Source organism: Lacerta agilis, chromosome 6 (genome assembly GCF_009819535.1).
Source record: "Lacerta agilis isolate rLacAgi1 chromosome 6, rLacAgi1.pri, whole genome shotgun sequence".
Classification (NCBI taxonomy): Eukaryota; Metazoa; Chordata; class Lepidosauria; order Squamata; family Lacertidae; genus Lacerta; species Lacerta agilis.
This window is the reverse complement of record NC_046317.1, coordinates 10,629,274-10,701,362: the sequence shown is the minus strand read 5'-3', so window position 1 is coordinate 10,701,362 and position 72,089 is coordinate 10,629,274. Positions and strand designations below refer to the sequence as shown.

The 72,089-nt window shown below is 43.6% G+C and overlaps 1 pseudogene; it reads left to right on the top strand.

The window, feature by feature from the left end:
- Positions 1-28,834: 28,834 nt before the first annotated feature.
- On the top strand, positions 28,835-40,185 carry LOC117047857 (annotated as a pseudogene).
- The last annotated feature ends 31,904 nt before the right edge of the window (positions 40,186-72,089 follow it).

Sequence of the window (72,089 nt, the reverse complement as noted above, 5' to 3'; positions counted from 1 at the left end):
CCAAATGTTCAGTTCCCAAAGGGAGCAAACACTTGGAGATATTTCCCCCTAGTGAGTCACGATTAATGTGAGATCTATACTTACATTAGAAGTTCAAACAACACATTTGGTCAAATGAGCTATTTCATTTCTTAGATCTTCATGAGAAAAGACATAAAGACATAACTGACAAGATAGCAGTTGAAAAGCTTTCTATACCCTAAAGATAAGCAAGTTTAATCTTCTGTTTCCCCCCCTTTCCACATGAGAAATGCAAAACAGATTTCCAGTGCTTGTGAAATCAGTTTTCAATTTGGTTTTTTTTTAAAGCCATTTTGCTCATTGAATTGAGATCATACCAAACCAGTGTGGGACTTACACAACCCTCCATCAGTCTCCTTTGCCTTGGCCATGGGCACACAAGGGCACTACAATCGTGGAGGAGATGTAATCTCTGGAGAATGGAACATGCACTGTTAGAGAAATTCCAGAGTCTTGCTTGTTGTTGTTCAGTCGTTCAGTCGTGTCCGACTCTTCGTGACCCCATGGACCAGAGTACGCCAGGCACGCCTATCCTTCACTGCCTCTCGCAGTTTGGCCAAACTCATGTTAGTAGCTTCAAGAACACTGTCCAACCATCTCATCCTCTGTCGTCCCCTTCTCCTTGTGCCCTCCATCTTTCCCAACATCAGGGTCTTTTCTAGGGAGTCTTCTCTTCTCATGAGGTGGCCAAAGTACTGGAGCCTCAACTTCAGGATCTGCCCCTTCGCCACGACAAGGCAGTGATCCATGAAGGGGAGAGTCTTGCTATTTGAACATAAACCTGTAATGAACTGCAAGAATGCCTAGTTTATCCACCTGCTATGAAGAAGGACCCATCTACCCTACAAGGTAGGGTCTGTGTAGAAGTGTAAACCTGGATGAGCAGCTTTCAAGCTTTGTCCTCTCAGTGAATCTTTTCTCTATTGATTTATCTGATGAGGAACCCAATGTTAATTTGTCAGGGAATCTTTGTGCATGACAACTGATCATTTGGTCTCCATTTCCTAAACTTTTTCCAACATACTTTTGAAGGTATAGCAACCAGAACTGTGCACAGTAAAAGAGAGAGAGAGAGAGAGAGAGAGAGAGAGAGAGAGAGAGAGAGAGAGAGATAAAGGTAAAGGACCCCCGGATGGTTAAGTCCAGTCAAATGCGACTATGGGGTTGTGGTGCTCATCTCTCAGACCGAGGGAGCCGGCATTTGTCCACAGACAGCTTTCTGGGTCATGTGGCCAGCATGACTAAACCACTTCTGGCACAACGGGACATCATGATGGAAACCAGAGCACACAGAAACGTTGTTTACCTTCCCATCAGTACTTATTTACTTACTTTCGAACTGCTAGGTTGGCAGGAGCTGGGACAGAGCAACAGGAGCTCACCCTGTCACGGTGATTCGAACCGCTGACCTTCAGATCGGCAAGCCCAAGAGGCTCAGTGGTTTAGATCACAGCACCACCCACGTCCAAGTGTAGTCACATTTTTAGCATCATTATGATATCGGCAGTTTTGTTTACAATCTCTTTCCTAATGATCCTCAGCATAGAGTTTGCTCCTTTTTTGTACCCGATACGCATCATTAGTGGGGTCAAACAGGGCAATGTTGTATGTGAACTAAGCATACATTAGAATCTGATGCTATATGCAGTAGTTTCGGGGCAGCTGTTCAGGGTTCCTTGATCGATGGACAGCAGTTACATGGAAACAGTTCCCTTGACAGAATAAAGTTTCAAAATGATTATTCTATCATGGACCCACAGTTTGTACCACATAAAGATCTGCACTATTTATGTGCTAATGAGCCAAGCTTGGGTCCAACTTACCTGAGGCTCTGCCTTGCCCGTATATGCCTGCCCGATATTTATATTCATCTGGACAGGAGCTTTCCATGGTGCCACAGAATGTCCACTTTGCTCCTACAATAAATAGGGCGTTTAGTGAGTCTGCACCTAGGTTGATGAACTCCTTGCCCATTAATATCAAGCAAGCACCACCAATACTTTCTTTCAAATGCCTGCTTAAAACCCTTTTGTTTACACATATTTTTCCTTATGCATAGCTCAATTCATTTGCTGCCCAGATGTTAAGTACTTTTGTGCTGTTTTATGTACGCCTTATGTTCTTCAGCTATATACTTTGTTTATTGTGTGGCGTACAACCCTATAATACAAATAAATTTCTCTGTGGCCTTTTTAGCTTAACCGTTGCCTCACAGGAACAAAGAATGAAACCTAGAATGAGAAGAAGAAGAAGAAGAAGAAGAAGAAGAAGAAGAAGAAGAAGAGGAGGAGGAGGAGGAGTTTGGATTTGATATCCCGCTTTATCACTACCCGAAGGAGTCTCAAAGCGGCTAACATTCTCCTTTCCCTTCCTCCCCCACAACAAACACTCTGTGAGGTGAGTGGGGCTGAGAGACTTCAAAGAAGTGTGACTGGCCCAAGGTCACCCAGCAGCTGCATGTGGAGGAGCAGAGACACGAACCCGGTTCCCCAGATTACGAGTCTACCGCTCTTAACCACTACACCACACTGGCTCTCGAGCTTAGCGTTTTCTCGCGGTAGCAGATTGCAAAGGAAATTCAGTTGTGACAGCCAAGCCATTGTTTAAGGAGGTGTATTCTAACAAGTCTTGTCATGGAGGAAAGCAGGTCCATTATAAGCAATTTAGAATCCCCAGAATTCCCAGGAACACGTTTTCTAAAACACTGCCCTATAGATAGAACCCTCAGGAGGATGCATTGTTTTCACAAACAAAAGCCTTGTTCACACAACCACATGTGTTTATATCCACACCATTTTGAAACCAACCATATCTAGTATGAGTTCATCCCCAAAAGATGCGCTGTGAAAGAGGGTTGTTTTTTTTTCCATGCTTACCTGTCAGGGAACTGTCCCCGATCCAGCGCAGACTGGTGCAAGGTCTTTCAGAGTATAGAGAGCCCCCGCAACCCCTCCTCAGCAATTCCTCTTCATCCAGCGGGAGCAGCAGTGAGACTTTGAGTGGGGAGGAAGAGGAAGTCCAGGGAAGTGCGGACCAGGGCTTTGGGACGGTCCGAGAGACCCGGCACCCCCAGGGAGCAGAGGGTGTCACGCCCCTTCTGTCTCCCCACTTGTGCAGAGGAGCCAGGCGCAGGGATGTAAGGAGGGGGTTCCGCATTCCCGCGTCTCTTATGCTGGGGCAAGAACCGGAAGGGGGCATTCCCGGATTCTGAGGAAGGATGAGACGGACGTGATTTTGATGCTTTGCACTGTATATAGCTTGCACAATAAAAAACTTTGAAAGAAGCAGCGGACTTTGACTGGTTACTCATGAGCAACTACTGAGAACCTGACATTACCCAAACAGGATTTATTTTTTTCTATCCGAAGTAATGCAGTCGGGTACCCCCCCCCCCGGTCAAACTGTGCTCCAGGAAAGACTGGGATTCCACAGAGGCTTATCAAGAAGAAGAAGAAGAAGAAGAAGAGTTTGGATTTGATATCCCGCTTTTCACTACCCGAAGGAGTCTCAAAGCGGCTAACATTCTCCTTTCCCTTCCTCCCCCACAACAAACACTCTGTGAGGTGAGTGGGGCTGAGAGACTTCAGAGAAGTGTGACTAGCCCAAGGTCACCCAGCAGCTGCATGTGGAGGAGCGGAGACGCGAACCCGGTTCCCCAGATTACGAGTCTGCCGCTCTTAACCACTACACCAAACTGGCTCTCAGGGGGAAGGTTGATACAGTGCAAAATGCTCTCTCTTCAGTCTGCAGGTGAAAAAATTGAAAGGGTGTGGGCATTTTAGTGGCTGCCTTATCTGTGTGGGGAAGCGGCCAGTTCCCCCCAGATTCACCCAGAACATTAGGACAACTGGAGAGAAAAAAAGGAAAATGCCAGTTGGAAGCTGCCTTCAGGACATTTGCTCCCAGTATCTTGACAGTAGCGAAAGGGAGTTTTTAAATGAGGATGCCATGATCCCTGCTGCTTGACAACATCACTGAACCTCGTAAGGAATGTTGCACTCCACTATTTGGAGCCAAAAGTTCATTTCTGAGAATGCCTGACGCAGTTCTACAGCTCCCCTTAAAGACAAGCTACTCATCAGTCTCAGTCCATCCCAAAATGGTGCCCTGTCAATCCATGAAAAGAAACAGTGAGGTCCAGCGGCTTGGCTTGAACCTTTCCCAGCCAGAATCCTCTGTCATCTGAAGGGGGTTCCATGGCTGGCAGATATGAAGGGTTTCCTCAGCAGATGAGTTAGTGTAGAAATAATTCTCTGCACCAAGAAATTCTGAACGTGCTTAATGTAATAAACCAGCTGCCTGGCCGCTCTTTCATACATTGTTATATAAACAAACCAGGTGATTAATTCAGTTTTTATTCTTGATAGAAGCGAGCGACAAGCTTTCATAGTTTATTTCCTGTTTTATGTTAGCTTAGCACAGTGCAGCGGTAATTGCTATTAATACTGAATTAGAAAATGACTGTTGATTGTACGCATAGAAATAGGCTCTCCGCTCTGCATCATCTGTTGGTAACAGTGAGACCAATACTTGTATGAAAAGCGAGGCTTTAAAATAATGTAGATTGTTATTTTTGTTTCTTGTTTCTCACAGGGATGCGAGACATCTGCTTGCAAAGATAATGGCACTCATAATTACTTGCTTCACAACTTCAGATAAACTAGATGGTCAAAAGCATCTGTTATGCTATTTTGGGTACTTGAAGACGTTCCCAGGGAAACTGAGGCCTCACCAGAGAAGGTGACAGATTTTGCAAAAAAAATCTAGCATGATGTAACACTCTGCCCTGTTTGCTTGCTCAATATTGATTGTGAGCCGATCAGGCTGCTAGTGACTGTTAGGTTACCAGATTTTTTTCAATGAATCTGGGGACACTTTAATTAATTAATTACTACACGTTTGGGACGTTGATGCTGCAGCGATGGCGGTGGTAGAGGGGTGGCCACCGCTTTGATCTCAACCACCAACCTTCCCCTTCCTCTGAGACTTCTATCTCCTTTCTCCATGAACCTGGGCAGCCCCTGAGTTATTGGTTGTTCAGTGGTGGTGGTGGGGAAGTGTTTTGTGGTGGGTGGAGAAGGAGGGCTGAGAGCGGCAGCTGAGTTGAGGCTCGGGCAGCGCAATGCCTCTTTTCCCATCGGAGCAGCCCCAATCCCATTCTTACTTGCGTGCAAGCAGGAGGGGGCGGGGATAGGCAGTATGAAGCCTCCCGTCACAGCTTAGTTGCTGGGGTCAGGGAAGGTGGAGGCAGCCTGGAAGCTGCATCTTAGAGCCCCTGCACCACCATCATATGGGGACTTCCCAGCAGCTCCTGAAGCCAGCCAGAGCCTACTGCTCCAGGCTGCTGAGACTGCCGCCGCTGCATTTCCTGGGGACATTAGATGAAATCCGGGGACATTCCAGGGATGGAATTTGTCCAGGGACTTATTCGCAAATCCGGGGACTGTCCCCGGGAAACAGGGACATCTGGTAACCCTAATTTAGCGGTACAGACTTTTTGTAGCAGACAAAAATAACCAACAGAATTGCAACTTTTTGAATGAATCCATTAGAATCGTGCAACTCAGTTCCTTGTTAGATCTGTAGTACTGCTGAAATGCATATTCCCTTGAACTCTCTTTTACTGAGGTTGCTAATGATAGCCATTAGCATTGCTTATTATCATCCTTATCTCTCTCTCCTGCCTATGTAGCTGTTCTCTCCATTGCATGACATGATGGGGGCAGGGAGAGGGGGTGATTTGCTTAATGGTATTAAGTCCTTCTCAGGAGATTTACTTTTTCTTTCAGTGACTGCTATTAGCTGGAAGGGAGGTCATTTGGCAGAGTGGCAAGCGGGGCTGGATCTACATTGATCTTCTAAACGTTATTAAATAAAACGTTCTAGAACTCTTAATGCCAGTTTTCCCTTGCAGTGTCTTTCTGCTCTGCAGCGACCTCAGGTGTCACATTTTTTTAATAACACGTTTTTAACGTTATAAGCAATGAGTGTAGATCTGTCCTAGGAAGCTTTAGGAGACGTGTGGGGGCTTTAAACTAAGCCTGGGGGAAGCTGGTGTTTGCCCATACAAGAAAAGAGGGAAGGTGAGTCAGGTGAGGGAATAGAAAAGTGAAAGGGAAGGAGAAAAGTGAAAGCTGAGCCAAATTGTTGCTAGGATTAGACTGAAGGTCTGGAGGCAAGAAAGAGCTGAGAGAGGGAGGCAAACAATTTGCCAGCACAATCCCATGCACATTTACCTAAAATCCCATTATTTTCAAAGAGTCTTACTCCCAAATGTATTTGCATATGTGTGTGCCCCAGAGGCTGAGGAGGATCAAACACATTTTGTAGAATTGTAGGCAACAAATCTAAATGTGCTATTAAAATCCTAAAGAAAGAGGATGGATGTGTCCTTGTGTCTAGCAATGATGCATGTAGCAATCAGGGGAATTTCCCTGGCAAATGTACCCAGCGGGGACTTTCTGTTGGGCAGGACCCTCCAGAAGAACTTTGAGACACTCTTCCATTTCTGCAGGAGATCCTGCTGTGTTTTAAAAGCCAAGACCAGCCAGAACCATCACACAGTGCAAGCCCCATGCTGGTGAAACACAGCATACATTTTTTTTTTTAAAAAAAAAATTAAAATATATGGCAGCACTTCCAGGTAATCACTCACTGAAATATCATGTGAAGACACAAAAAGTAACTCTTTCACGGGCTCTTTCCATTCACAGCTACCCAGTGCTAGATATATGAGAAGAGAAATCCAAGCACTGTTAATTCAGGCCAGATTTACATACGCAGTAGAATAGGGTATAAAATAAACTGTACTACAGAACGTGAGGGTATCACTGTACAAATAGAAAGCTAGCACTTAAGGGAGACAGGGTCCAATCTAGCTCTCTCCCCACTATTTTACTGCTTGCAGTGATGTATGTATGTATGTATGTATGTATGTATGTATGTATGTTTACAGTATGTAGGGGAATGCTGGGTCTCAGGACCAGCCAAATACATTTTGGCACTTGAGGCAAACCACAAAATGAGATCCCCCATCAGGGAAAGAGGGGTGAGTGAAGATCTGCATTGTGATCATAGCAAAAAATAAAGATCTACATTGGGATCTGTTGTCCCTGTGGATCCTGCTACCTAATGGGGTCACCTCCCCCTGCCTGCATATTGTTAAGACATTTATCTTAGTCATCTTAGTCATCTTAGACTAAGATGGACATAATAATTGATAAAGAAATAAAGGAACAATTGATTAAAATTAATACCTCACACAGGAAGAAGAAAGGAGAACTTCGCTAGCGAACTTATAAATTAACTAAATGTATTAATACGAATTGAAATGAAATCATTGGAGCTGTGGTATAAGGGATTTTATCAAGATTGAATTGGGTTGAGCAACAGTTTGGAAGCAGAATTAAAGGGAATTAGTAGACCTTGAAGCCCAGCATGGGGGGGGGGGGGGTAGAACCTAAATTTTATAATTGGCTATGTGACTGATTTGTATTTGAGTTGTAATTGTAATTTGGTATTGATATAATAAGGCTAACATTGGATTTATGTAATTGAAAACTAATAAAAATAATTTAACATTAAAAAAGACAGTTATACTTTTCTAGAATGCCTTAGTAAGAATAAGCACCCTTTTGACATTTAAATCAAGAAGACGGACAACTGTGTGGAAAATGAATACAGCGCACACAAGTTACAGAGGCTTCAGCAAATTGCCATGTTGGCGGATGTGCCCCTGGCTCAGTGAAAAGTTGGCAGTGGCAGCTGGTTCCACTAGAACTGATGGGACCACTAAGAAGTCACAGGGGCATGGTCAATGAGAGGTCATGGGAGAATGGCCAAGTTCTGTTTTCCCCCCTCCATCCTTCTGCCTTCCAAAGGTATTAAGCATTGCTGAGCACCTAAGACTCTATCTTGGTTCAGAAGGGATCTCTGCTGTCACAAGAAAGGAGATTCCGACTAAGCATCAGGAAAACTTTCTGACAGTTTGACAGTGCAATGGTCTCCTTCAGGAGGTTGTGGGCTCTCCTTCCTCAGAGGTTTTTAAGCAGAGGTTGGATGGGCATCTCTCATGGATGCTTTAGTTGAGATTCTTGCATTGAAAGGACTTGAACTACATGAGCCTTGGGGTCCCTTCCAACTCTACAATTCTATGATTCTATGATTTTCTTGTGCGGATTCACGCCACAATAAACTGAAGAGAATAACTGCCTTGGTGAACACTGCAGGATGATATTTGATGAGAGAGGGACAGAGAGAGTATGACTCTGTTGGTTCCCATGGACCTCTCAGACCATAGCACTCTTCTGAATAAGTTGTCTGGGTTGGGAGGGAGAGGTAATGGCTTCACTCTTACTTGAATGGTCATTTCTAGAAGATGGTGCTGGTGAATTATTGTTCTGCCCCATGGTAGCTATGTGGTCCCAAGGGCTCTATTTTACATGAAACTGGAGGGAGAAGTCACCTAGAGATATGGATTGAGATATCACCAATAGGTAAGGTAAAGGTAAAGGACCCCTGGACGGTTAAGTCCAGTCAAAGGCAACAATGGGGTTGCAGCGCTCATCTAGCTTTCAGGCAGAGGGAGCTGGTGTTTGTCCACAGACAGCTTTCCCGGTCATGTGGCCAGCATAACTAAACTGCTTCTGGAGCAACAGAACACAGTGACGGAAACCAGAGCACACGGAAACGCCATTTACTTTCCCGCCACAGCGGTACCTATTTATCTGCTTGCACTGGCGTGCTTTCGAACTGCTAGGTTGGCAGGAGCTGGGAAGGAGCAACAGGAACTCACCCCATTGCAGGGATCTGATCCTCTGACCTTCTGATCGGCAAGTCCAAGAGGCTTAGTGGTTTGGACCACAGCACCACCCATGTCCCATGATATCACCAATATACTGATGACACACAGCTTCATCTCTTATTCTGAACCAGTGCTTGAACAGCGTGATGAATAGGGTGATGGTCAAAATTAATCCAGGTAAGAAAGAGGTACTGTTCATAGATGATTCCTCTGATCAGTCATGTGGTGTTCAACCTGTTCTGGATAGTATTGTACCTCTCCTAAAATAGCAGGTTTGTAGTTGGGGATACTCTTACCTTTGTCACAGCTTCAATAGATATACCAACTCTCTCTAGTGGCATAGAGATAAGACACATAGGAGTTATCTATTCCCTAGTAAGTTCCCACATAAATTATATTATATATGTGGAGCTGCCTCTGAAGATGGTCTGGAAGCTCCACTTGGTTCAAAATAGGGAAGGGAGATTCTGAACAGGGACTGGTAGCAATACCAGCATATTATACAAGTCTGTGGTGACTTCCAGTTGATTCCGGGCCAAATTTAATGTGCTGATTTGTTGTTGTTGTTGTTCAGTCGTTCAGTCATGTCCGACTCTTCATGACCCCATGGACCAGAGCACGCCAGGCACACCTGTCTTCCACTTCCTCCCGCAGTTTGGTCAGATTCATGTTGGTAGCTTCGAGAACACTGTCCAACCATCTCATCCTCTGACGTCCCCTTCTCCTTGTGGCCTCCATCTTTCCCAACATCAGGGTCTTTTCCAGGGAGTCTTCTCTTCTCACGAGGTGGCCAAAGTACTGGAGCATCAACTTCAGGATCTGTATATATGTGCTGATATAAACCCTAAAACCATAAATGTCTTAGGGTCAAGATACCTGAAGGACTGTGTGACCATTTCAGCGGTGGTGCCTCAATTATGGAACGTTTTTCTGAGGGAGACTTGCCTGGTACCTAAGGTAGGACCTTTTCAGTTCCTTTTTTATTACCCAATGGTCATTTAAAGGCATTTTAATTCCTTGAACTACTTTTCCTCCCCCCCTCCCCCCTTCGGTCTTTTTGTACTAGTTTTGAATTTATGCTGCCTTGTGGTCTATGGAAACCAGCGTTATGTTGATTTTATGTTGCTTTTGTGCTGGTCTGTATTTCCTTTGTATTTTTTTTACTGATTGTTTTCATTGTACATTTAGCCACAGGCTGCCACGCAAATCACGTAACATCCAATTACAGCTTTAATTGTACAATGAGTGTGAAAGTATATAATGTAGAATAATTACAGCACATCTTTATAACGGGACATATATAAACGGTCCTGAACTTGGAACATTTCCCATTCTGGATAGAATACTGAGGACAAAGGCTCTGCAAACATGACTTCATCTGCATATAAGAAACACCTGAATGTTTACCACCATTATTAAAATCAAGCCTCTCTTTTGCATGTAATGATCATCAATACATGCCAAGAGGCTGGTTAAAAATAGGGTGTTAGAGAATCTGAGAGTTTAAGAGAACATATTATTTCAGCACTGGTAGCTTGCAAATTAGTAGGGTTTCTTTAAAGAAAACTTTAATGTAACTACTACTGCTAGCTGTATAACTAATGGAACATTAGGTACAAGCTATTTGGAAAAACAGTATGATGATATCCCATTATTATGATTTGTTTTTCCCTTTATTAAAGCGCTCACACATTTAAAGGGTACTTTTTAATGACAATTTCTAGGAGACAGTAATTCTAGGGGACATTAATCTTATTATTGTTGTTGTTATTATATTATTTTTTCATCTTCCTTAATAATAAGAAACCAAAACCATAATTCACAGGGCAGCATAAACTGCAATTTCAGAATTTGTTCTATCATTGCTATTTTTGCATTCACCAAGATTCTGCAGCAATAGAAAACGATATCAAATATAATGAACAATATTAGATATTATTAAGAAGAAAAGCAGGTCAAGTTATATTTGTTATGGCAGTTTCTTACAACCTTAAACCCCTGTTTTGTTGAGGAGTGATAAGCATTTGTAAGAGTATGTTCATCTGTTGTATTCAGAGTAGCAGGAGATTGTATGGTAATTTCTCAACTGTCAAGTTTGTTAAATCTAGCAAGGTTTACAAAACACAATACAGTTATGAACTTAATTCGTTCCAGAGGTCCATTCTTAATCTGAAACTGTTGTTCTTAACTAGAGGTGTGATTTCGCTAATGGGGCCCCTTGCTGCCGCTCTCTGTTCTCATCCTGGGGCAAAGTTCTCAACTCGAAGTTTAGCGGAGTTCATCATCATCATTATTCTTTATTTGACCGTCAGTCAGAAAAAATACATTTAGGTTAGCGGAGTTTGTAACCTGAAGCATTTGTAACCTGAGGCATTTGTAACTCGAGGTACCACTGTACCTGAAATGGTCCAGCCCTTATCTGGCAAATAAGTCCTCAGTGTCCAGCTATACCAGCCACAATGTCCCATTACAGGGGTATAGTTTCCCCAAAATTTCCACAGCTGACTCAGTCATATGGAAAAACTAACTAACTAACTAACTAACTAACTAACTAACTCCTTCCAGTAGCACCTTAGATACCAAGTAAGTTTGTTCTTGGTATGAAGAAACATAGTTGGTCTCTAAGGTGCTACTGGAAGGATTGATTGATTGATTGATTTTGTTTTGACTATGGCAGACCAACACGGCTACCTACCTGTAACTCAGTCATATGGAGTTTTCAGACATTTGGTCTTGCCTGCAGAACTGCAGTCATGACAGGTTTGGGGAAGGTTGGGCAGGGATCGTTCAGACAGAAGTACCGGTACCCTCTGGGAGTTTAGATATTAGGGGCTAACATTTGAATAACACTACATATAATAATTGATATAGTATGCAATAATTGTTTTTCCCCCCTCTTTAGCAAAACTCTAAATTTTAAAAATTAAAAACTACCCCACAAAATATGCTTTTATATTGTATGTGTGTCCCCCCCCCAATTACCCCCTTTTGGATGCATTTTTTTATTGTGATGAGAACTGTGTTGCAAAATTCAGAGTAGTGTGCAGTCTGAACAACTGCATCCAATCTCTATTTTACTCCAGGAAGTGTGACTTTAAAATGAAGACCAAACAAAATTCAACAGCATCCATAGTAGCGACTAACTTTCGATATCTCATATCAACTATAGTCATGTAATCAACCCTGCAATGCTAATCCCATTTACTTTAGAATAAATCTCACTGAATTCAGTGGGACTTACTTTTGAGTAGACATGGTTAGGAATGCACTGTTCATTGTTTATAACAATATTCACAGACAGTGTAAAATATCATTCAGTTGACTAGAAATATAGTGATGTCTTCTCCATATCAAAAATAAGAACTATATTTGAATTATTTACTCTTGTGTCTTCCTTCTTAGTGAAGGAAAACAACTCCTCTATATTTCCCCCATTTCCCTCATTGTTTCAAATGTTTGTTTCTCATCTATATTTTCTCCACCAACATCAACAGAATGTTAGCAATGTAAGGAGGCAATTGAATTACTACTGGAACCTACAACTATCTAGGCTAGGAAGACTGAACTTTGCTATCCAGCATAGGTCTTTATAGATCTTTATGCTATATATCCATCAACTTTTTCACAGAGGACTCATGCCTTCAAAGAACAAGAAGGCATTAATACAAGTTATAGACGAAATGTCAGATTTGACATTTGGTCTAGTTTCTACTAACAACCTGTCAAAATGGAGGAGATATTAAGTCTGTTTACAGCAGCCGGGCTTGTTAGTGTGTTGCATTCTGTAAATATCTTGATAGATGATCAGATTAGGTCCATGCATCCTCAGAGCAGATAAATGCTATTAACAAGATGTGCTATGAGGAATGTAACAGTAACTTTGTTGTCCTCTAATTTATTAATAGGCACAGAGATTGTTTTCGACGCATGGAAGAAAAATAGCACCTCACCTCCATAATCTGTTTTTGTAGTCACAGTATTCTGGGCTTATTATGCAGCACAGCACACAGTATCAAAGAACTACAAAGCCAAAAGAGGCCTGAAGAACAGGGCCAACCCAAGGCATTTTTGTACATATCAGGGCTGGACTTCAGTGGCCGGGAGGCATGCATCAAGACTGGGTCATTGGCAGTCATCTGGGGCAAGGTAGGAGCCGGAAGTAGCCAAACAATAGACCAGAACCCACTAGACAAAGCAGGAGGTAGAGTCCAGAGATAAACCAGAAGTCAGTACCAAACGACAAACCAGAAGTTGAGACTGAATATCAATGAAGAATGTAAGACTGTGTCAGCACCAAGAGAGACATTGTTGCTAACGAGGCTCAGGAAGCCTCTTTTACTCCTTCATCACCAGCAGGATCTAATAGCCCACCTGGGTGGAAGGAGTCAAGCCAAGACCTAAAGATACTTAACCAAGAACCACACTGGGAAGCTGTACACAGATCCAACCACTTCTGATATTTTATAATCATCATCATCATTTCTTATCCACCCTTCTCCATGAGTGTCCTGGCTCCTACTGGATGAAGAAATCAAACACGGATTATGGTTTCTGCCCCCAAAAAATCTAATGTTCAAATCCATAAAGTATTCAAGCAAGGCAAGGGTCTTTGAACTGGGAAAGCAAATGGGAAATTTGGTCTGGCATCTCTTGTGCCCTAGGTGATGAGGGAGCAGATAGGACTGGCTTGGAGCTGAGCTTCACATTTCACATCTCCACTATAGGTGAAGAGCCAATGAAAGGGGAGGATCCAGCAGAGCTGGAGGCAGGGACAGGGATGGCAAGGACGGACACATAGTGACAACCTGCTGCGTTTCTCCCTAGGTAAATCTGATGTCTCATGGCGCCCAAATGCAGCCCAGCCCACTGGGTCCCTCCCTGGGATCTTCAACCTCCAACTCCTTGAGCTCTTCTCACCCCTCATCTTGATAGTCCAGCCCCTCCATGATGTCTCCAGAGACAGCACAGACAGAGACATTTCTTTGAGAAGAAATAAAAGTAGCATAAATGAAATAAAAGTAAATAATAATAATAATAATAATAATAATAATAATATTTATTATTTGTACCCCGCCCATCTGGCTGGATTTCCCCAGGCACTCTGGGCGGCTTCCAACAAAAATCAAATACATTAAAATATCAGTTACAGGTGGGTAGCCGTGTTGGTCTGCCATAGTCGAAACAAAATAGAAAATTCTTTCCAGTAGCACCTTAGAGACCAGCTGAGTTTGTTCTTGGTATGAGCTTTCGTGTGCATGCACGAAATCTATCTGAAGAAGTGTGCATGCACACGAAAGCTCATACCAAGAACAAACTCAGTTGGTCTCTAAGGTGCTACTGGAAAGAATTTTCTATTTTGTTTCGATTAAAATATCACACATTAAAAGCTTCCCTAAACAGGGCTGCCTTCAGATGTCCTCTAAATGTCTGGTAGTTGTCTAATTTCTTTGACATCTGAAGGGAAATGCTACATTTATTCCTTCTCAAAACAATGTGTCCAGAAAAACTGGGTTGGTTTGCCAGAACCAGCAATGGCGCCCAACACGTTTTCAGATGTGCCACGTTCTCCTCCCAGTTTCTGGGCTGTCGGCAGAGCAATTTCAGAGTCACTCACGCAGCTAAAGATGGTCTCTGTGTAAGGGAGTTGCAGCAATAAATCTCACTGGAGTCGGCTTCTTTCTTATCTAGAAGCATTTATTTATCTACAGCAGAACTACCCGGGAGAAAGCCAAGGCATGGCTGACTCCCGGCAATGCAGAACAGAAAGAGAAAGCCCCTACACAAAAAGAACAGAAACCTGTATGTAGACACACCCAGTGTACAGCACGTCACATAGCAGAGCAGCTTAACCCTGTCAGCTCTGATATACCTCACACAATGTGTGTGAGATTTAAGGGGGAGAAAAGAGGCAATACCAGGAAAATCTAGTCTGCCTTAAAGCATCCTGGATTATTGTTTGTAGAATGTTAAATAAACCTTTTCTTAGCTTCCAGGTTTAAGCTGGAAAAAGAGATACTCTGCAGAGCTCAGTAACACGATCAAGAAAGGATGATAACTCAACCATATATCCTCTCCTAGTGTTGAAATCCATTCCAACAATTAGCGCAGGGCACAATCCACCAGAGGTTTCTCCTGTGAAAGGTGGATTAACATGAACAAGATCTGCATGAATGTGCAATCTGCACATTTTAAAATTGATTAATCGGTTAGTCTGTTGCCTTCAAGCATTACTTGGGAGGCTACAGAAGGAGCTCGCTGACCCTTATTGGAAGTGAAATGATGGTCTAAATGGGCTGAAGTCTGATTCCAAAAGGTTGTTCATTCTTTTGTGCACCATAATGGATGTTCTTGTGTACTCATAGATCCCATTTGTACTTTGAGTTTCCTTAACTGAACTGGCACATTTATAACTGAAGGATATTGTATGCCGTAATAGTATGAGGCTCTTTATTTAAGCCTGATGTGCCATTGCACAGAATGAATTGTTGCCTCTATTACCTCCCTGCCTTTCAGCTCGCTCTCTTTGATCAACTTATACGAGTACATTGGCTGTAACAAACAAAATGAGGCTAATGAGCCAAAATGGCTCCGGTGATTGATTTGTAATATAGTTCTCAACATTCCAGAAAAGAAAAGAAAAGAAATTGAGGTCTTTTTTTTTTGCCGTCATCTCACAGAAGCCCAGATTAAACTTGGAGAATGGCAGTCTGACAAACAAACAAAAGGAACTGAAGCACAAAATATGTCTAGTGCTTTCGGTTGCAAAATGACTCCCTTAAGCAGCAGCAGGTGGTGTTGGTGTTGTGGTGTGAATTGGCTTTAGAGAATGCCCATCCTCTGAGATTAGTTCTTCCTCCCTTCAACCATGAAGATTATTTTTCCAGTGCAGTACCGAATTGATGATTTTTTTTGTACAGGAGGCAAATTTCTACACTGCTCCCCTTTCCCAGCCTTGTGCATTAACAACAACAGCAGATCTCGCTTCTTTCTGCCTATGTCTTCTTTCCCTATCTCAGTAATCCATGCAAAAAAAAAGTGGAAGCACCATTAGTGAGCTATAGCCAGACACATGGTGCCATCATTGGGGTCTGACTCCTCCTTTACTTTCCTGCTGGTCCAGCAGCAATGTAAATGCAGACTCTGGCCCTGGTGATGGCATAGCGTGGCTAGCTATGGTTCGCCCACCTTTTCTAAACAGCGGACCCAGCCAGGGCAAGATATTATTTTGCTACTCCCTGTTGGAGATTCATTCCCGGTGTCTACAGTCATGGGATTGTTATCTATCACATGACGGTATGTGTTTTCATTCCACAGAATGGGAAGTGACGAAGACAGGATGTTTGTGTTACTGTGTTCCGTGAAGTGGGACTATTGTCCTTTGTTCTTGCTCTTTGCTGTCTGATGTGTCAGGGTTGAGCCAGATGAGGAAGAGCGGTGGCAAGCCCCCCCCCCCCCCCCGGCGAGGCTGCACCCACGGAAGAACCTGGGGAAATGGAGGAGTTCATACCTGGAGAAGACTGGTGGCGGCACTCCTCGGAAGAGGAAGAGTCAGATGGAGAGGGGGGAAAACCAGAACAGGAGGAGGAAGAAGTCAAGCCAGAATCAGGCCCTTGTGAGGAGAGAAACCAGCAGGGCCCCTCCCCTCCTCCCTTATCAGCTGTAGAGCGTAGAGCTGAGAGACACAGGGAACAATTAGAGGCAGCTGCTACTCGTAAGAGACGTGGTTACAGGCCGGCTACTTAAGAAAGGCCGGCTGCTCCCTTCGCTAGCATCTGCAACTGCTGTGCTGAGTGCGTGGTTGCTCTTGCTTGTTCTGTTCCTGTATTCCTGGCTTGTTCCTGACCCTTGGCTTCTTCCTGTCTCCTGGCTTCTTCCTGACTGACTTGGCTGGTTCCTGACTTGGATGGTTCCTGACTTCGGCTTCTCCTGACCCCGTCCTGATACCTGACTTCAGCTGGCTTCTGACCTGGACTGTTCGACCTCGGCTTATCTGACTGACTGACTGCTGCACTTCAGCACGCCAACTTCTTGGCACCCTAACATGATCCTAGAGAGAGAGAGAGGGAGCCATGTTGCAGTGCTCCATGTGTGTTTATATGTAAATAAAGTAGATTGGCCAAAATGAGTTGCTGAGTTCTGTTATGCAACTGCACAAACTCTGCAGATCCGTACGTGTGCTAATGCTAAGGTATAAAATAAATGTTCATAAATGTACCAGGCAAACACACACACACACACACACACACACACACACACACACACACACCAAATGTCTGAAACAGTATAGGAAAACAGTCCTAAAACCATTTTGACTCTTTCAGTGACCTCAAATATTCCTCTTTAGTTTGGATGCAAATGGGAAAAGCCTCCCCCTTGTCTCTGTGCTCACAAAACCTGCCTTAAGGGCACATTTGGGTATGAATAGGGTGAGCCTGTGCCCTGGACTCAGGAATTAAGCATTTATCATCACAAAAGAATGGCTAGGCTCTCCAGGTAAACCCATCTGCAAGTTTCCTGCCAGACAGGATTTCTGCTGAAGACCGCTTCCTCAGCTGTAGACCGCTCCTTCTGTGATGTATGTATGATATATTGAGGGGTAGTCTTGAGCTACAGGGTGGCAATTTCAAAAGTCTGTATAAGAGCTTGCACACCATGGTTCAGGGTTCCTCCTACCTCCTGCGTGGGGTATGTGTGAGCACCCTGTTGCAACAGTTTAATAAAGATCAGGCTTACTAGCCACTTTGCTTCTCAATATTCTCTGGCTGGCCTCTGTTATTTTCTCCTACCGATAGAGAACCTACATAATGACTCTATATGGGCTCTTGGGTACCCCATAAGGGAAAATGAGCAGTTTTATCTTATAGCACTGTAAAAAATAAAAAAGTAGTCATCCAATGGAACCTTGTTAAGGTTCATAGGTATTCCACAGGAATGCCACTTTGAAATCCAGAGACAGGCCATAGCTTGGTAAAGCAAGGCGATCATGGCTCTTTCCATTTATTTCCTCCATGGTGCTCCATCAGTTGTGGTGGTGGAAGGGTGTCTTGCCAAATGCAAGGTGGTTCTTTTAAAATGAGATTCAGAAGCAATACAAAATACACAAGTGAGTGAGAAGAGTAAAGGTTTTATTCTAAAACAGCAAGCAATGTATTCATACCAAGCAAGCACTTCAATGTGCCACTTGGAAGCCCTCAAGAAGTGGCAAAGTGACTCCTGCAGGTAGCCTCCGTTTGCATGGCCCCGCAGCTGATCAGTCCATGCACGAGCTTCTCCAAAACTCTGCCCACAACCATCTGATTTATAGATAGCTAGATAGCTAGTCTGTATGGCTTGCCCGACTGGGTACGTGCAGATCATTCATTACTGGCTAAGTGCAGATTGTTCATTAGCCACCCCCTCCCAATGTCTCACTTTCTGGAAACAATGTCCAACATCAAAGAAGGTACTCATCACTATCACTTCCTCCTAACTGATTAGGACATTAAAGGCTGTTCTCCTGCTATCAAAGAACCTAAGAGACAAGGAGAGGGGGAAGGAACAGAGGCAGGAAGGGTAACCATGTCAGATCACAGATACAGATTTATCTTCCAGATAGATTGCCCATACAGAGGGGCAGACAAAAGGACTGCAGAATGAATGGGTGGGAGGAGACATTGCTGCTATTTCTTCAACTATAGCAAATTTGACAGGTTGTGTTCAGGGTCTGTGCTGTGGAAGGCTGACTCTGTTCTCCCATCTCTCCTCATAAGGTCTATGCACACCCATACACCCACCTACCCACACACCCCTGATCTAGGGGATCAATATAATGGGGAAAGCTCTGTCATAAACTCGATGTTTGCTTCTTTTGCCCTAACCTGGCACTGGATAAAATTTAGATTTATATAGTTTTAAGATTCCTGGGCCCCTTCATGGATCACTGCCTTGTCGTAGCAAAGGGGCTTGAATAACTCCAAGAAGCTATGAGCTATGCCGGGCAGGGCCACACAAGATGGACAGGTCATAAGCCGAGAGTTTAGACTAAATGTGATCCACCTGGAGAAGGAACTGGCAAACCACTCCAGTATTTTGCCAAGAAAATTCCATGGACATAAAAAAGGAGAAGCTTTGAGGAGGCTGAGCAGGATTTTTGGGGTGTCCCAAAAAGGCAACGGGAAACACAAATTTTCATCTAGCCTCTTTGTCTACAAACGATGTCATTACCTTCCTCCTGAATCTGAGCTAGTGAACCACAGATACTGTTGGTTACATTTAGGTAACAACTACCGGTATATAGCTATATAACAAGTCCATAGAATCAATTGATTGTAGCTTTCTCACACTCACAGTGGATCATACGTTTAATTGGGAACCTTCACTGATATAATTTGTCAGTTTAAATCAAGAGGCTTAACATTCTGTATATTAGACTTATTTATTTCTTAACCTGTAAAAAAAAAAGGACTGGATAAATGTGGCATTTCAAATACGAACACCATTTATCGTTGTTGCTGTTGTTTTTAAAAAAATGCTTCCAGATCAGGAAAAAAATGTGTTGTTGTCTAGTTTCCAGCACAATATCACCTTGTTAACAAAAGTAGCTGAGAGGTTTATTGCTTCGGAATGTATATTGCGACTAATTGGGAGACTTTATAAAACTTTTGCCTCATTAGAATATCTATGGCATAAGTAGCAGCAATTTTAGGAGTCAGTCACAAACGAGATGCTACATTGCTGTTTCCTTAGTTTTAAGACTAAGCTTTTCTAAATGGTTTTATTTAATTGACCTGGGAGGGGAACTGGCTGTCATCATCATTCTTTATTACGGTCAAAGACCAGCTCTTAAAAAGGAGATAAAGTAAAAATAAAAATAAATACAACGGATCCCTTTGACGAAACATTTTCCGGGGATGTTACATATATAAAACTCATTGTACAAGATTTAAAAGAAAATTATTAATTGCATTACAATGTTAAAGATTTAAAATAGTGGCTGCAGAAAGCTGAGCCCGGCTCGCTCGAGATTCCATTGAGGAGAAACTTAGATGGGCTGAGAAAAGGTCTATATCTGCAAATTTGGACACAAAATCTGGCAACCGCCCTGGTAATCATCGGGTCTTTACCTAACAAGAGCAGGTTGTATAACTGCTTTTCTGGGAGGCTTGCAAACCTCACCAGTATGGGGTCCATGATCTCCCTTCGAGCTTCTTCATATAGAGGGCATCTGAAGAACGAGTGTTCAGGGCTTCCTATTTCCCCTAGTGGGCATGCGCAGAGTCTTTGGGCGTATGGGATTTTTTTATAGAGCCCCTCCAGCACTGGCGTGGGCAATGCCGCACTTCTGGCAAGAGTAAACGCCCTTCTTGAGTTTTTTGACAGGAGAAAGGAGAGGTAAGGTGCCGGGGCAGCTATGTATCTCTCGATTTCTCCGGTTCTGTATTCAGGGCATCTTGAACAGTCCTGTTGTCTTTCAATGTCACTGAGTCGTTGTCTGACTGTTACTTGGGAACTGGCTGATAACTCTCCTTGTAAATTGCCTAGCAATAAAAAAGTACAAAGAGATGTTGGTTTCAAGGTGGTCTTGCCTTACTTTTACACACACACACACAGAGAGAGAGAGAGAGAGAGAGAGAGAGAGAGAGAGAGAGAGAGATCTTGTGCTTGTTGTTGCAAGCATCCCACCTGTTTCATAGGTAGGGATTTGGGAGAAATTTAATTCTGTTCACCTTTAAAAGTGAATCTACCTGATTTGAACTTTCCAGAACAGAAACACAGCTATCCTTCAAAACCTGCAATTCTCTGAATTTTGCAATGCTGGTGATTTAGTACCAAAATGTGTATACTGTGCTAAAAAGTATCTGAAGTAAGATACAAAAATGCATTGTAAATTGCTTTGCAAAAATAAAAATTTAAAAATTTAAAAAAATGTGCATATTGGGCAAAATTGCAGACAAGCACCATACATTATGAGAAATTGGCAGTAAAATGCTGATGGATTTTCATGTGGATTTTTTTTAAAATCACAAACTGGTGTGGAAATGTGGAGAACTGAACTACAATCTGAAAAGGGGGAAACTTAGAGAAACTGAAATTGACAGAATCAACCATCCTTAGCAATAACCACCCTGACCTGATTTCATTACTATCCAACTGGGCTAGATGTCCCTTGGGTTCCCTTCCAACTCTTAGATACTATGAACTGTATAGATTCTATGGCTCCAATCAGATATTCAGTACCAAAAGTGGAATTCCAAATTCTGTGTTTGTCACTGATATGTGAAGCAAATGTGGCAGAAAGCATTGTATTAAAAAAAAACTTCCATACATTGCTTTTCCTTTGCGATCCTTCCCCTTAGGTTACATTTCTCCTAGCTGGTATTCTAGCTATGCTTTCTGGTGAAGTGTTTTGAGGGGGCAGAATGACTAAAGGGTAGGGTTGCACTGAAAATCTCATCAGAAAAGTTGTTGAGGTTTTTTTTTTGGCAAAGTTGTTTTGCGATTTCCACCCAGACACTGCCCCCAACTGCAGTATTCCGGATATGTCCAGGAAATGTTTAAACACCTACAGGAATTATTAAGCACCCTTATACCTACCACTGCTTTTCCAAGGCATGGTCCATGGTCCTCATTGTGCATATCAGCAGCAAATAAAGGGCTGGGAATCCCATGTTGCCTACTGAACCTCTTGATCTGACCTGCAATGGAAAGCAAAACAGAATTTGGTAGGAATCATAGAAATGTAAAGTTGGAAGGGACTGGGAGTGGCCGCCAAGACCATATAAGAGGAAGGCAGCTCAAATCAGCAGCGTGATTAGTTGAGATCATTCTAAGGAAAAAATGGGGTTTTCTGGGATCAAATCACAAACCAAGATGGCTTCTGTAACTCCGGGTCTGCCCCTGGAAAATAGGGACACTTGGAGGGTCTGCAGTATCCATTCTGATGCAGTAGACTTCAGCTCCAGCCCCCAAACCGTTATTCCCCAAGTAGCCCTTTGGTGACTTTTGGTCCAAATTCAAGTTGGGCGTGCATGCCCTCATCTCAACCATCTTCACTGTTTTCTGCCCAGTCAACTGGTCAAACTTACTCTCTGTTTACAGTATCGCATTCAAAAGAGCTGGCAATATCTTTCTACATTTCCAAAGCTTCAGTGTTTCATTTGATACATCGCCTTCAAAATATATAACCTGATCAGTAAGAAAACTCACTGCACTTCATTCATCTGGCTTCTAAATATGCTATATATGTGAGTGGGCAATTAAATGAAAAGGGTTTGAATTTATGCACTTATTTGCAATGTGTGCGGCCTATGTATTTATGAAGCTGTTCACAAAGACATCATTCAGGGGATATAATTGCAAATAAATACTGCCTTTCCTACGTACCCAACATTCCTCCCTGGAGTAAAATAATTTTAGTGGGGTTATGTTATATTTTAACAATTTGCTTGGATGGAACAGTTCTTTCTCTTGGGTCTACATTTTCTGTAATAGATAGGCTGCTCATGCCATAATTTTCTGCACAGCCCTTGTTTTCTTGACAATATCATAATGTTTCCATATTTCCAACAGAAATATATATATATATATATATATATATATATATATATATATATATATATATAGAGAGAGAGAGAGAGAGAGAGAGAGAGAGAGAGAGAGAGAGAGAAAGTAAGTAAGTGGTACTGGCATTGTGAACTTTTTGGAAACTGTTCTCCCCCCACCCCACCCCTGCTGCTGTCTGCCTTTTCAAAATGACTTCCACAAATCTTGAGACCCTTTTAAATAATTCAGCAGATTTGAGTTGTAATAGTCCATTAATTCTCTTACTGGGAAAGCTGCAGTTTCAGAACACCAGAGATCTATCCCGTAAAATCTGCATTTTAAGCAGCAAACTTTCTTTATTTTCTGGAAAGCAGACCGCTTGACAATGATGGCTAAACAAATCTCCTTGAAGCTGATGGTTTAAGCAAGTTGTCCTGTGATGGCTCTGTCAGTAGAGCATGAGACTCTTAGGTGGAATATATGTGTGTGTGTGTGTGTGTGTGTGTGTGTGTGTGTATATATATATATATATATATATATATATATACACTATGAAAACTATTTTATTTAAAACGTTTTGAAAAATATATTGAATTTGTCATAGCTCGCCATCACCATATAGTGTCATGTTTGTATATTGTACTTTACAACACACTTAAAACATTTTATTTGCAGCTGTATAGCTGAGTCCTTAATCTCAGGATCGTGGGTTCGAGTCCCATGTTGGGCAAAAGAGGTTGGAAATAATAATAATAATAATAATAATAATAATAATAATAATAATAATAATATGCTTATACCCCACCCAGCTGGATGGGTTTTCACAGCCACTCTGGGCGGCTCCCAACAGAATAAAAACACGACAAAACATCAAACATTAAAAACTTCCCTAAACAGGGCTGCCTTCAGATGTCTTCTAAAAGTCAGATAGTTGTTTCCTTGACATCTGATGGGAGGGTGTTCCACAGGGCAAGCTACTGAGAAGGCCCTCTGCCTGGTTCCCTGTAACCTCACCTCACAGTGAAGGAACCGCCAGAAGGCCCTCGGCACTAGACCTCAGTATCCGGGCTGAATCATGGGGGTGGAGATGCTCCTTCAGGTATACTGGGCCAAGGCCGTTTATGGCTTTAAAGGTCAGCACCAACAGTTTAAATTGTGTTCGGAAACGTACTGGGAGCCAATGTAGGTTTTTCAGGACCAGTGTTATGTGGTCTCGGCAGCCACTCCCAGTCACCAGTCTACCTGCCACTTTCTGGGTTAATTGTAGTTTCCGGGTCACCTTCAAAGGTAGCCCCATGTAGAGCGCATTGCAGTAGTCCAAGTGGAAGATAACTAGAGCATGCACCACTCTGGTGAGACAGTCCACGGGCAGGTAGGGTCTCAGCCGGCGTACCAGATGGAGCTAGTAGACAGCTGCCCTGGATGCTGAATTGACCTGTGCTTCCATGGACAGCTTTGAGTCCAAAATGACTCCCAGACTGCACACCTGGTCTTTCAGGGGCACAGTTACCCCATTCAGGACCAGGGAGTCCTCCACACCCACCTGCCCCCAGTCCCCAAAAAAGAGTACTTCTGTCTTGTCAGGATTCAACCTCAATCTGTTAGCCGCCATCCATTCTCCAACCACCTCCAGGCACTCACACAGGACCTTTGCCACCTTCACTGGTTCTGATTTAAAATAGATGTAGAGCTGGGTATCATCCTCATACTGATGAACACCCAGCCCCCCCCTCCAAAAGGCATTTGGAGACTAACAATTCATAGCATCCTGTACTGATCATAAAAAACAAAGCTAATCCTGGTAAAAGCAATGCCACTGAAAAATCAATTTGTTCCTTCACATGTTCATTTCAGCATGTACATTTTTTGTTTTACTCTAGAAGGGTTTGGGGTAAATCGGCAGAGTAAGATTAACCACCACCACATTACTACAATAATTCACAATTAGTTGAATCTTGTTATGGCATTCTGCATCTATTATTACTATTATTTATTACATTTCAGAAGGGACTACAATCCAATAAAGATTCCTACTGGAAGAAGAGTGAGAGGCACTTTGGGATGGTGCTGGAGGAGACTCTTGAGAGTCCCATGGACTGCAAGAAGATCAAACCTATTCATCCTTAAAGAAATCAGCCCTGAGTGCTCACTGGAAGGACTGATCCTGACGCTGAGGCTCCAATACTTTGGCCACCCCATGAGAAGAGAAGACTCCCTGGAAAAGACCCTGATGCTGGGAAAGATTGAGGGCACAAGGAGAAGGGGATGACAGAAGACGAGATGGTTAGACAGTGTTCTCGAGGCTACCAACATGAGTCTGACCAAACTGCAGGAGGAAGTGAAAGACAGGCATGCCTGGTGTGCTCTGGTCCATGGGGTCACGAAGAGTCGGACATGACTGCACAACTAAACAACAAAACTCTTATAGATGGTCTGCCAACCCACTCTGCAGCTTTTTAGGGGACATAGGAGGAATAAGTTAAAATCTCCTTGCCACTTTCTGCTCATGGTTAGCCTAAATCTGATCCAATAACACGCATAGGCTGATTTTTCACCACAATGATCTTCCAAGGGACTTACTGTCATATTCTTCAATGTCAATTCCATCACCTAATCCCAATTAATGAATAACATCAGAAAAGGGAGGGGTGTGTGAGGGGGGGGAAACCACTCCAAATTTATTCTAACCAGATAAAGGTATGGCATATGCGACGATCCTATCACACCCTACTTCCACAAAAGACTGCCAAAGGTCTGTCAAATGAAGATAAGTGATTTATGTGAAATATAAACCGATTAGACTATTAGGAAGGGATCACACACTGCTTCCACACAGGGGCAGGCGGACGTCATGCTGGTGTACCTCGTTCTCAAAGCCGAACCAATTTGTGTTGTTCAAACTCAGAGTTAAGCACTGTAATCTACTTAGGCCTGAAACAGATTGAAGTCTTCATAGTCTACATAATTAACATTCCTTCCTCAACAATTAACATATTGGAAGGGGTTAGCTGACTGAGCTGTGCCTGTGCTTTGCAGAGCAGTGTTTTGACATTGGATTCTCAAAACTTTAAGGCTCAGAATAAAAGTATGACATGTGAAAGGCAATTAGAGTATGCTTCATTTATCTTGTAAAGCACAGTGGAAGGCTCACGGCTGGGAAGGATTAAAAATAGACGGCACCAGCTAATACATGTTGTGTGCAACCTTGCATTTATCCGCTGCGATGCTGTGGATTTGTGTTACGTTTGAATCTTTTTTTGCCAAACAATTAGGGCAGCAGAGTGGTATTATCTGCAATTTCAAGAAATGCATATATATTCTTTCCCCTTTCTCTGTGCTTTATTAAAACTCCTGGCAGATCCATTGTTAGAAACCAACCTGCAGTTACACACTGAATTTCTTAAATTGTCAGGAGAAGGTCAAGTATGTGTGAGAACACTGCCATTCGCATTAGCTAGAGGGCTATCAGATTATTTTTGTCTCTCTGTGCGTGCCTTTTCCTCCTCAATTCTGGTGAATGGCAGAGGACACATTGGAGTAACTGGCAAATTTAATACAATGGCCAATGGCAAATCCTCTTGAAAGGTACTTAGATGGTGGGAAGCCATTGATTTGAGGGGTGGTCTGGAGAGACAAGGAATGAATGGATATACTTTCTGAAAGATCCCTTCCTTCAAGAAGTACACTTTGATTTCCAAAAATGTACATGGGGCCTGATTTAAACATGACACTGTATGAATAAAAGAAATACTCTTGCTGGGTCCAATGCAGCTGGTGACTCATATAAATCAGGTCAGAGTTCCTATGGATGAATACATGTCAAACTGGCATAATAATGTTGGTATGGAACATGGAGTCTGGAATGTGAAGATGCAGGCAGCAGATGTTAACTGGTGGCCCAGCTATGCCCCTATCTGAAGTGCTTGTAATTTCAACCTGTGCCTCCAGAATTCTCTCTTCCTCCCATCCCAATTTGAAAAATTAAATAGAAATATCTCCCTCACCCACCCTAGTTTTACAATAAGAGCTAAGGGCTTTACAATAAAGAAAAGGGGTTCTTTTGCCTTCTTACCTCAACCAATGAAACTTGTGTGGAGAGCTCTTCCTCTGTACACTCAAGAAGGGAGATAAGGACATGTCCACTGGCTTTGATTCCCCAACAATGATGGAAGGGAATGATCTGTGTAGAAGCAAAGGAGCAAACAGCCATGTGGTAGTATAGAGGGGGGCTATTCCCATACTGCCCTACCCAGCATCTTATCTTCCAGTTTATGTTTGGAACATTTCATCATCTAGACATATTCCATCACCCCCAAGTCATCTGAACATTCCTTAAGATCTGCAGTCAGTGCTCCCCAGCAAAAAAAAGTTTCAACAATGGAAGAAGTTGGCCCTGTCTATTCCACTATTCCACATTTCCAATAAGTCCTGAGTCCCCAACCTTATCAAGGACCCCAATTTGTGCCCCTGCATGGGCCAGATGGGGAGCAGGATTCTCAGAATATTGCAGCTTCACCTGTAGGGAAAATAATAAGTCTGTCCCAGATAGCCAATCAACCCTGGTTAGCCTCCCAGGGGTGGGTCCAAGGAGCAGACACAGAAAAGCTATCTCCTTTCTTCATAGAAAGCCTGAGTAGAGTGAAATACCAAGTTGTCTGCATATTTAATGTGTAATATATTAGGTAAAAAGGTAAAGGACTCCTGCACGGTCAAGTCCAGTCAAAGGCTGCAGAGCTCATCTCGCTTTCAGGCCGAGGGAGCCGGTGTTTGTCCGCAGACAGCTTTCTGGGTCATGTGGCCAACAGGACTAAACCGCTTTTGGTGCAACGGGACACCGTGACAGAAGCCAGAGTGCACAGAAACGTTGTTTGCCTTCCCACCACAGCGGTACCTATTTATCTACTTGCACTGGTGTGTTTTTTGAACTGCTAGGTTGGCAGGAGCTGGGACAGAGCAATGGGAGCTCACTCCATCATGGGGATTCGAACCGCCGACCTTCCGATCAGCAAGCCCCAGAGGCTCAGTGGTTTAGACTACGGTGCCACCCTCGTCCCTGTTATCTAATAAAGTGAATGCAAGGTGTAAGCATCTGACTGTCTTGAGAAGCAATGGAGTGCACCTCTGGGAATGAAGTCAAACTTCTGGAGAATCACAGCACCTTCTGTGGCTGGAGAGATTGGTAACTTCTAACTACTGCCCCTCCACATTGTTTTTTCGGTGTTAGCAGGATACAAGCCTGGGCAGTGTGTGTGGAGGATCTGGGCTACCCAGATGACAAGACTCTCCTCTCAGCTTGCTGATGTGGTCCAAAGGAACGGAAAGGAAAGCACCAGTTTGGCTGCAGGAGTTGCTGGAAGGAGGCATACTTCTTCTTTGGAGATCACTCATAGCTGAGTAAGATTGTCTTCCATAAGCACAGTTTAAACAGTGGGCCCGTAAGTGACTGTGGAGGCCAATTAGGGATCCACCTGTCCTTCCACAGTGTGGACATAGGTTTCTGGGCAGTAGTTGATCACGGTGAGGGTTTGCCAAGCATGCCTTCCTCTTAGCACGTCTCTCCCTTTCATCCTGAGTTCGAGCGTCTTCAAAGCCCATGACACTTTTGGTAAAGGCTGTTCTCCAACTGGAGCACTCGCAGACCAGTGTTTCCCAGTTGTCAGTGTTTATACTACATTTTTAAAGATTTGCCTTGAGAGAGTCTTTAAACCTCTTTTGTTGACCACCAGCATTACACTTTCCATTGATGATGATGATGATGATGATGATTATTATTATTATTATTATATTTTTTGTACCCCACCCATCTGGCCGGGTCCCCCCAGCCACTCTGGCCTGCTTCCAACAAATATTAAAATACATTAAAATATCACAGATTAAAAACTTCCCTAAACAGCGCTGCCTTCAGGTATTTTCTGAATGTCAAGTAGTTGCTTATCTCTTTGACCTCTGATGGGAGGGCGTTCCACAGGGTGGGTGCCACTACCAAGAAGTTTTTAAGTTTTAAGTTCGGAATAGAGTAGTTGCTTTGGAAGACGATCATCAGGCATCCACACATGACGAGTTCAACAAAGTTGATGTTGAAGACACTGGGGATCTTTGCTTCATCCAGTACACTGGCATTAGTTCACCTGTCTTTCCAGGTGATGTGAATTTTTTTTGGAGACAGCATTGATTGAATCTTTCGAGGAATTGGAGGTGGCGTTTATAAGTGATCCATGTTTCACAAGCATACAGTAAGGTCGGTAGTACAATAGCTTTGTAAACAAGCATTTTGGTTTCCCTGGGAATGTCCCAGTCCTCAAACATTCTGCACTTCAATCAGGAGAAAGCTGGACTTGCAGATGCCATTCAACTCCACTCTAAAGTGTTCTTTAAATGAGGCAGAAAACGGAATCCTCTCTCATGGTGGGAGTCAAACTTTGAGAAACTGGAGTGCGGGTTTCAGTGCAGCACTAATAATACACAGTCACTCACAGCACTCTCTGGGCCATGTCTTCCATGACAAGACCTGTGGCGATTTCAACCATGAGCAAGGAAGAAGCAGGAGAAAAACGAGGGGAGGATACTGGTGAAGCAGAAGTAAAGTTGGGAACAGAAGGCTTAAAAAAATGCTTAAATGCAGGAGCCGTGGCAAAAATGTCACGGCTTGGGTGGTCTAGAAAAGGCTTTGAAGAAGTTGAGGACAGATTTGAAGGACAAGGAGGGAGTGGGAAGAGCAAAGGCAAAAAGGAACAGAACAAAAGAATGAAGCGGGCAGTGCTATGGCGCAGTTGAGCTTGTGCAGCGCAGAGAAAAAAGAGGAGAATAAAAGCTTGGGAGGTGACATGTAACTGGGACAGAGAGTCCCAAAATACAGTGCTCCATGTTTGAAGCTGATATGGAAAGAAAGCAGAGAGACGTAAGAGAGAATGGCATGAGACCAGCAATGGAAGAGGAAGATTGTTTTAGTGAAAGCGCATGGAACTCAAAGAGGAGGAGAGAGATTGCCAGAGGAAATGGAATGTGCTGTCATTTAAAGGACACGAGAATGGATCAGAGCAAGAATGCCATGGTGCAGACCCAAACCCAGTTCGTTTGTTTTCTAAATACCTAAGTGGAGTCCATCTTCGATTTATTACCCCTTCTTTGTTTTCTGAACTTTTTGTGTGAGAGAAGAGGCTTTGGAGTAAACTCTGAATATATTTATTTTTGAAAGAGTGTGTTGGAAATGGTAGCATTTCCTCACTTATATGACCTTTCTTGAGAATATCACGACACCTTTGTTAAAATATTTTTTAACTGAACAGATTTTAATCAGTTGGGTTATTTAATAAAGGGCAAAAAAGAGATCTAATTTAACTTTTGATATTAGAATGGAACTGATAATGTCAAAATGACAAATATTCAGCCACTTTTTAAATGCTTTATTTCCCCCCTTTAAAGGTTACAATTTCAGTAATGCCACATGTCAACAGAAGAATCAGCATCGATGACAACCTTTCCTCAGAGACACAGGTGTCACAAGCACTATGTATTTAAAGCAGTATCATACCACTTTAAACAGTCAAGGCTTCCCCCCAAACAATCCTGGGAACTGTAGTTTGTTATGGATGCTAAGAGGATATCTCTATTTTCTTCAAAGAGCTACACTTCCAGAGTTCCCTGGGAAGAGGAATTGATTGCTAAACTACTCTGAAAGTTGAAACCTGTGAAATGGGGTCTCCTGACAACTATTGGCACTGTTAACAAACTTCCATTCCCAAAAAAATCTTTGTGGGAATCCGTAGCTGTTTAAGTGACATTCTTATGCTGTAAATGTATAGTGCAAATTTGTCCACAGAGTGAAATTCTAAGAAGGAATTTGGGTTCAACAGAAAACTTAGGGGAAGAGGGAGAAAGTCTTTCTCTTTCTCATATGATCCAAACACATAGCTCTAAAACTATGACATCACTTAAATCATTTTATATTCTCACCTGTTTGTTTGTTTTTCAACAGAGAGGGGGGAAATCATTACACAAGATGAATTAGGTGAACAAAGCACAATAAAAATGGTACAAGAGCTGTAAGTAACCTTAACCAAATAGAATAGAAACTTCATGTTTTAGTTCAGCTTCGGCACGCTATACATTTTAAGTGTACAAAATAAGTTGTACTTTTTGAATTTATCCACCTGTGAAAAACAAATAGGAAGGAAGGGAGCAAGGGAGCACATAGTCCCAGGTTTGCATTTCTCTGCACTCTGCAAGTAAAGAGGATCAATTTACACAGAACATTACGATTTGATGCATGCTTTTCAGAGATAGGTTCCCCTGCTTTCAGTGGTGAGTCCTTCTTTCATGTAAGGAAAGACAGGAAGGATTTCAGCCAACATCCCAGACCCTATTGGATCCCTGACACACCTAAGGGTGTGTAACAAACACCAAAGCTCCTTCAGAACCTCTTCTCCATCAGGTAGAAATGAGCAAAGCACATTTCTTGGGCTAATAATCCAAAAGAATAGGCAATAGAACACTCCTCTGGAGGTAGTACATAGGTATCATGAGTATTAGCATCTGATAGCCTTATATTTCCTGGAGTTGTCTAATCCAATGGTTCCCAATTAGCTAATTACTGAGGACTCCCTGTTTTTCAAAGGCCAAGCAATGGACCCCCTACTTTGGGAAAAAAATGATAACTCTATGGTAGGAGCGTCTCCACCCCCATCGTCCAGCCTGGACACTGAGGTCCAGCTCTAAAGGTCTTCTGGCAGTTCCCTCACTGCGAGAAGTGAGGTTACAGGGAACCAGGCAGAGGGCCTTCTTGGTGGTGGTGCCTGCCCTGTGGAACGCCCTCCCATCAGGTGTCAAGGAAATAAACAACTATCTGACTTTCAGAAGACACCTGAAGGCAGCCCTGTTTAGGGAAGTTTTTACTGTTTGATCTTTTATCATGTTTTTAATATTCTGTTGGGAGCTGCCCAGAGTGGCTAGGGAAACCCAGCCAGATGTGTGAGGTATAAACAAATTATTATTATTATTATTAACCTCTGCAAAGCAATTTTTGGACAAAATGTGGGGTGGCCCCTGATAAGCAAAGGATTTTAGGTATACTAAAAAACAGACTAGGGCTGAGCAATATCTGGTTTTCAACATTGTGATATAACAGCAGCTAAACATCTCAATATTCTGATACATGACAATATCTGAAATTGGAGATCAGGCAAGGGGATGAGGGAAGAAGCAGCCATGGAGATTGAGCAGGTGGTGGGGGAGAAGCAGAGTCACCTCCACCACATGATTTGAGTGGGAGGGGATAGGGATGGGGGGTTCATCAAGCCGCGGTGGCAGCTAGTGAAGATTCATGTCACCGTGGCTGCTGCTGCTTTCCTGCTGACTGAGAAAAACTGCTCCGCCTCAGTGCCAGGGAAAGGTAAAAAAAGTAGAAAGGTAAAGCACCCCTGAATGGTTAAAACCCCTCATCTTACTTTTCGGGCTGAGGGAGCCAGCGTTTGTCCACAGACTTTCTGGGTCATGTGACCAGCGGGACTAATCCGCTTCTGGTGCAACAGGACACCGCGATGGAAACCAGGGTGCATGGATACGCCATTTACCTTCCTGCCACAGCGGTACCTATTTATCTACTTGCGCTGGTGTGCTTTCAAACTGCTAGGTTGGCAGGAGTTGGGGCAGAGGAATGGGAGCTCACCCCGCCACGGGGATTCAAACTGCCCACCTTCCGATCGGCAAGCTCAATAGGCTCTGTGGTTTGATCAGTTGATCTGACCTTCCCCTCAGCATCAGGAGAAGGTTAGAAGACATCTGAAGGCAGTCCTGTTTAGCAAAAGTTTTTCATGTTTGATCATGTTTTTAATATTCTGTTGGGAGCTGCCCAGAGATGGGCGGGGTATAAATAAAAGTATTATTATTATTATTATTATTATTATTATTATTATTATTAATATAATGGTTCAACTAATTGTTATTTATTGTATTAGTGTGGTGGTGGCTAATCTTACTCTATAGATTTACCCCAAAAGCCTTCTAGAGTAAAACAAAAAATTTACATGCTGAACTAAAGGACCCAGTGAAGGAACAACTTGATTTTTTTTTCCAGTGGCATTGCTTTTGCCAGGATCAGCTTTGTATTTCATGATTAGTACAGGAAGCTGTGAATTGTTAGACTCCAAATGCCTTTTTACCCAACTTCCCATGGCCCATGGCAACAGGTCATTTCTCAGAGAAAGAAGACTGCTTTCTGTTCTGCTCTGATCCCACTTGACAGCTCTGCTTTACCACAAAGGTAAATGCGGAAGAGCTAGAAATCTATATGTAAAGCTTGATGGCATGCAGTATCTATTGATTGTGTTAATCTGACCAGAAAGACTCTGGAGAGCAGATTACACTGTCTCTGCATGATTAATTTACTGTACTTCTGCTAGTCTGTAGCACCCAAGAAGGACTTTAAACAGACAATGATAAATGGAAGAGAAACCACAGAAGATTCATTTCGTCCTGAATGTTTTAAACTTCCCTTTTGAGTGAATTAAAATGTACAAATATCTACTTCTGCTTTCCACTATATTTGTCATTCTTAAAGGTTGTTTCTCATGTTATATTTTCCAGGCACAGAATGGCTTCTTGTGAATCTTCTTGGTATTTGAATTCATGCACAAATGACAAACACACAAAGCTGGCCTCACAGTTCATCCTTAAGCAGCATTTAAGTATAATAGAGATCCTGAACATTGTGAAACTGCCCTGGCCAAACATACAGCCCTACTTGAGGAAGTCTTCACAGCTAGCTCTTCTTGTTGCAGCCAGTTGCATGACTCGTTGCTGTCGCCAGGCATAGGAATCAAGGAGCCAAGCTTTCCAACAGCAAACTGGTGAATCTTCCAACTCCCCCCCCCCAAAAAAAACCCTAACCACCTGCCCGGATGGCTTTAAACAAGGTTTAGACAAATTATTGGAGGAGGAGGAGGAGGAGGAGGAGGAGGAGGAGGAGGAGGAGTTTGGATTTGATATCTCGCTTTTCACTACCCGAAGGAGTCTCAAAGCGGCTAACATTCTCCTTTCCCTTCCTCCCCCACAACAAACACTCTGTGAGGTGAGTGAGGTTGAGAGACTTCAGAAGTGTGACTAGCCCAAGGTCACCCAGCAGCTGCATGTGGAGGAGCAGGGACACGAACCCAGTTCACCAGTTTACGAGTCTACCACTCTTAACCACTACACCACACTGGTAGGCTATCAACTACAACTAGTCACTTGGCCTATGCTCCAGGCCCACTGGCAGAGGCAGTATCACAAGCAGGGAGTCACAAGTAGAGAGAGTGTCCTTGCTTAGAGGCTTCTCAAAGCCATCTATCTGGCCACTGTGAGAACATAACGTTGGACTAGATGGTCCACTGGCCTAAGCCAGCAGGTGTCAGGGACGGAGCAGAGGAGGAATGGTGGAGACCGCCTCCCTGGCCTGACCCTTCCAGAGGAAAAGAAGAAAGTTCAGAATTACAACAGGGGGTTGAGGGAGATCACAGCTCAGAGGCAGATGAGGGGGAAAGCTGGAAATAATGGGAGAGGAAGAAGAAGGAGCACTTGGGGGCAGCTGATGGACACAGTGCCTTCAGAAAGCATTCCAGACCCACCCCCCTCTCTCAGAACCCGGTGAGCATTGAAAGTAGGAGAGCAGGGAGCTCAGAGGCAAAGGGCACTTTTCAGCACCCATAGTGATGACGCATGAAGGGAGAGAGGGAGGGGGTTAATTCGGGGAAACACCATTATTCCAAGAGGCTGCATTTCCAAGCCTTTCTCTGTGAATGTTGAATAAAAAGCAGTTGGTAAGAACTTTTCCTTGACTTATCCATTCCTGGTGACCTGCTGTGGGGGTTGTATCCACTGCTGCCTGACAGCAGGACTCGCCTTATGCTGTTGTGTCTTTAATCTCTTTGTCTGTGTCCAATGAACAAGGCAGAATAACATATAAAAAATTGGGGGGGGGGGGAAGCGTAAGGTTCCAGTCAGCCTGGGAAAGGAATTCTATCATGAGATAACTGCATTCTGACCAAGTACAGTGAAGACAAATACCAGAAACAAATGAATAAACCTGGGAGTTCATTTGAAGTACTTTATCATGCTGCTGTGAAGTAAGAAGATCACACATGAAAGGCCTTTGTGCAGTGAGGAGAGTGGGGGCAGGGAGGAATCCATCATTTCTGTTGCATATAATTGATTTCAGGATAGGGGAGATCACCCATTCCAATCGGAAAATGGGTTTCTTGGTAATTTTGCAGAAATCCATCTCTGGTATCTCTGGCATTCTGTTACTTAACCAACGTTGTTCATACCCCCTCTCTGCCATGCTGTCATCTTGGACGTCCAACTCCCCCCCCCCCCCAAAAAAATGCTTTATATCTTGTCAGTTCTATGTTTCAAATGCCTGGTTTGATCATCTTTTCATAAACCCGTCATATTATCCCATCTACTTCTTGCAGTGCAAGCGTGCAACATACCGAGAGTATGGGGAATCTGTGAACACTTAAAAGAATTCTCAGAATACTGATGTTTAACAGACAAGATCTTACTGTCAGCAGCATCCCCATACAAGTGTTTAAACGGTGGAACAAGAGGACTTACGGTGCTTTGAGCCAAGTAGTGAAGTGGAAATGTATCCATCGGGAACGTAATCAAATAACCTTAAAGCTGCTTCCAAATATCAAATAGCCACTTTATCAGAGTCTTGGCTTAGCTCTCCTTCGATGCATTAATTGTACTGAATGTGCGAAACAATATGGCGGAAAGCACCACTAACCTTACACAACGGAGTGCTGGGTGTACAAAACACAGTTATCAGAAGGGCTGTAAAAAATCTCCTGACATTGTTATCTCCCTTTATCTCGGAAATACCAAAACAGCAAGATGTACAGAAAAGCAATTTCACACGCTGTTTGCTTCCTTCATTGTTAATTTTTCATTAATGTTCATTAAAGCTTCCCATTGTAAGTACAGTGGGATAAACCCCTTTCAGGAATGTGTGGAATGATTCCATTATGAGTTTGGGTCTAATTAAACATATAGGCTCACTTTTTATAATTTTAGACTCTATCAGCCTACTCTTGGGTTGTGTAGGAGAGACAATTAAATGAATGTGTGTTGTATAATTTCACATTGGTAGCTTGTAGAATGGTATTCCTTGGATTTTTTTAAAAAAAAACTTATCCAATTAAACTGATTCTTAAAGAAATTATTTTCTTTACGTACATTCTTAAATGTACTACTTGAATAATCTTAGCATTCATAGCCATGCACAGTCATATATGCATTGTGTTATATGTGAAGACCCATGAGCATTTGGAAATGCCTACAGGTGATGGCATACGTAATTTCTAGGGCTGGGCCAAACGTTCATCTAATTTGGGGAGTGCAATTTTGGAGTGGGGAAGACAAAGGGATTCATCTCTTGGGGGAGGGCAAATTCTACAAATTTTCAGGAGGTGATGGTTCTTACTATTAAGACAGGGGTCAGCACTGAAGGCTGGTCCATTAGGATGAATGGCACATTTCCCACAGCCAGGCACCACTTGCCTGCCTTCTTATTTACAACAACCTGATGTCACTGATGGTCTATAGAATTCAGCAGAGAGGACTTTGGGGACAAAACCAGAACAGGTTGGCTCTGGCTGGCTGGCTGGCTCCACCAACAATAAGCTCTACATTTGGTCCTACCAGTCCTAATCGGTACCAAACACTGCTGGGAAGCAATAGAGCATTCTAGACATGCATTTCTTAAAAACAACAACTTTACTGCTGTTTCCTAGAAGCTGTCAGACCCTTGGTCCTTCTAGCTCAGTACTGGCTCTTCTAACTGGCATTATCACTCTAGGATTTTAGGCAACCCTATCTAGAGATGCCAGAGACGCGGGTGGCGCTGTGGGTTATACCAAAGAGCCTAGGGCTTGCCGATCAGAAGGTCGCCGGTTCGAATCCCCGCGACGGGGTGAGCTCCCGTTGCTCGGCCCTAGCTCCTGCCCACCTAGCAGTTTGAAAGTACGTCAAAGTGCAAGTACAGTGGTGCCCCGCTAGACAAATGCCTCGCAAGACGAAAAACTCGCTAGACGAAGGCATTCGTCTAGCGGGAGGCTGCCCCGCAAGACAAAAAAGTCTATGGGGCTGCCTCGCAAGACGAAAATTTTTCGTCTTTTTTTTTCGTCTAGCGAAAGCGCGGCTGTCATTGCCGCTTCGCTAGACGAAAAACCCGCTAGACGAAAATTTCCGCAGAACGAATTATTTTCGTCTAGCGGGGCACCACTGTAGATAAATAGGTACGGCTCCAGTGGGAAGGTAAACGCCATTTCCGTGTGCTGCTCTGGTTTGCCAGAAGCGGCTTTGTCATGCTGGCCACATGACCCGGAAGCTGTACGCCGGCTCCCTCAGCCATTAACGCGAGATGAGCGCCGCAACCCCAGAGTCGGACACGACTGGACCTAATGGTCAGGGGTCCCTTTACCTTTTATCTAGAGATGCCAGGGATTGACCCGAAGCCATCTACATTATTCTTTTGCCCAGAATTCTTTTCCACCCTAAGAATTCCTTGGGAACATAGCATCATTCCTACTGGGTCACTCTAAGGAAAAGAAGATTGCTAGGTTGCAGCAGCTCTGCCACCATATGAACCATCAGCAAAGACCGGAAACTAGATCAGAGCTATCTGCTGACTCCTCTCCTAATGGGAAGCCCTACTCCCATGCCTCCCTCACAATGGATAGATTGCATTCTCCCTCTGAAAACACCCCCAAATTCTCCACTTTCTAGAGCATCCAAATGGTCCCATGAAAGTTGCCAATGATCCCAGTTCCTAACAGGCCTATTGAGGCAAAAATAATCATTGAATCTTTATCCTCCTATCAGAAGGTATACCCCTTATACTTGAGGATAAGGTAATGCCTCCCTGGGGTTCTAAGTCAGAGGTAAAACTGCAGACATATGGAGAAATCACACAAGAGCCCATAATCCTCTGGGTCTAGGGACTCAGGTGATGCCAGAAAGCCAATCCCATACCAACACCAGATAAATCTCCCAGATCTGCTGTCTGCCTTCATGCAGTTCAGCTTCAGGTTTTTATTGAAAGGTGGGTCCCAAAAATAGAATGAGGCCCCATTATCGGGGCTCAGGTCTTCATTTAGCCATAAGGCAAAGTGACGTGTAGGCACAGCCAATTTCTTTTCATCCAGCCTTCCTCATGGGGCTTTAGTGAGGATAAAATGGGGAAAACAGCAGATAGACACTGTATCTTAGTTTCTTGGATAAAAGGGAAAATGCATATGTGATAACAGTGGCACTATAATTAATAAATCGGCTGAAATGTTATATGAATTGGTCCGGCTTATAATGAATTCAGCACCATTTCCAAAAAAAAAAATGTTGTTCTTCATCCTGACATTTTATGTACAGTGGTACAGCGGGTGACTCTGTGGCCTAAACCACTGAGCCTAGGACTTGCCGATTGGAAGGTTGGTGGTTCGTATCCCTGCGATGGGGTGAGCTCCCGTTGCTCGGTCCCAGCTCTTGCCAACCTAGCAGTTTGAAAGCATGTCAAAGTGCAAGTACATATGACCCGGAAAAGCTGTCTGCAGTCAAACGTCGGCTCCCTCGGCCAGTAAAGTGAGATGGGCGCCACAACGCCAGAGTCGTTCATGACTGGACTTAACTGTCAGAGGTCCTTTACCTTTTTTTTTTTTTAACCTCGGTTTACGGATGCTTCAGGTTACAGACTCTGCTAACCCAGAAATAGTACCTTGGGTTAAGAACTTTGCTTCAGGATGAGAACAGAAATCGCATGGCGGCGGCGCAGCTTCAGCGGGAGGCCCCATTAGCTAAAGTGGTACCTCAGCTTAAGAACAGTTTCAGGTGAAGAACGGACCTCCAGAATGAATTAAGTTCTTAACCTAAGGTACCACTGTATATTAATATTCACCAAATCAAGCATCCAAACCAGCTGCTTTGTAGCTGCTTACTGTCAACAGTACTCTAGTTGATGGCTGTGAACTCTGACTAGATCACCAAACCAAGCAGCTGTTTGTTGTTCCTTGCAAATCTTATATGTGATTCCTCTTCTCCTCCACTTTCCCTTCCTATAGTGAACCTATCCTTTTGGAAGCAAGGGCTACTCACAAATAAAATAAAGGTTTCTGCAGATCCAGTGTAAGCCCAGGGTTTGCAGAAGTAGGTTTTTTAACGAAGAAAAATTGAGAAACATTACATTTTCTATGAAAAGAGACTAGAGATGGACTGTGCATTCACTCTATCTGTAAACTGTTGGCATTCAATCTGTTATGAGCTGCCTGAGACAATGAGGTTGCTGTCAGTTTTCAGATGTGTTGGATGATCAAGAATCCCAGGCTACGACTGTGGCTGGTTCTCTTTACTCCAAGGGGAAGCTAAACCTTTCAGATTCTTTGAGCCTGGCAATACTTTCCCATCATTGGCAGCCAGTATTTGACATCCCAGTAAGTCAGTTTGAAGTTTGCAGGAATTAAAGCATAGGAGTTGCCCAATAAGAAGAGTTGGTTGAATGAAATAATTTGGAACCACGTTGCAGCAGCAGCAACAACAACAACGACAACTTAAGGTCAAACAGCACAACAACTTAAGGTCAAACAGCACCGGGGTGTAAAAAATTGCCTTGGAAACTCTTTGATGGAGGGTGGTTTAGAAATCGCTAAAATGAATTTAGCCTAGATTTGCTTGTCACAAATGTTATTAAATAGTGAGTAAAGCTTTGGTCCCTTAAAACTAGTGTGAGCCTATATAAGGAGGCCATCAATGGCATATGTTCTAGGGAACCACTGCAAAACATTATTATGGATCCCACTTGTCCCCATCCAAAGCTATATCTAAGTTTCATGTATGTGTGTTGGTGGGAGGTTGGCTGGGCAGTAGAGTCTAAAAGCAGTTCTGTCATTGCTGTTGCTATGGAGTGAAGTTCAGGGCAGCTGAAAGCAAATTGTGATTTGGAAGCTGGAGGAGAAACACACTAATGCAAATGTATGTGGAGCCATCATTGCACACGGACCAACATTATGAACTGGGAAAGCATTATCAGGAAACTGAGGATCTTTTTTGTCCAGATTTACAGAGAAAACCTGTAAATACCATGCCAATTTCAAATCAAGTGGAGGGGAGTTTGTCTACATTGACATTGTAGAGATGTGTGAAGTCTCAATTCTTCATTGCCCCTCTTCTCATATTTCTTATTTCACATGACACCCAACATGATCAGGGTGGCCCAGTGTAAATCCTTCCCTTCCTCTTCCTTGGCAGCGTGCATCACGCTGCCTGGAGAGACATGCTGGACACCTTGAGGATCACCGCCTTGTTGAATGTTTCCTCGGACTGCCCAAACCACTTTGAAGGACATTTTCAATACAAATGCATCCCGGTGGAAGACAACCACAAAACCGACATCAGCTCCTGGTTCATGGAAGCAATTGAATACATAGACTCCATGAAGGCCTGTCACGGCTGCATCCTAGGGCACTGCCAAGCAGGTACGGTATTTCCCAATCAGTGACTATCTGCCTGGCCTACCTGATCATGAAGAAGCGGGTGAAGCTCGAGGAAGCCTTTGAGTTTGTCAAACAATGCCGGAGTATCATCTCCCCCAACTTCAGCTTCATGGGACAGCTCCTCCAGTTCGAGTCCCAGGTTCTGGCTACGTCGTGTGCCGCCAAGGCCGCCAGCCTGTTGGGGACACTGAGGGAAAGGGGAAGATCTCCTCCATGCCCACCTTCCAGTTCGTCTTCAGTTTCCCGGTCCTGGTGGCTGTGCACTCCACTGCTGGCAGCCTCTCTTACCTGCACAGCTCTATCACCACTTCTCCCACTTGCTAGAGGAGGCCTGTGTGGGTTGTGCCTGGGGGTAACCGAAGGACACAAAGCCAAGCAGCCCCATTGGCCACCGATAATGGCAATAACGTACTATGCCCACCCAGCAGCCAATCAGAGTCCACCCAGAGACAGAGCAATAATAGCTATCCTTGCAGCTAGAATATTTGGGTGGGGAGAGGGAGGAGGCTGTAGCATGTCTTTTTGTGGCAAGATGATTTTCTTATTTCACATTGAACTACTTCACCCAGTAGGCTTCTTTGTAAGTACAACAAAAAGTAAAATCAGCAACGCAGCTTACTATAAATACATTGGGTTTGATGATGCCCTATTTTTGCAATTCTTTACTCTGATGTTGGGAAGGATGGAGGGCACAAGGAGAAGGGGACGACAGAGGATGAGATGGTTGGACAGTGTTCTCGAAGCGACTAGCATGAGTTTGGCCAAACTGAGGGAGGCAGTGAAAGATAGGCGTGCCTGGCGTGCTCTGGTCCATGGGGTCACGAAGAGTTGGACACGACTGAACGACTGAACAACAACAACAACAACATGGCTATTCACATGGAGGGATATGGTTCATGCTAATATTCTGGAATTCTGTACAATGTTCATAAATAATTTCATCCAGCAGAGTTAGAGGGAAAAGTGCATGAATGAGAAGTATAACACAGTGGTCTTCAATAGCTCCAAGCATGCCTTCCTAAGGGATTATATTTTACATTCATTTGACAACAAATGACAAACTCTGCTGGTGTCTTCTGGATCTCCCTATGCTACGGACATACCTTGTCTATGGCTGGATTGAGTTACCCAGGAAACAACTTTAAGGGAAAGGCAGATAGCTGTCAGGTATTATGAAAGTTTGCTGCTCAAAATAATAATAATAATAATAATAATAATAATAATAATAATAATAATAATAATAATAATCCCAACCACAACTGGTCATTGTGGTAATCAATTTTTTTGCACTCTCAGCTTCTTCCAGACTTTATGGCAAATAAAGAGGTGAGACACAGGTTTGGGATGTTAAATAGTCAGTAAAGGTGTGGTCCATTTTAATAGGATATGTGACAAGCAAACCTAGATTTAATTTATTTAAATGATTTCTAAACTACCCTTCATCAAAGAGATCCCAGGACTTTTTTTCTTTTTTTACACACTGATACAAGTAAGACATCAAAAATGCATAATTAACAAATATGACAATTAAAAACCAAACAAAATTATGCCATTTAAAACAATCCAGATAATTAAAACAATCACAGCAAGAATAAAATCAGAGAGCAAAAGAGTTTGAGAAAGTATCACTCTGCCCCTTAAGACCTGATTTACAAGTTTTATCTTCATGCCATATCTCAATAAGGACTATTTCTATAGGGCAGGGGTAGCAAAGCTTGGTTTTAATGGTGCCGTTGGAGCAATTGTACTGTGGCACTTGCCAGCAGGGGGACAGATGCTAAGCTTTCATTTTTTATTTATTTTAAAGTAAGTCTCTAGCACGCCTATAAGGAAAGTTATAAAGCAAAATGTGCAGGGACCCTTCTAAGTGATTTCTGCGAGATGCAACAGTCTGGCCACACCTTGTTTTCAGCCAATGAATAAAGGCAGAGCAGCGACTGGAGAGTGAGTTGTTTGGACATCAGGTGATATGAACCACTAGGCTCTCAAAGAGCTGCTGTTTTCTCTTCTCAACACACTTCTTTTCTCCCTAACAATCAGGATGCATATTTCACGTGATGGGTTCCTCTGAGATCAGGTACACCCGTTAAGCTGTTTCCTGCAAATGCTACTACACAATGTGTGGGTGGATGTTAAAGAACCCTCCTGGGGCAAATGCAAAATGTAAATACACTGCAAAGAGAAGTAACCATGCCCCCTGCCGAACAAGAGTAGCTGAGAGTTGGTGAATGAACCAAGGCAGGAAGCTGCAAAAACAATGAGGAGTTAAGTGAGCTTAAAATGAGAAACTGCATGTTCTCACGGGCATTGGTTATTGTTTATCAAGGTTTGCAAACTGGTAATTCTGTTTGTGTTTTACTGTGAAATATCAGGTATGGAATGTGGCAGTCAAAGCATGGGGGCGCAGGCAACAAGTTTCTCTTGCAGGGGCAGCAAGACCACAAGAATAACAAGCAATGGGAACGTCCTCCCATCAGATGTCAAGGAGATAAAGAACTACAGAATGTTTAGAAGACATCCGAAGGCAGCTCTGTATCATTTTTAATGTTTGATGTTTTATATTTTATATTTGGCTGGAAGCTGCCCAGAGTGGCTGACGAAACTATGCCAGAGGAGTGGGGTATAAATATTATTATTATTATTATTATTATTATTATTATTATTATTCAATCACAGGGCTACAATTCCCAAAGTGGTTGAACAATCAATCCCTCTTCTCATGAAACTCTGATAACTGTAGTTCTTTGAGGAGAACAGAGGTCTTCTAACAACTCCCAGCACCCTTACCAGGATGCTGTTTAAAGTGTTACAACACTACTTTTACTGTATAATGCAGATGGGGACTTAGGATCATTTGTGTCTCTGCTTCTTACACCTTATATCCTACGGAAGAATGTGGAAGTTCGTTTTATAAAGTTAGTTTTTTTAATAAACTTTCTCCATCTGTGTTTACATAAGAGTGTGCACTAAATCAGGAAAGAAAGTTTTCAGAAAACCTTTCCAAAGCAGTTCACTCACAGTCACTTTTCAATCATTTACCACCCCTGTTCTTTCACTAATTGGCTAGGCTGCTTTACCAGAGAAGCAAATGTCAAAGGCGCTAATGACAAAACTCCTACACAACTCTCATAAAAAGAGGACAGTCTGACCCAGCTTAATTACATCAAAAGTATTATTCACATTATTTATGTCTTTGAGTCATTTCTATGAGACAGTCAACCATAATGAGAATGTCAGAAAAATGCAGCAAAGCCAAATATTTATCTACAACAGGGGTCAGCAAACTAAGGACTGAGGGCCGGATCAGGCCCAATTGCCTTCAGGATCCGGCCCGCAGACTGTCCTTGGATCAGAGTGGGGATTCTGTTCATTCGGGCTGCACCATTTCCCCCCTGCCCCATTCCATTTCCCCCCCTCCCTTACAGACACTGTGGCAGTGCCTCCTCCCTCCCTCCTCCCTGCTTCTCCCTGCCCTGCCTAGAGGAGGAAGGGGACTGGGCTGAGCTGGCTGAGCACCATTTTAAGCAGCCGCTCTCCAGAGCCAGCCCTTTCACACTGCTTATTTTCCCTCCACTGCCGCCCTGGTGCACCTATGGGACAGAAAGTGGACTGGACAAGCTCGCTCTGCCTACCCACGAGAAGCAGCGGCGGTGGCGGCTACTGCAGCTGGGGGTGGGGGTGGAGAGGAGGACTACTTGCCCCCCTTGCCTCTTCTTCCAGCTCCCTGCCCCCCCCAGTGCCGCCTCTCTGGCCCGCCACAAGATCTGAGGGACAGTGGACTAGCCCGCTGCTAAAAAATTTTTGCCAGCCCCTGATCTACAACTATCACCATTCAAAAAAAATCAGGTGCTGAGGAATATAAGGTAAGAAAGGTATATGATCCAGCATTAACAGCTAGGGGATGCCCAAAGAAAAACATGCTACAATTGATGCCTCCTAGATAACAATGAGGATAGCATTCCACCGAACTACTTCCATGTTGCCATCAGAAGGAAGTCTGCTTGTCTCAGCAGAACCAGCAAGACCTCCAATGATCAAAAAGGTCTACACAAGAGAAGTTGAGTCACTAGGTAGCCTGGACTCAAGTATATCCATGCTTTATAGGCTAACACAGTGTTGTTTTTCAAAAAAAAATGTTTAGAGGTACTCTCATTTTGACTCAAGAAAATCACCATTTTATAGTTCAAATAGTGGAAAATAAATACAGTAAATGGACAAAAGTACAAATACATGCATTACCTCATATTACACAGCTGACAGCTCACAGTAACTTCCACACTGGCATGAGATTGTGTGCACTAACGTCTTCCCGATTCCTCTGCTTGCTGTTGGTGTCCACCGGAAGATGTCATTAGTAGTTCTCCTACTCTGTTGAAATACTGTCCCTCCATGAGGCCAAACATTCATCAGTAAAACACCACACATCCACATTCCACACTGCTTCACACATTAAACGCTCGCTTCCATCTGAGACTCAGGAAACACCATAACAGGAAATGAGGCCGCCTTCAGGGGTAGCAATGGACGATTCACTGACGTGCCATTCAATGGAACTGACAATTCGCCGTGCTAGAGGAGAAACTAAAATTTTCAACATTTTTAGTTTCTTCTCCCGTTAGATTCACAAAATGTTTAGGGGTATGCATACCCCCTGCGTGCGCGCGCCCCCACCCAGAAAAAAAAGCACTGGATTAACATGAACTTGAACGTGGCTTGGTAATTAATAGGCAGCTAGTGCAGTTCTTTTAGAACTAGTGTGATATTTGTGTGACTAGCTGCCCCACACATTTCCTTAGCCGTTGCAGTTGCGGAACCTGGCCTAAAGGCCCGGCGTAAAGCACATTAGAATAGTTCACATGTGAGGTTACCAGTGCCTGAACCACAGTTGCCAAGCAACCCCTCTCCAGGCAAGGAGGCATAGTTGACATAGCAACAGAAGTTGGTAGAAAGCACTCCTTGCCACAGAGGGCACTTGGGCCTCTAATGTCCTTTTGGAAGAGCACCACCAAAGTACTTATCTGTTGTTTCAGAAGGAGTGCAACCCCGTTCGGAGCTGACACGCTTCCCAGTTCCCAGACCTGGGGGACGAGGAGGAGGAGTTTGATATCCCGCTTTTCACTACCCGAAGGAGTCTCAAAGCGGCTAACATTCTCCTTTCCCTTCCTCCCCCACAGCAAACACTCTGTGAGTGAGTGAGGCTGAGAGACTTCAGAGAAGTGTGACTAGCCCAAGGTCACCCAGCAGCTGCATGTGGAGGAGTGGAGACCCGAACCCGGTTCACCAGATTACGAGTCTGCTGCTCTTAACCACTACACCACATTGGCTCTCGCCACTGGGGACCATTCATCCGCAGAATCTCCATCTCATCGGGGTTCTGTCTTCAGTTTATTGGCCCTCATCCAACCTGTGACTGCATTGGGACATGGACTTGGGCCTCTCCTTATCCAAATGTTACAGAAATTCATCTGAGAATATCAGCATATTGCTAATGCCTGGCCTCAGATCTGATCTCCTAATAACCACTCCCAGTGCATTCATATAGATGTTAAATAGCACTGAGGACAAGATGGGACCCTGCAGCACCTAACGTCATAGCTGCCAGGATGCCAACGGGTGTGCCGACGTCAGAAGGAAGAGTGGCTCACTGGAAGCAGACTGGTCATATAACCTACTTCTCTCTCTCTCTCTCTCTCTCTCTCTCTCTCTCTCTCTCTCTCATACACATACACACACACAGAGAGAGAGAGAGAGAGAGAGAGAGAGATAGACACACACACATAGATATAAAGGTAAAGGTACCCCTGACCAGTCACGGACAACTCTGGGGTTCCGTGCTCATATCGCTCTATAGGCTGAGGGAGCCGGCGTTTGTCTGCAGACAGCTTCTGGGTCATGTGGCAAGCATGACTAAGCCGCTTCTGGCGAAACCAGAGCAGTGCACAGAAACACCGTTTACCTTCCCACCGGAGCGGTACCTATTTATCTACTTGCACTTTGACGTGCTTTCAAACTGCTAGGTTGGCAGGAGCTGGGACCCAGCAATGGGAGCTCATCCCATCGCGGGGATTCGAACTGCCGACCTTCCAATCGGCAAGTCCTAGGCTCACTACTCTTTCTTTTCATTTTCAATCTACATTTCAATGTGTCACACATGCCAGCACCATTACATCAGGGCTGTAGGTGGCAAGACTAAAGAGGCTGTCTCATCAGCAACCTTGTTTTTATTTTGCATTTAACAATGGCTAATGTTTATTTCAGTGATCCTAAAAAGGCCACAAGTGGCATTCATAGATATGACAGGTGTCATTAGCCTGACATCTACAAAAAGGTGGAGTGACAGCTCCGGCTAATTTATTGCGTTGAAATATACCGTGTTTAAAACATGAAAAAGGAAACAAGCCTTCGTTGTATTCCTGTGAGCTGCCCAATGCAATTTGAGACAAGGGTGATCCATGACATTTCAAGGTGGGGGAGGAAACCTTGAAAAGTGTTAGGAGGGTTGAAAGGATACAAGTGGAGGCTCACGTAAATAAGCAAATGCATTATTTTCTTAGGTCAGGCATAGGCAAACTCGGCCTTCCGGATGTTTTGGGACTACAACTCCCACCATCCCTGACCACTGGTCCTGTTAGCTAGGGATGATGGGAGTTGTAGTCCCAAAACATCTGGAGGGCCAAGTTTACCCATGCCTGTCTTAAAAGGTAAAGGTAAAGGACCCCTGACAGTTAAGTCCAGTCGCAGACAACTCTGGGGTTGCGGAGCTCATCTCGCTTTACTGTCCGAGGGAGCCGTCGTTTGTCCGCAGACAGCTTTTCTGGGTCATCTGGCCAGCATGACTAAGCCGCTTCTGATGCAATGGAACACCAAAACCAGAGCAGTGCATGGAAATGTCATTTAACTTCCCGCCAGAGCGGTAACCTATTTATCTACTTGCACTTTTTTGGCGTGCTTTTGAACTGCTAGGTTGGCAGGAGCTGGGACCGACCAACGGGACCTCACCCTGTCGTGGGGATTCGAACCGCCGACCTTCTGATCAGCAAGCCCAAGAGGCTCAGTGGTTTAGACCGCAGCGCTACCCGCATCCCTTCACTACCCAGTGTGGTGTAGTGGTTAAGAGCTGTAGACTCGTAATCTGGGGAACCGGGTTCGCGTCTCCACTCCTCCACATGCATCTGCTGGGTGACCTTGGGCTAGTCACACTTCTCTGAAATCTCTCAGCCCCACTCACCTCACAGAGTGTTTGGTGTGGGGGAGGAAGGGAAAGGAGAATGTTAGGCACTTTGAGACTCCTCTGGGTAGTGAAAAGCGGGATATCAAATCCAAACTCCTCCTCCTCCTCCTCCTCCTCCTCTTCTTCTTCTTCTTCTTCTTCTTCATGTCTGTCTTAGGTGGTACCATCTCTTTGTCCCTTGCCTCTTTACTCCCCCCCTTCACATACACAGCCTATTCATATTACTAACACATCATCATTAGATGCAAAACATTTGCGTGCCCACATTCTAATACTTATTCAACACTGTGTTAGCACTGTAGACAGCAGAAAAGGGAGGAAGCATCACTACTGGTCCCTCCCCTGACATCCTGCTAAAGGAGCAGCCTTATCCCTGACATTAACTCATTGAGGATAGATGACTGTAGTTGGGAAGCCTGCACATAGATTTCCAATGTCAGATCTTCCTCTCCAAGATTAGACTTCTCTTTCCTTAGACAGGGATATTGAATGCTTTCTTTTTGGTGCCTCCAAGGGAAGGAACCCCAAGGGTCATCTAGTCCAACCCCCAGGAATCTTACTAAAGTATGCACTTCAGATGGTCATCCAACCTCTGTTCAGAAACCTCCAGTGAAGGAGAGGCCACCACCTTTGGAGGGAGTCTGTTCCACTGACAAACAGCTCTTACTGTCAGAAAGTTCTTCCCGATGATGGGGAGTTGCCTCGAGGTGCTTTATTTCTATCCAAATAAGCTCTATCAATATCTTCTCCTTTTGTACTTTCTACACTTTGCCTGACCTGGGTCTTTCAAGACCTTTGCAGTACTCACAGGTGATCATTCTGCACTAATTTATTAAACTTTACCCCCCAAAAAATAATAATATTGCAGATATATATCAACTTACTTCTGGAAGTTAGGCTAGAAAGCTGTAATGAAAAAAGCAAGCCGTACTGGAAAGACTTAATAAAAATGAATTCAATCAAGGGAGTGAGGAGCTTTCAACAGACTCCCGATCAACCCCCACCCCATACACACACATAACAAACCTTTGACCCTGGCTGCAATCGTACAGATAGTTCGTCAACATTAAGCAGGAAAACAAAATCTGAAGCGATTGTCCGGCAGTGTTCACCATCACCTGTTTTACACTTATTATTTCAGGAATTTAGTTCTGTACTCCATTTATCCTCCAAACCATCCCACAATTTAATAAGGACTAGAAGTGTCTGAAGGTCTGAAGCTGAACATCAAAAAACTAAGATCATGGCCACTGGTCCCATCACCTCCTGGCAAATAGAAGGGGAAGAAATGGAGGCAGTGAGAGATTTTTACTTTATTGGGCTCCATGATCACTGCGGACGGTGACAGCAGTCACGGAATTAGAAGACGCCTGGTTCTTGGGAGAAAAGCAATGACAAACCTAGACAGCATCTTAAAAAGCAGAGACATCACCTTGCCGACAAAGGTCCGTATAGTTAAAGCTATGGTTTTCCCAGTAGTAATGTACGGAAGTGAGAGCTGGACCATCAAGAAGGCTGATCGCCGAAGAATTGATGCTTTTGAATTATGGTGCTGGAGGAGACTCTTGAGAGTCCCATGGACTGCAAGAAGATCAAACCTATCCATTCTTAAAGAAATCAGCCCTGAGTGCTCACTGGAAGGACAGATCCTGAAGTTGAGGCTCCAGTACTTTGGCCACCTCATGAGAAGAGAAGACTCCCTGGAAAAGACCCTGATGTTGGGAAACATGGGAGGGCACAAGGAGAAGGGGACGACAGAAGATGAGATGGTTGGACAGTGTTCTCGAAGCGAATTGCATGAGTTTGGCCAAACTGCGGGAGGCAGTGGAGGATAGGGGTGCCTGGCGTGCTCTGGTCCATGGGGTCACGAAGAGTCGGACACGACTGAACGACTGAACAACAGCAAGAAGAAGTGTGCTGCGTAATTAACTAGTAACTTGGGCCATGAATCTTACTTAGTAGGGTCATACATATAGTGTGGGATTCAAAGTTGTGCTATGATAAACATTCTGTGTGCACAAGGTTGTCTGCACAGCTTCCCTGGTGGTGCTCCTTCTCTTCCCCCTTTGCGCTGATCTGGGGATTCTCCCTACCCCCCGCCAGTCAGTTTCAGGCATGGGGGCACTTATGGGAAGGAAAAGGAGAAGTCCTTGCAAAGGGGCTTGTTAGGTGGATCATGTGGGATATTTAAAGTGCAGTCAAACCATTCATGAATTTGCTAGGTTAAAAAAAGTTAAAGGACCCCTGGGCGGTTAATTCCAGACAAAGGCGACTCTGGGGTTGTGGCGCTCATCTTGCTTTCAGCCCAAGGGAGCTGGCGTTTGTCCACAGACAGCTGTCTGGGTCATGTGGCCAGCAGGACTAAACCCTACTGGTGCAACAGGACACCATGATGGAAACCAGAGTGCATGGAAATGCCATTTACTTTCCCGCCACAGTGCTACCTATTTATCTGGTGTGCTTTCGAACTGCTAGGTTGGCAGGAACTGGGACAGAGCAACGGGAGCTCACCCCGTCACGGGGATTCGAACCACTGATCTTTTGATAGGCAAGCCCAAGAGGCTCAGTGGTTTAGACCACAGTGCCACCCACATTCCCATTAAATTTGCTAGATAGGCACATGGCAGGTGATGAAGCTCCCAGAGTTTTCCTGTAGGTTTGCTAGAGAGAACTCCGTGAGAGACACTCCCACTGTGCCCTGAGAGGGGAAGAGTGTAGATAGATGATAGATAGATAGATAGATAGATAGATAGATAGATAGATAGATAGACAGACCTATCTTCCTGGGCACATCCTTTTTCTCTTTTTGCTCTTATTCTTCCCATCTCTTTCCGCTCTGCCAGAAATGTGAGAACATCTAAGTCTGAGCTGCAGCATTTTAAGCTAGATATTTTTAGCGGGTGGCGCTGTGGGTTGAACCACAGAGCCCAGGGCTTGCTGATCAGAAGGTCAGCAGTTCGAATCCCTGCAATGGGGTGAGCTCCTGTTACTCGGTCCCAGCTCCTGCCCACCTAGCAGTTCGAAAGCACGTCAAAGTGCAAGTAGATAAATACCGGTAGGTACCGCTCCAGCGAGAAGGTAAACAGCATTTCCGTGCACTGCTCTGGTCTCGCCAGAAGCAGCTTAGTCATGCTGGCCACATGACCCAGAAAAACTGTCTGTGGACAAACGTCGGCTCCCTCGGCCCGTAAAGTGAGATGAGCGTGCAACCCCAGAGTCATTCACGACTGGACTTAACTGTCAGGGGCCCTTTTTAAAAGGGGGAAATACCAGGAAAATCCAGTCTGTCTAGGTTACTTAAAGGCTAAAGCTAGCCTATCTAAGCTTCCTTTAGCTGCAAATGGTTGGCACTCTGCTGAGCATACAAATATGAGGAAGGGAAAGTAAGATTTCAAAGAGATATCCTCTCATAGCATCTGTTCGCATCCGAACAGATTCTGCCTTTGGCAACTGTGATACATAGAACTGTCAACGCAGGCTCCCTCAGCCTGAAAGCGAGATGAGCGCCACATCCCATGGTCACCTATGACAGGAATTAGTCGTCCAGGGGTCCTTTACCTTTACCTTTTGCCAATGGGCTCATGATACATCATGAATCCAGTGCAGGCACCATATGCAGGCACCATATGCTGGCACTTCATATAAGGAACATACAAACAGCCTTATCCATATGGGCTGGGCAAAATTCCAATTGGGATGTTTCAAACCTATTCCAATCTCAGGGGAATTCCGTAAACTAAGTATCAGGAAAAAGTTGCACGCACGCACACACATACATCACATTATTATTGATTATATATTATTATATAATTATATAATATTATTGGTTATAAGAATATAACCTGACTAATTCTATATCAGCATAACTCCCCCTTTAAATGAACACTTCACACCACAATAAGATATATCATGCACATTTCAAACTCCAGTCTTTGTAAATAGATACAGAGAACAATTGGTCTTTTGGGTGGGGTTCGGGGACTAGCAAAGCGTATAAACTAATTTGCTGCACCAATGCTTGTAATTAATGTCTCCTCAGTCTTCTCAGACCATACATAGCACGCTACTCCTGTAATTTCCCCAGGTCATTTGTAATACATTGCTTTGGAGGCAATGAAAATGCATATGTTATTGCAGTTGTTTTCTCTACAGCAGAAACCGGGAGCCTGGATTTTATTGGATGTTCTACATCTTGCCAATGAGGAAAGCAAAACAAAAACAAACAAACAAAAAACCAGGAAGAAAACTAAGTGTGTGGTCTAATGTACAACTAAACAAAAGTTGGTTGCAAGACCGAGAATGCAATGAGCAAAGGAGCCCCTGAGATGGATTGTGTGGGATGCAATCCACTGTTATGATATTATTACAAGCCGAGCTGCAAAAGCCTCAGCAGCGAGGCTCACATGACTGTGTCTGTTTTTATCCTGTGGGAAAGCCACCAGTCCTACCAGCTTTCCCACACACGTGATGTTTTATACTTTACTATTGTACCTTACTTTCAGTTCTGGCTCGAGAGATGCTAGACGCTTTTATGCACAGCTCTGACTATCTGAGCTGGCTAGCAGAAACAAATTCTGCAATTTACCTACAATAAATAGTTTTAGCCTTAATGGCTTGTGTGTGTTGTTCTTCATGCTGGACAGCAATCGCATATTATTTGCGTGCCCCTGGACTCGAGTAGCCAGGAGGGCACGCAGGCTTCGTCCCTACCTGGGGGTCAGTCTCACAACTTGCCCCCGCAGGACGTATCACAACATCCACTGGGAGCAGTCAAGTACAACATTCCTTGTTTTGCTAGAGTGGACATGCAAGGGAAAGTTTGGTCCAGCCAGTCAAAACTTCCTGTTCCTCCTGGCCTGGAGCAATCTTCCTTGCATGTGACTAGTGAGTGGGCATGACCTTTCCAGACTTGGTAAAAGGCCAAGTCACGCTGCTACCTTTCTCACTTCGATCTTCCTTTTCGTCCTGCAAACTTCCTGGACTGCTAGCCTGCAGTCACTAGGTCAACTCCCATATGGGGTAAACCTATTTGTACATATTTGTAACTTTAAGCCTAAAGCCTGCCTTCAGGGATCACACTGTGCGCTGCCTAATCATGAGTAAAACTACTTTTTGTTACTTATGAATAAGACTGTGGGGTCTTTATTCTTTCAGGGGGGATTCAAAAGGGGATCTTACCAGGAACACACAATTCAACCTGAGCTAGATTGAATTGTATAATAGTCAATGGCTCAGATGAGACAGCAACTTGTTTTCTGCTGCGTAAGAAGGGGAATGCACTCTGCTAAGTGAAGAAACGTGCTAGCGCAAGTTAGGAAGGATATTAACAATCAATATATCGTCTCCTGCCACCCTCAACATTCCCACAGATTGAAGGACCATGACCCTGATGCAGAGATACTGATACACAATAAGGTGCTAGGTAGGACCAGTGAGCCACAGGGGGCCATCGCCATGTGACGTGCTCACGTCACATTTACACGCCAGACAATGTGCTGACGTGTCAACCGCAAACCACGTGGCTTGAACATGTGACGTGGACACGTCAATGTGGGATATTGAAGGTGTCCAGCCCCCTCCTTGAAAATTTAGGTGGGTCCCAGGGTCCATTCCCCCCCCACTAGTTAGCACCCCTGGTTAGCCACATGTGACAAGCTGGAGCACTGGCATGAGAATTAGATGGACATTCACACCCTCATCACGAGATGGATCCAAAATCACATCTCTACCCACGTTGTAGAATACTTACGTTTCTTGGCATGCTTTCCCTCCTTCTTTTCTCATAAGGCAGGGGTGGCCAACTCCCAAGAGACTGTGATCTACTCACAGAGTTAAAAACTGGCAGTGATCTACCCCCTTTTGGGGGGGTTCAGGTCAAAGTTGTTAATCTTTTTTAGGAAGGAAAGCCCTGTTTTTTGGGGTTCAGGTCAAAGTTGTTAAGAGGAGGAAAGCCCCGTTTTTGGGCGGTGCAGGGCAACAATGTTGGGCATTTTTTGGGGGGGCAAGGTTGTTGAGCTTCTTTGGGGGGGGAGCCAGTGATGTACCAGTGATCTACCACAGACGTCCAGTGATCTACCGGTAGATCACGATCTACCTGTTGGACGTTCCTGTCATAAGGGAATGTCTAGTGATGGCCTTTCTTGTATAACTAAAAAATTCCTTACAAAATCTTGCATTTTTGCAGCAAAGGGAGAGTTTAGAAAACCCACATAGGGAGGGAACCTAAAGGATACAGGGCTTCTGCATCTTCCAATATCTTCCATAAATTTGGATTACGTAATGTCCAAGCTGAACTATAGGAGTTCTTCTGACTGGCAAGAAGCTTTAATAGTGAGGTTGCCAATCTCTATTAAATGTTATAAGTTTTCTCCCTTAATGCATGTCCCTTTGAAAGCTTTCGGAAATAAAATAATACCAAGATTGCTTTGAACCCTTTATAAATATATTCTCTGAAACTAACTTTATTTTACAGTCAGATGCCTTTCACCGTGAAGCCATGCCATGATATTTATGCTGCACCAGCTGAAATAGCCTTATAAGACACTTCGGTGCGTCTCAGGAAGGGGGATGGGGGTGGGGTGGAAATCCACTCCAGAAGAATTCAATCAATTCCTGGGAGAACTTTGTGATGTGAGGAAATAATTGAGTGCTTGACATCTAACTTTATAGGTCAAAGCTTGAAAAGGCAATATCTCAGCACTAAACTGAGATAAAATTGTGGGATTTCTGTTTGGGAGGTAGACTTGTGGTTCCATGAAATAGATTGAATCTGTGACCTGGATTGCAGAAAGTGCTTAATTTCTGTATAAGCAGAAAACAACTACCTCTTGGCACATTCTTTCAAATGGCATAGCTAACATTGGTTGCCAGGTAGAAATCCCAACTTGATTGGTGGCACGACAAAAATCCATTATTTGTACAGTCATACCTGGGAAGTCTAACAGAATCCGTTCCGGAAGTCCGTTCAACTTCCAAAGCATTTGGAAACCAAAATGTGGCTTTTGATTGGCTGCAGAGGAAGCTCCTGCAGCCAATCAGAAGCTGCGGAAGCCCCATCAGATGTTCGGGTTCCTAAGAACATTTGCAAACCGCAACACTTACTTTTGGGTTTGCAGTGTTCGGGAGTCAAAACATCTGAGTACCAAGGCGTTCGGGATCCAAGGTACAACTGTATTTCCAATAATGGAAATCATGCAGAAAAATGCCACACATATTGCAATTGTTTTACAAGAAGTTACAGCAGAGCCATAATCCCTTGGGGTGGGGATGGGACATAGAGAAACCACTTGCCTGTTTCTTAGGATGCTTTGCAATTATTTTGATTGCACAGACTGAATCTGGAAGATCAATAGCATGCTGATCAGCAATTAAATAGGGAACTTTGATTAGTGCAAACTAGACTGGATGGAGGAATAATATTTAACCCGGTTTTGCTTTCAGAAGGGGGTGCAGTGCATACTAGTTAAACCCAATAGGTGAACAATGGATAACAAGTCTGCATTGCAGTTTAAATGAGAAATTACAATGAGGAAGACCAACTACCTTAATCCAGCCTTGTTGGAGGGGTGTTTCGTTTGCAATTTGGTACACTGAGCCTAGGCATCTGCACAATACTCTTTCTTTATCTTTATCTTTATCACTATATCATTTCTTCATTATTGTAAATGTTCATTGTTAATAAAAATGTGAGTGTTTATTTAAATTCTGCCATCAAGTCAATGCTCTTTCTTTGTTTCTGCAAATATATTATAAAAGTTTCCCACTCTTTTTCAAAGTCACTGTTGTCCTTTTCTCAAAGTCTATCCATCAGCTTTGCTAGTTCTGCATAGTTCATCAATTTCTCTTGCCATTGTTCTTTCGTTGGAATTTCTCCAGTCTTCCATTTTTGTGCTATCAGAATTCTTGCTGTCATAGTAGCATACATAGCAACAAAGTATGTGTTGAAAAGATCCCTTCTCAGTTGACTTACCTGGAATAAATTAACAGTTTAGGCACTTCTGCTCTACAAATTACAAACCAGGCAAATAAAGCCATAGCTGAGTATTGCAGCTTTGCATGTAGAGAGCCCCAGGTTCTTATTCTCTGGCATCTCCCAATAAAAAGGATTGGATATCAAGTGATGGGAACGCCCTCCCATCAGATGTCAAGGAAATAAACAACTACCTGACTTTTAGAAGACACGTGATGGCAGCCCCGTTTAGGGAAGTTTTTAATGTTTGATGTTTGACTGTGTTTTTAATATACTGTTGGGAGCCACCCATAGTAGCTGGGGGTGTAAATAAGTTGTTGTTGTTGTTGTTGTTGTTGTTGTTGTTGTTGTTGTTGTTGTTGATATTGTTGTTAGATCTCTCTCTGCCCAAGACCCAGAGAGCAATTGCCAGTCAAAGCAGACAGTATTGGATTAGCTTGATCTGGTATACAGACAGCTTCTACATTCTCCAGGGCCCCCCCCCTCACATAATCTTCTCCCCAAAGGCCAGTTTTCCATGAGCAGGAAGCTTCTTTTTCAGAGGCACATTTAAACATTCAGTTCCGCACCTTCAGCTTGATGAAACACCGCTCTGAAGCTTTCCCCATGTGTATCTGCCTGTGTGTATAAACGCACCTGCAATTTCAGCCACTCCAAAGCATTTGATCTCCTTCAAAATATATTTTGAACTTCCTGAAAGGATGTTTGTGTTGTGGAAATTGGATTTGCTTTTTCAACCATGAGTTTTGATACATTTCCCCCTCCCCCCGACTCACTTCTCAGTCTTTATTGCCATTATTCTGTGACTCAGATTATGGGGGAGAGGGGGAGTACACCTGACTCCTCCCAAATTTTAGTCAAGTCATGGCTAGAGACCAGTGAATCTGTTGATTTCAGTTTCTCATTTTTCCAATCAGTTCTTGGTATTCCCACACCACTCTGAGAAAACTTATTCTAAAAATTCCTCATGGAAAAGTCACCCACATTTTAGTGTGGATTTCCCCCCCCCCTAATGTATACAGTGGTACCTCAACTTATGAATTTAATCTGTTCCGAATGCACATTCGTAGGTCGGAAAATTCGTAAGTCGAAAAAAAGCATTTTCCCCATAGGAATGCATTGGAAACGAAAAATTCGGGAAAACTCGTAAGTCGAGTAAACCGCATCTAAAATTCGTAAGTCGAGTAAACCCCATCTAAAACCGCCAACGGATGTCCTTCGGATGTCAAAAAAAATCATAGGTGTGCGGGCACTTTTTTCATTCGTAAGTCAAAAAATTCATATGTCGAGTAATTCGTAAGTTGAGGTACCACTGTACGTTTCTGTATGCAGTTTTGCACAATGTTGCACAATGTTGCAATGCAGTACTCTCTAAATTAACACATTTTAGTTAGTTGGTTTTTGCCCCAATATATACATTTTTTTTTTCTTGGCACATGTTACTTGGCTGGGGAACTGCATAGAAAATTTCAGAGATCTGAACATTTCAAAAAACAGCTTTGTCTTGGTTCTCTTATTGTTTGGGAAAGTGTAAATTAGGTAAGCTTCTTTTAAATGCAAACTGAATCGAAGTTCTCGTGTAGCCTTCGGAAACCAAAAGGAAAGTGGACTGGGTGCAAGCTTTGTCATCGAGTCCCTTCATTTGTGACCTTCACCAAAAAGCTTATGAAACACTTTAGATCTTCAGCCAAAGAAATGCTCCTAATGCACTGGGTTGCTGCGACCTGTTCCCTGTGCTTAATGAAATCTGAGCTCAAGTGTAGGGAGTACATTGTTGTTATACAAAGGGAGCCAAGTAATTGCTGGAAAGAAAGCAATAAAGTAAGCCATAATTGTGCTGTCTTTCACTATGGCTTGTCATAACTGATTGGATTAATGGGCTAGTCAATAGCTACAGGCAAAGCAGGTAATTTCAAACATACATCAACAGTGAACTAAGAAAGATTGTGCACTTGACATAAACAGAAATGCTGACATATACAGTTGGCCCAAGTGATAATTATGGGGGTGGCTTTTTGCATCAGGATTTGCATACATCTAACCCATGGTTATGAAATAAGGAAATAACAGTGCCTTTTCTTTCTTACTTCATCACTGTTGGTTCCAAGAAAGGAAGGAAGAAAGTATATAAAGATGAATTCCTTGATGGCAAGATCCAAGTTTGGAGCTAGTACTCTCTCATCAGCATGGAATTAAAATCACAAAAATATGTTGCAAAGTAAAGCACAGAAATATAGGTGGTTAGACCTTTGAAACATGCCCTTGAGAATTCCAGAGCTTCCCTCTTCCCTTATGGAATAGATCATGATACCAGAGGAGACCCAAGATCATCCAGGATTTCACCCTAGTCTGTACTGGGCCTATATTGTTAGTTTACATTGCTGTGTTGCAATGTTCAGTCTAAAAGTCTAAAATCTCACAGGTAACCAAGTTCCAACTGCACATTATTGAGCATTCTTCCGCATATATTAGGGTGTGGTGCCAATAACGCCAAGGTGATGGGTGAGACCCCCATTCAGGCCAGCTGCATATTCCTGCATTGCAGGGGGTTGGACTAGATGATCATCGGTGTCCCTTCCAAGGTGTGCAATAATTAATAACAACCCCACATTGGTGTTTATAGAATACTTGTGGACAGGTTTGATTTAGAAATGAAAAGATGACAGATCATTGTTCCCACAGGGAAGTAAGGAGCGACCTTACTATGACCTTCTGATTAGCAAGCCCTAGGCTTTGTGGTTTAACCCACAGCGCCACCTGCATCCTAACTAACTATGGTGTAAACGTGAAAATAACCACACCACATTCAGTTAGAGTGAAACATAGCCTCTGCAACCAAATTACACCCACCCACCCACCCATTACTGAATTTGGGGAGAAGGTAATTTTCTGATCAATAAATACTTTTTTCAAACTCTTCTCAGTCTGCATCTGTTGTTGGGCTACACAAAACCTTCACATGCATTCTTATAGTAAGAGCACTTATGCCCGAAGGTGGATAAGCAAACTTCTCAAGGGTAGGATTTTTCTGATTTATTAGCCTTAATAATTAGCTTTCCCCATTCACTTAATAGCACAGCAGTCTTTTTAGTGTGTGGGTGTTACACACATTACAAAGGGTGTGCTTAAAAATTTGCACAGCTAACAGCTCGGCAAGACTTGTTGGAAGAACCCAGTTAGGGATCAAAAATCTATTCCCTGAAAACCACAAGAGCCTTCTAAGGAACTTCAGGCAACAGTATCAGGAGAGGCCTATCCCCACCCCGATTCCAATAACTTCTCTTTACTAATTATTATACCACATCAGTGCCTCCAATCCTGCAGATGCAATTAGCCTAATGTACAAAGCCAGTCATTCTTAGGTTGGGTAGACACGGGGGGCTGCCATTTCCCCCTTTGTCATCCTTGATGATGATACCTTGCATTTAGCCACAATTACTCGAAAAATACTTTCGCCTCAACAGACACGTATTGATCTATTTATTCTCAGTCTGCTCATTTGCTAGAGAGCTAAATTGCCTCTGCGCTGAGAAATGTAAATGAAGTGACCTGAGATATTTACAGATTACATCACCTCATAAAGAAGAAGGGGTGGGGGAGGGAGGGTAGAGAGAATACTGCCCTCCTTGGGGGTTGTACAACATGCCGGAAGTATAAATTGCGTAAATTTACGCAAGAATGCTAAATCCTTAACATTTATATTAGTACCTAAAAGAACCGGCAACTCTATTTCTATTGAGTTACTGGTTTGCTTCAACAAAGCATGCCTCTCCCGTCTCAGTCTCTACAGCCACAGCAGGTGCTGTAACTCTGCAAAGGTTTGATTCACCCCCAAAGACCCACTCCTTTATTGCCTTCTGAGATAAACAGATGCCAACAGTTACAGGTAGGTAGCCCTGTTGGTCTGCCATAGTCAAAACAAAATAAAATAAAAAATTCCTTCCAGCAGCACCTTAGAGACCAACTAAGTTTGTTCTTGGTATGAGCAAATGTGCATGCACACGAAAGCTCATACCAAGAACAAACTTAGTTGGTCTCTAAGGTGCTACTGGAAGGATTTTTTTATTTTGTTTTGTTTTGAAGATGCCAACAGGTTTGCTTATTAGATCCAAACATTCTAGAGATATGGGTAAACCTACAGGGAAGGTGTTAACTTTATTCACTCTTGTTTTACTAAATAATAGGATAAATACTTTAATTTTTGTCACTGGAAACTCACTAAACGACCCACAAAAGGTCTCAGTTATGTCACAGAACAGCCAAGTAGCAACCCAGTTTATTTCTTAAAGCAACAAAGTATTTTTCTCCCCATTTTGCAGGGGTTGCCTTAAATTATCTGTGTGACATAAGGAGTCTGGGAGAATACTCTGTGAGCTCCAAGTAAAACAAATGGAATTTCTCACCAGGGTGTTGGCACATCCCTAAGTTGTAACCTGTCTAAAGAGAAAGGTGAAACAAATTTGGAGCTTCCTCTCAAGGTCTGGCCAAGCTGGCTTGACAGGAGCAAAACTTTTGCTCTGAATCTGTAGGAAGTGTTATGCTTACACCTGCAGTTAACAAAGATATAGGGACAGGTGGAATATGCAGGTCTTGTCTGGATCAGATGCTGACAAGACAAATATCTGAGCTAAATTTGGAAAGGCCAAGGAGGCTTAGAAAAGGAGGTTAAAGATCATGGCTTTGTTCCATATTTTACAGAGATTTCCTCTTTAACTCAGACACTTACAGGCATTTTATGCAGGTGTCATGTAGGTAGCAGCTAAGATAATAATATAAGGTTTCTGTGAGGCCAACCTTTGTAAGCACAGGGGATGGGGAAAGGTGGGGTGACAGAAAGGGGAAACAAAAAAGCAAAAAAGTAAGTGAATAAGAATATCTGACACAATTAGCTCCAGTTGTGTCAACAGAGGACAAGGCTTTGAAGAGCTCCTCTCTAGACAAAGACAACAGGGACGACAGAATAGTTCATCTGTTTTGTTGGTGAAGCCTCACCTTGGCCCAGCAGGAAAAGATCCAAGACTCAGTTCTGCTTGAAGATCCAATAACTATCCATCCCTCTTTGCTGAAGATGTAATTTCAGTTGCCACGAGCCATCTTTGAAAAGTGATTATATCCCATGCTATGGTTGAAGCCTTCCATGCATTTGATTTCAACTGTATCGTAGCCGCGAGGGCACCTGCATTGCTTTACACACAATGAAACTTAGCTGTCCCTTTTCCTTTTGTGTTTTGGATGTCTTGTTGTTGTTCAGTCATTCAGTCGTGTCTGACTCTTCATGACCCCATGGACCAAAGCACACCAGGCACCCCTATCCTCCACTGCCTCCCGCAGTTTGGCCAAACTCATGCCCAGTCGCATGAGTTTGGATGTCTAGTCCTTCTTATTTTGTCAGTAATTTCCTGGTAAACTCTCATTGAGTCTTAATTCAGATGAACAGAATTTCCAGGTTTCATAATAACAGTGCTGAAAAAGCCAAGTGTGTCAACTACGCAACCTCTCTTGTTGTCATATAATTCATCTCGGACGATGCAGCGAAAAGATCTTATGTGAGCCCAATAGGAAAACTTTCCCACTTGCCCCACTGCTACAGCTCAAGTATGGTCCTCTCTGGGGTAGGTTCATCTTGAGATAGCCAACGTTTGATGACTGAAAATCAAGTGATGATGACTTGCATGAGTGAATAAGTCATTTACTGGTTCTTTCAATCTATGGCCTCTGGCAAGAATTGATGTGATTTGTTTTACTAGAAATAGTCAAGCAGAGCAAGAGAGACAATGGCCTGCACCAAAAATGCTCACAAGGGGTCGACTGAAAGCCCTAATCAACAGCAACAATTGTCCCAAAGAAGGAATGTTTGCTGTAATAACAGGTGCTTTAAAGAACAAGAAACATTTGTTGGTAGACAACATGAATGCTTGCACTTAGGGGTGTGTGTCATTTCTCCTCTTCCATCTCTCTAAACTCTCAAGCCAATTTCCAGCTGAATTGCCTGAAGCCAATTCAGCAAGTTCTAGAACTGATGAGGACAGGGTCATAACTATTACCCTGATTACTGCCATTTTGAAATGGCTGTAAGTCATGTCATCTCTTCCCTCTTCTCTTCACCTCCCCTCCCTCTTTACTTTACATTTTTTCCCTTTAAAAGTTGCCTCCTTACAGTATTCAAACTATTTTTTCTTCCTATGAAGAATGCATCCACCAACCTCGGCCCAGTATACCAGGAGCATCTCCACCCCCACCGTTCAGCCCAGACACTGAGGTCCAGCTCCGAGGGCCTTCTGACGGTTCCCTCACTGTGAGAAGTGAGGTTACAGGGAACCAGGCAGGGGGCCTTCTCGGTAGTGGCACCTGCCCTGTGGAATGCCCTCCCATCACATCAAGGAAATAAACAACTATCAGACTTTTAGAAGACATCTGAAGGCAGCACTGTTCAGGGAAGTTTTTAATGTTTGATGTTTTATCGTATTTTTAATATTCTGTTGGGAGCCACCCAGAATGGCTGGGAAAACCCAGCAAGATGTGTGGGGCATTATTATTTTATTTTATTTTATTTTATTTTATTTTATTTTATTTTATTTTATTTTATTTTATTATTTTATTTTATTTTATTTTATTTTATTTTATTTTATTTTATTTTATTTTATTTTATTTTATTTTATTTTATTATGTGTTTGTGTGGGTGTGGCATTTCCCATGTGAATTCGCCCATTTGAATCTGCTTTTTAACCCTTGAGGAAAAGTTGCAGGGAGCCATATCTCCTCCCTCCGCAAGTGGAAAATCAGCTTTCAGGAGCTGGCTCTGAATGGGAAAATCACTAGGGCAGAAAGCATGAAGCAGCCTCCATTCCCTCAGCTAAACTTGCAGCCCCCTACCACTGCTTTTTTCCATTAAGAGAACAATATTTGGAGATGTCATATAGAGGAGGGTGAAAGGTTGTTTTCTGCTGCTCCAGAGAAGCGGACACGTGGCAATGGATTCAAACTACAAGAAAGAAGATTCCACCTAAACATTAGCAAGAACTTCCTGACAGTGAGAGCTGTTCGACAGTGGAATTTGCTGCCAAGGAGTGTGGTGGAGTCTCTTTCTTTGGAAGTCTTTAAGCAGAGGCTTGACAGCCATCCGTCAGGAATGCTTTGATGGTGTTTCCTGCTTGGCAGGGGGTTGGACTGGATGACCCTTGTGGTCTCTTCCAACTCTATGATTCTATGATTGCCACACTGTGTTGTGACATCTACTTCCAAATGGTTTTTTTCACCTACCTCGTAGCAATTGTCACAACTTGGTTTTGGAGGTTAGGCATTGGAAAATTTCCATATGAAGTGGGGAGGGGAGGTAGCGTCATCAACTGCCCCTCAAGGGAAGGGTATTCCGTTAAAGGATTCAGGGGTGTGGCCCTGTCTGAAGCCCGGGATTTTGGAAGGGAGCAGAGAGAAACCAGAAGTCCCATTGCTGAATCAGATTTCTATTGTACAAGTGGGTTTTTGCTGCCCAAGCAGGCAGACAGCACTGGGTCCTACTTGATGCCTTTCACTTAAAAACAAAAACAAAACAAAAGATTAAGAGAATCTTATGGTAATGAGAGAGAAATGTTTTATTGTGTTTTTAATGTTCTGTTGGAAGCTGCCCAGAGTGGCTGGGGAGGTCCGGCCAGATGGGCAGGGCATAAGTAATTATTATTATTATTATTATTATTATTATTATTATTATTATTATTATTATTATTATTATTATTATTATTATTATTATTATTATTATTTTCCCATGTTCCTTACTTTCTTGAGTAGCTGGCCATTCCAGAAGAAGAGTCTGGATTTCATATCCCGCTTTATCACTACCTGAAGGAGTATCAAAGCTGCTAAGATTCTCTTTTCCCTTCCTCCCCCACAACAAACACTCTGTGAGTTGAGTGGGGCTGAGAGACATCAAAGAAGTGTGATTAGCCCAAAGTCACCCAGCAGCTGCATGTGGAGGAGTGGAGACACGAACCCGGTTCACCAGATTACGAGTCTACCACTCTTAACCACTACAGCACACTGGCAGGACAAGGGCAAGCTTCTTTGTTAGTACTGAAAGTGGGAGGTATGGTATAAGTGTCTGCATGCAGAACCTGCATATCATGTGATACGCAAGAACTCTCCATGGTCTGTTCTCCAAGTCCTTTCAATGATCTTTCACACTCTCTCATTTCACTCTCTCAAGTCAAGTGCACTGCATTTCTTCAGAGACTTACAGTTGAGAGTCATCATTGAGAGATACATGGGTGAAACTTCCCATAGGAATGAGAAAGAAAGAGATTTAAATGTTGCTACATTCCTGAAGCCTTGGAGGTGACTGGGGGGAACCGAAAGCATTTAAAATCTGCCAGCTGAGTCATCTTCACAAGGAGCGTGATGCCAGGCAGGTCAAGATCACCTCAGAGTCTCCTCCACCTAGAACTCCCTTCCCTTTCTTCCCCCAGTGCCTTCTACCGCTAAGTGCCCTAGAGGAAACCCCCTCATCAACTTTTATTTTAAAAATTATTTTGATGTGGTTAATATCTCTTTTTATTACTACTAAGCTACCTTGGAAGGATATCTGTCCTGAAGGGTGGAATCTAAATAATCATAATGAATAAGTGACAGAACTGAATGACTGGAAGACATCAAAGGACAATATTATCCCAAATACCACTTGCAGTCACTAGTACAGCTTTTGATACCCAGATATGCAAATCTAGCATCTAGGCAGCTCTTCCCAGATCTGCACTTGGAGCAGCAACAGGGGACCTCTCTCCCTCCACCAGTTTATCTACCTTCCCCTGAAGGGCTGCGCACACATAGTCAGAGACTATGTCTGCTCGAAACTTCCTCTGCTCATCCCTTTTCAATCCCCTCTTGGTTCTGGGAGTCAGTGGGTCAGGAGAGGGTGTGGGAGCACCTGGCCATTCCCTGATCTGCCTCTTTCTCCTCTTCTTCTGACCCAGCCTGTGCTCCATTCTCCAGTTCTGAAGCTTCTCCTGTTCCCTGCCCTTGCCTCCTGGCTGCTCCAGTTCCCCACAAATTACTGACCCCCTCTCCTGGGTTGCTCTCCAGCCCCCCAAGGTAAAGATAAAGAGGGTGTGGGTGGCGCTGTGGTCTAAACCACTGAGCTTCTTGCACTTGCCGATCAGAAGGTTTGCAGTTCGAATCCCCATGACAGGGTGAGCTCCCATCGCGGTGTCCCAGCTCCTGCCAACCTAGCAGTTAGAAAGCCCGCCAGTGCAAGTAGATAAATAGGTATTGCTGAGGCGGGAAGGTAAACTGTGTGCACTCTGGCTTACATCACGGTGTCCCTTTGTGCCAGAAGTGGTTTAGTCATGCTGGCCACATGACCTGGAAAGCTGTTTGTGGACAAATGCCGGCTCCCTCAGCCTGAAAGTGAGATGAGCGCTACAACCCCATAGTTGCCTTCAACTGGACTTAACTGTCCAGGGTGCCTTTACCTTTACAATTTACTATGCAAAGGTAAGGTAAAAGTAGGATCTACTGCTCCATTCACATTTGCCTCTGGCCATGCCTACCACTTTTACTCAGTCCCCAAAACATTGCCCCTTGAGCTGTAAAGAGCCTATAGACATTAGACCCTCTTTGTCCCTGCTAGATCATGGTCCAGTCTGGCCTTTCAGATGAATGTCTTGTAATGAAGTAATGCAAAGAATATGAGAGGCTCCCTTTAAATGAACAGGGTGTTCTCCAGAACTATGCCGAGACGAAGAATGTATTGAGACAATTATATCTAACCTTGGGAATATCATTTTCCTTCTGTACTTTCTTGGCCAGTAATAGTGTAATTATAATTGAAGCTTTAAAACGGTAGGCAAGGGAGGTTCAAGCCATATTATATAAGTAGAATCAGAGATGGGGGGCATTTTATACTTAAGAACAACCGTTATCCATTTAACTCTTGGAGTGTTTCCCAGATACAGAATCAGCCTGTGTGGAATAAGTTAATTTTGCAGATCTCAAAACACTTATTCTAGAGCGCCATCTGAACACTTTTTGAACTTGCTGGCTTCCCACAGGCATCTAGTTGACCTCTGTGAGAATGGATGCTGGCTCTACTTATCTTCTTAAGTTACACAACTAAGGACCACTTCATACATTACGGCCACCATGTGTCGGAGGCTCTGATTCTTTTTTACAAAGCAATTGTACTACCAACCTTACTGTATGCTTGTGAAACATGGACCACTTATAAATGCCATTTCCAATTCCTCGAAAGATTCCATCCATGGTATCTCCAAATAAATAAATAAATAAATACACATCACAGGCGAACTACTGCCAGCATACTGGAAGAAGCAAAGACCCCCAGTGTCGAAGCAATGATTCTTCAACATCAACTTCGTTGGACTGGTCATGTTGTGCAGATGCCTGGTTATCGTTTTCCAAAGCAACTACTCTATTCTGAATTTAAAAATGGAAAGCGTAATGCTGGTGGTCAACAAAAGAGGTTTAAAGACTGTCTCAAGGCAAATCTTAAAAAGTGTAGTATAAACACTGACAACTGGGATACACTGGTCTGTGAGAGCTCCAAACTGGAGAACAGCCTTTACCAAAGGTGTCATGGGTTTTGAAGATGCTCAAACTCAGGACAAAAGGGAGAAACGAGCTAAGAGGAAGGCAAGCTTGGCAAACCCTTACCATGATCAACTCCTGCCCAGAAACCTATATCCTCACTGTGGAAGGATGTGTGGATCCAGAATTGGCCTCCACAGTCACTTACGGACTCACTGATAAGACCATGTTTATGGAAGACAATCTTACTTGTCTATGAGTGATCGCCAAAGAAGAAGAAGAAGAAGATACCACTGTGGGAATATCTCTGTGCAAGAGCCCTGTAAGATAAATTATAGACATGATTAAGGAACTTTGCAGAGCAGCATGAAGCCTAAAGAGTTGCAAACGGCCATGTCGACACTATAAAATATCATGGTAAAAAAAGTCCATAGATAGGATAGGCTGTGAGGTGTACTGCAACCACATCTGCAATGACTGAGCCTGTATGTTGCAATGGATACTGCATTGTATTTTGACAGTTATGAAGTTCACTGGGTGGCTCAGGCCAACACACAAGGAACAGGAGCTGTACACCACACAATTCAAGGCACAATACAAAGCAAACTATATGTTAAAAGGGAAAGCAACACACTAGTCTCTCTCCAATGTGGCTTGGAAAACAATTCCTTATGACATCTACATATGAAAATATGGTAGCGCAATGAAGTAGAACAGTTTCATTTGGGGTTCATCCAGGATGGCCAGAATGGGAAGAAGATTACCAAATGAATGCCGCCTCCTGTCCTGTCAGGGAAGAATGTTCAGAATCAACTCAGAAGAGACAGACAATTTTTGTTCCCTCAGTTTCTCATTTTTCCAATCTTAAATTCCGTTCACATTTCTGTAGCACTTGCATATTTTTTAAAGGAAAAAAAAACAACCTCTTGAAAATTCACCAGCATTTTAGTCAGAAATTCTCCCAATAAGCACATTCTTGTATGCACTTCTGACAGGTATTTTAAAGCAATTTCCCCTAATATAATTCATTTTTCTATGTTATTTTCACCAATGTGTTATATTTCACGCATACTTCTTCCTAATAGATATACATATTTGTAAACACTGGTTGGAGAGATGCAGTGCAAAATTCAAAGAAGTGTGAATTTTGAAGGATGGCTGTGTTTCAGTTCTCAAAAGTATTAATTTATATATTTACCTTTAAATGCAAACTGAATTGAATTTCCCCCCATCCCTAAGGCTATAGAAGTACCTAACACTGGCTGAATCATGCTCTCGCTTTACATTGTGCTGATCTTTCTGATGCTTCTGTATTCTGCTGAGTTTTCCTGTTTATTAGACTAAAATAGTCCCAGAATTTTAAATCTAAGTTCAGCAACTAGGTTGTTTGCTCTCCTCATCTTTTGTTGTATGCTTGAACTGAGCACAGAAATTAAGCCTTGAAGTTCAGCCTTGAATCCCAATTATTTCTCCCAGTTCCATCTTTCTAGTTACAGGGCTGCATCATCCATGAAGGAGAAATTACTGGCAAATGAACAAGCACAGTGTGTTCCATTCCAAAACAGTGTTTGGACTGATACCAGTGCAGGTGATGTATCATTATGTATGACAGGAGATTCATCATTGAAGGTTGTTGGAACAAGTGGCAAAGTGTTGATGTTTGGAAATGGAACCTGCACATTCTTCAGTGTAATTCAGGAGTTTTCAACTTTTCTAACGGAGAAGTATGGGAGCTCTGGAGATTACTTAGCCTTCTTTCCAAGGTAGAGCTGATGCATTAGAAATTCTCCATTGTTTATTTTCTTCAAGTGCATGGTGCTTGGCTCTTTCATACATATTAAATGCATTTCCATGTATAAGGTAAAGGTAAAGGTACCCCTGACTATTAGGTCCAGTCGCGGATGACTCTGGGGTTGCACGCTCATCTCGCTCCATAGGCCGAAGGAGCTGGTGTTTGTCCACAGACAGCTTCCACATCATGTGGCCAGCATGACTAAGCCGCTTCTGGTGAACCAGAGCAGCGCACGGAAACACCGTTTACCTTCCTGCTGGAGTGGTACCTATTTATCTACTTGCACTTTGACGTGCTTTCGAACTGCTAGGCTGGCAGGAGCTGGGACCGAGCAATGGGAGCTCACCCCGTCATGGGGATTCGAACCACTGACCTTCTGATCGGCAAACCCACCGTCCCCTTTCCATGTATAAGCCCCCCCCAAAAAAATATGTTTCAATTTTGGGCCCCCTCAAAATTTCATGGCCACTATGCATGTACAGCTTGGGACCTGCTTGCCTCACATGCACAAGCCACAGGGCGTGTACATGACATGTCACCACGCTCTGCAGTGTGTGACATCAGCGTGCCCTGCAGTGTGTACACAAGGCGTGCTTATGTTGCACATCCCCGGGTCCCTGAATTGCAGGGACAAGGCAGCGCACTTGGATTTGGCACACAGAAAGAGAGAGAAAACACTTCTCCATGGTCGACTTAACAGTGTAAAAACACAAGAAGTGCTGGGAAATTTCTAAGGATTTATTTATATATATATATAAATCAAACCAAGCAAGAAGCTCATTCTTAATAGACTTCAAACTGACTTTAATTGACCAATTTCCCTTTGGAAGGTAATTGCCGAACATATTTGAAGAAGCCTGTGCTGAGTAATGACAAAGAGAGAGAGAGAGTGAGAGAGGCAGAGAACTGCAGCTGACAATTCAGATAAGAGGCAGGTGAGTTGAGTGGAATCAGATCAGGACAATTTAAGCCATTAAGAAATTATCCTCTTGTTAATTCATCAGATGCATCTATATTTGGCGCCATGTGACCAAAAGGTTAGCAATGATCATTGCAGAATCTGACAGAAATGGCAGTGGAGTTCATCATTACCTGGTTCGAAATACAAAGTTCTCCAACTTGAGGCACTCAGCTTAAAATCTCTCTCTCTCTCTCTCTCTCTCTCTCTCTCTCTCTCTCTCTTTCTCTCTCTCACACACACACCACCACCACCACCACCACCAACTGCAGCCCCAAAACTGATTTGCCTGCCCTTCAATCAGAACTCTCTGATCAATCATTAGTTTCTCCCTGGAATCCTTGGCCTCTAACTAAAGACTAATGGTTCTGAATAGTATGTCCACTAAATGACCACTCACAGTGTCTGACCCATATAAGGGCTAGCTTCTGCTGTCAGTTGCCATAAAAGAGGAAGAAGAAAAAGAGTTTGGATTTGATATCCCGCTTTATCACTACCCTAAGGAGTCTCAAAGCAGCTAACAATCTCCTTTCCCTTCCTCCCCCAAAAGAAACACTCTGTGAGGTGAGTGGAGCTAAGAGACATCAGAGAAGTGTGTCTAGCTCAAGGTCACCCAGCAGCTGCATGTGGAGGAACAGGGGTGCAAATCCGGTTCACCAGATTACGAATCTACTGATATTAATGACTACACCACACTGGAAAACTCCACAAAAATGTAAAGAAAACACTATTTACAAGGCAAATATTCTTCATACCTTAACAGCATTGTCAAATGTAAGTTTGTCCTCACAGTGCAACTGTTCCTTCACACCTGTTCTGTCTGAACTAAGGGAACTATGGTTAATTTCACGTTTACACCATAGTTAGTTAGGATGCAGGTGGCGCTGTGGGTTAAACCACAGAGCCTAGGGCTTGCTGATATAAAGGTCGGTGGTTCGAATCCCCGCGATGGGGTGAGCTCCCGTTGCTCGGTCCCAGCTCCTGCCCACCTAGCAGTTCGAAAGCACGCCAAAAGTGCAAGTAGATAAATAGGTACCGCTCCGGCAGGAAGGTAAATGGTGTTTCCGTGTGCTGCTCTGGTTCGCCAGAAGCGGCTTTGTCATGCTGGCCACATGACCCGGAAGCTGTACGCCGGCTCCCTCAGCCAGTAACGCGAGATGAGCACCGCAACCCCAGAGTCGGACACGACTGGACCTAATGGTCAGGGGTCCCTTTACCTTTACCTAGTGAGAACAAGCCTTATTAATTCACAGTTTAAACAAGCAACAGCTTCCAAAGTATACAAATCCCAGGGAACTGAGGTTTGTTTAAAGAAGTATGTGGATGCTTCTATTTCCCTGCTTGTGGATGCAAAAGTGATAGGAAAGTTGTGGCACTACAATTCTCATAATCCCTGATCACTGGCAAAGTTGACTAGGGGTACTGGAAGTCAGAGTCCAGTAAAATCTGGAGGGTGGACAGTTGCCCATCTTGGATGTAGCAGGAAAACGTAGTTTGCTCTTATGTCTACATCAGGACACTGTCAATAAAAAGGATGAAAAAAGGAATATCCTCACAATCAAACCATTTTTTCAGGAACAATTTCGACCTGCCATTTCACACCCACCTAATAGCAAAAATCAAATGATGCATCCCTAATCCTAATGTACTTCACTGTACATTTACTCTTAGAGAAAACAATTATGATTTCAGTACACGTGGCAATAATAATTGCTTCTACATTGTTCAATTTATTTCTTTGGGTACAAGAAAATTAGTTTATCAGACAAAGAGAACAAGGATAGCAATTTCAGAATTCAGTCAGTATTACTGCATATTTAAATAAGATAACTTAAAAAAAAACCAAACTGAATTCTAACCACTCAATTCATGTACAAAGCTGTGTGTGTGTGTGTGTGTGTGTGTTTAAAGAAGCAAGTATTATCAAAGCCTGACTACACTAAATTTTAAATCCATATTTTCTTTCAAACACAAAGCTTCATATAGGATTCAGATTCAGAGCATTGGTTAATTACTAACAAAGGATCTTTTCAAGTTAATCCCTGTTTTAAAATATATTAGGAACCTTTACTGGTGTTTACTCTAGGCTTTTTGAAGTCCAAATCACTTACGCAAACTTTACAATCCCCAGACTTAATTTGAATTAATTTGTATGCATTTATAGATCAAACACAGCATATGCAATAGCAAACTGCAGAGAAAATGGTCAAACTTTATAAGGAACATCTCTGTATGACCTTTGCTTGCAGATCTGGTAATCACATCTGCCTTTGCCACTTCCTTTTGATGTTTTGATTCCTATTCAAACTAAAGGCTTGGATTGAAATCCACACCGAAAGAGAGTTACTTTCCAGCTCTTCACCCATCAATTCCCATAGCCTTCCCACAACCCCAGAATACTAGGATTGAAACATACTCCCTCATCTCCTTTGATTGCCCACCTGTAATGGATGGGGGAATTCATTCAAATCCCCCCCCCCCAATTTGTCAATCTAAGGTTCATTTTGGAGTTCACCCATTCCTACTTCTTGCGCTTCGAGACCCCCAACCACCCCCAAAAATGAAGACACGGTGACACGGGATTTTAGTTTAAGCTATTGGGCAAAATTTAGGCCACAACTTTATTGAATACAGAATGTCAGTGGTGTTGGCTTAGGCATTGGAATCCCAAACTATATAAGACTCCCACCCGCTTTCGTGGGGAATCTGATAAAAGGGTGAGACACCGCCAGTGGGAGCCCTGCCAATGTGGACCAACTCGAGCTCCCCCCACCCGGTGCCCCCATGGGTTCCTGGTGTGGCCCTAGCCCCTACTGCGGGGTTTCGGACAAGACCCAGGCCAACCCCTGATTCCTTTAACGGAATACCCTTGAGCTTGGAGGCAGGACCGGTGCTAGGGCTTCTGGTGCCCTAGGCGACACCAATCTTTTGGCACCCCCTGTCCCCCGCCAAAGCCTGCTTTGGCAGGAGGTGGGGGGGTGGAGAGGCAAGCAGCGGTTTCTCCGCTGTAGCGGAGAAGCCACTGCTCGCCCATTCCACACACACACACCCTGCCAAAGCCTCCTTTAGCGGGAGGTGCGGGTGCAGGCGGGCCAGCGGCGCAGCGTGCCACCCCCTCCATTTCGGCGCCCTAGGTGGCCACCTAGTCCTCCTAAATGGACACGCCGGCCCTGCTTGGAGGGGCAGGTGATGGCCACACCTCCCCTCCCCACACATTGCTGATCCAATGCCTAACCGACAAACCTTACAAAGTTGCTCAGAGTCCCAGGTTCTTCAGTGCAGTATATTTATTGTGAGCTATATACAAATATCTACAGGCTATGATACATGAGCAGTTCATACAAATAAGCAGAGTACCTGGCTGCACCTCAAGGCATGTAGGAAGACTTCTCTCTAAACCTCTCACTCTCTCTGACCACACCCTTCTACTACCACACCCACTGCTGGATAGGTTTCCCTTTTATACCAATGACAGCCAATCAACTGACAGCACATTACTGCTGTTTCATTCCGACCCAGCACTCCTATAGAAAGTATTGCAGGCTGATTGCATCAGACAGTTGCATCAGCTAGCTCCACTTTACTAACAAACTCAGGCCTGCAGACTTATCATCTCATACAGCATTCTGTGGATCCCGACATGATCAACCCTGAGAGGGGTTGTGCCCATGCCCGAGTCCAGGGGACATCAGGGTGGCTGACTGGGGTTCCTGTCTTCAGCTGTCCCTGGTTGTTCACCCTT